Here is a 65832-nt window from a genome sequence, read left to right on the forward strand (position 1 = left end):
TACCCAGCTTCTTGGTGACAGAGCTGGAATTTAAACCCATGCAATCTGTCACCAAACCCACAGCCCTTTTGTCTGTTGCACAGGCTTTTTTTTTTCTTGTTTAAGTCAGAGTCTCATGTAGCCCAGGCTGGCCATGAACTCACTATGTGGTTGAACTCCCAATTCTCCTATCGTCCTTTCCCAAGGATTACAGGTATATGCCACCATGTTCTGTTTATATAGACCGGGAACTGAACGCAGGGCCTCATGTATACTAGAAAGATGACACTCTACTGAGCTACATCCCCAGACACGCTGCATACACTCATAGACTAAGTTTCCACTGCTGCTTACCCCTCTGTTCCTGATAAACTTTGGGGGTATACAGAGATGTTGAGGAAATGCTTACAGACCGAGGGCCTTTCCTCCTATTTGACTTGTCAACTCAGATTTGTTTTCTCATAAACTGTCTCTAGTTGGCTTGGAAATTAGCCAGATTGACCTTGTCCTTTGATGGGTTGTGTTAAGTCAATTTGCTCTCCCAAGTCTGGAGGGCCTGGATTCTAGTTGTGAGTATAGACTTCTAGAAGGGGCATAAACAATTACAATGACTTTGAACTTGAGTCTCAATATCTCAGGATGGGTGCATTTTTTCAGGTTTTCTAACCAGAGGACCTGGCTGTCGGGAGGGGAGATAAGAAACAATTCTGTCCTAGGGCAGGTTTCGGGGACGGCAGATAGACAGAACCTAGGGGTTTGGCTAGGCAGGTATGCAGACTAATTTCTCATAAAGTAGCTTTCTGAAGTCCAGGGCCTTTTCCATACTGCTTTATTCAAGTGTGTGTCTCTTGGGCTGACCTTGACTTTTGGGCCCTAGATGCCCCTGATTCCAGGCTCCTAACTGGAGACTCTCTCAGGTACTGCTGAGAGGACCAGAGAGCAGGCTGGGGGCCCTAGAACAGGCCAAGCAGAAATGCTACTTTCACAGAACAAGGCTGTAACACCTGTCCCCCTCATGTGACCTTGGGGCTGACCATAGCCCTGGGAAGGATCTAGTTGGTGGCTATAATGGATCATTAACTGTGATAGCATCTGTAAGACCTTTGAAACACCAACTAGCCTGGAGAAAATCGTTTTCTTAGAGCTCTGTATCAGACTTTGTTCCTGGCAGCCTAGTCAAGATCAAGAACTTTCTAGAAATTCACCCTGGCTCTTACAATCTTTTGCCCCTTCTTCTGCAATGGTCCCATGGGTAGGTGAGGTTTAATATAGGAGTCCTATCGAGGGACACACACTCTGCAGTCTCTTATTCTCTAAAACTTAGCCAGTTGTGGGCTTTTGTGCATCAAAACTCTGTTATATAACAGAGTTTGCTGGTGAGACTTGAAGGATTCACTAGTATTCTCTCCACCCCATGTTCCTCTATGTTCCATGAGCCTTAGGTATAGAGGCTCCACTGTAGATATGCCACCTAGGGCTGGGCGTCTCTCAGACACATATTCTCTGTGATCAGTTGTGGAACTCTATAATGGCCTCGTGAGTGGTGTATGGTACTTGTCAGGGTAGGAGGAGGGCTGATCTGTGTCAGGCAGATCAGGAGTCCAGGGGAAGGTGAGGGTGGGGACAGTCTGTGGAAGGTTTTAATAAGCTACGCTAGAGGATTTAGCTAGTCTGGGTTAGGAAGTTAGTCCAGAGATCTGAGGTGGAGGAGCAGGAGGGGGTCCAAAGCTAGCAGTGGACAGGCCTGAGTTGATAATACTTGAAGCCCAGCAATAGTAGAATGAGAGTTCATTATTCTATTATCTCTGTATATGCTTGAAATATTTCATAACAAAAACTTAAAACAGAATCAAACCTAAGAACACATAGCTACTGGGACTTAGGGTACACAAATAGACTCCTGGCCTTCAGAATTCTAGGGAGGTATCTTTCTGTAACATTAGGTATACCTGTTCTTGATGATAGGGGCAGTGAGTGTGAGAAGTGCCTTGGGTCACTGTTCACCCTGGATGTTTCCATCCTGGTATCTGTTTGTTTTACAGGGAACTTGAGCTTGTGGAGTCTCAGGTGTTGCTTCTGATTTCTGATGAAGGGATCTAGGCATGGGCCCTGGTGTCTAGGTGTCCTGGCCTCTAGCCAGTTTTTCCAGTCACTGGTTTCTACTCCAGCTGGACTGGGTTGGGTTGGGGAGCCATCTAGTCCCTGCTGGGTGTGCTGCTCCATTACTGGCTCAGCCTACTCCTTCTTTTCTCCTTCTGGGGCCAGCTGCCCCTGCTTACCACACCCCCAGCTTGTCTGGACCTCACTTTCCTCCCTCTTTAGGACCTTCCATTTTTCCTGGGCTTTCTTCTTACCACCTGGGCCACAGAGGGTACTCTAAAGGGAGCTCACCAGTCCCTGGAGAAACCCACCCCTTTTGGGACCTTTGCTTGTACTCCCATTTTGCTGTAATTGTTTCAGGGCCTACCCGGTCTCTCTGGCTATCATGCTAGTCCCAGAGGGCCAGAGCTCCATCTCCTCATTTATTTTCCATGCTATTGCAGGGTTGGATATACACAGAAGGGAAAGGAATGAATGAAGGAATGAGTGAATGAATAGGTCTGACAGGCAGTAAGCCCCAGTTTTTCCTGCCTGCCTTCCTATACCAGGGACCCTGAGCCAGGGACTCCCTCACCAGGGACCCTGAGCCAACCTAGAAACCATGAAGGATGACTTCCTCAATTTGGGTGGGCTAGTGATCCTGGCAGCAGTCAGCCACAGTGACACTGGTGGTCTGTGTCTGTCACCCTGCCCACCTGCCCATGCTGGGGGGAATGATGGGAGAATGAATAACTGCAGCCAGCTGATGAAGGGAAGCAAGTACTCCTCTCTCAGACTCCCAGGGGATCCTAAGAGAGAAATGGAAGAGAAACAGGGAGAGGAAGGCAGAGCAGAAACAAGAGTTGGGGGATGGGAAAGCCCAGAGAAGAGGATGGGGGTGAGGGAGAAGGGGGTCACAAAGAGAGAGGGAGAGAGATCCTTGCCTTGCATATCCTCAGCTTTCTGACGTGGCTGGGCTGATATCCCCAGCACTAATTGCTTCAATTAATAATACTGCTCTATAAAATTTCAGCAGCCCAGAACAAGTGCAAGGAAAGATGACATAATGCATTAATAATGCAGGCCGGCGATTGGGTTGGGGAGCTCCATTAAGGAGCCGTGGCAGTCTTTGCGGCAGCTGATGCTCCCAGTAGGGCAGTGCGTGTCCTTGGCTTCTGTAGACCGCAGGGCTATGGCACTGTGGGGGCTGAGGTGCTGCCAACGGATGAGAGCCTGGACAAGGGTTTAACCTTCTCATAAACTCCAGAAAGCACCCCTCCCATTCTCTGATCTGGACAATTGATGTTTTTGCTTTACTTATGTAAGTACTGTACAGTTTCTGCATTGCTGCCCTTATGTCCCCCTCAATTGTGCCTTTCCCGGACTCTGTCAAATTAGCAGCTCCTCCTCCACAACTGTCAGTGACTGAAGTTCCTGAGGGTTGTTAGTTTTAAAATCTTTCTTTTATTCTTTTTCTCTTTGCCTCTCTGCCTTTTTGCATCTCTTTCTGTCCCTAGATTCTTAAACACTGTTAGGGAGGCAATCTTTTTCAGGACAAAGATCTTGTATCCATAGCCTGTGCATATGACTCCGTCAGTATCACAATTACCATCACACCCACCCCTCAGCATCTGTGCATACACAGACTGTGCCCCAACAGCACCCAGACTTGGATCTGCTGTGGAACAAGAACAAAGGATCCAGCAGTAGGTGTCCCGGATCCTGAAGTTGTAGGCCACTGAGTGAATTTGATGTGAAATCAGCTCTTTTGTCATTTGCCTCCAGATAACAGACCTGAACCCCAAATAAACTCATAGATTAGGCCCTCTCATACTATCATCTAGGTGATGCTTCTGAGTGGTCCAGAAACTATGGGAACTATATGTATTCACCTTTGTGCTTATGAACATTTCTCTAAGAGGGTCCACAACATTCTCCAGTCTCAAATGCACTACTCTAATCTCCCTGGGCAGCCAAGAACTAAGAAGAAACCGTAGATGACTGGGGTACTTAGATGGACCCATCTCTGCATCCTTGGATCCATGTACCATCCAGTGACCTTCCTGTTTCATGCATAGATTTCTGCAATCAAAGTTTATATTAAAATAGGTCAAGGTTTTGAGAAGGCAGGAGGAGGCCTGAAGACTCAAGTCAAAATGAAAGCTCATGCTCAAAGTCTTGGCATCCATTCCCAGGCTGGTGCCTCTGCTTCATAGTGGGATTGAAGTATGTGCTGGCTACTTGGTGCTTTCTCTAGAATGCCCCCCCCCCATTTTTATGAAGGGAGGAATGTAGGACCCAAACATGGTTTGGACACCTTCCAAGTAGATTGTCCCAAACAGTGTAGAGTGGGCCCACTCTAGGGAGCTGGAGCCTCCAACTGTACTCCGTGGAGAAAGAAACTCAGGTTCCAAGAGGGCAAAGAACTTGAGTATCAGAGCCAGGATGTGAATCCAGGCCTTTTTTCCATCAAAGCCCAGGCCTTACATACTTCTGCCTTTCTAGATAATTTCAGCTTAGAGTGATACCTCTGGGCAGGATGAAGGGGATGCGTGGGTGTTAGGAACACAAGGGATGGCTGCAATAGACCCTTGATTTTCACTTGCTTCCCTTTTATTCATGTCTAACAGATCCTGATTTTTGTGGAATATTTGTTCCTCCATTGTATCGCAGTGAGCAATGACCTCATTGTATTGCCACAAATAGATTACACTTACTCAGATTTTTTTTTTCCTTTTTGTGATGCTGGAGATCAAACCCAGGGCCTTGTGCACACTTGTGAAGTGCTCTACCATTGAGCTACATCCCATCCCAAGGCACTGGTTTTTTGAGACAAAGTTTTAAGGATCTAGTCCAGTCTGGTCTCAAACTGGCCTTCCTCTTATCTCTAGTTCCTAAATGCTGGTTATAGGCATGCATCACCATGCTGGCCTAGTCTAAGTTTCCTAGTGCAGAAATCTTACTCCCCTTACCAGAAGTTGGCCTGGAAATGGTCATGTGACTCAATGCTGGAAAAAGGATTTGAGGGAGCTCCTGGGAAAAAGACATGGAAAGAGATAGTCTTTTCTGTCTTCAACAGGATATTTCCGTGTCTAGAACTGCTGTGGGCATCTTGCCACACGGCTTGCAGATAAAGCCCACTCAAAGAGGGCAGAACAGGAAGGAAAGGACTCAGCTGCTGAATCCAACACCCTAAGTCTGCCCTTCCTCTGAACCTCTACTAGAAGATAATAAATTCCTTTGCTACTGATGCTGATTTAAGTTCAGGTTTTTGCTACTTGCTGACAAAAACATCTTATCTATTATACTCCTTTCTTAACATACACTCTGTTCTGTCCTCTCTGACACTGACTACACAGTGTATCTCATCTCTCTTTTACTTTGTCGTGGGTTGTTATTTAATTTTTTCTGTGTTTATAGCTTGCCTACAAAGTCTATACCAGCTCCCAACTCACATAGATGTTCTCTAAATTTTCAACAAGCTTCCAAATAGCAATCAACTGAGAAATATTGATTGGGTCCTACTAGGTGCGGGGACTAGAGACAGAACAGCGAGGAAGGCAGGAATGGTTCCCACAACCCCCACAGGCTGTGTTATGAATGAGGAACTCAGCTGTGAATCAGATAACCTCTGGAATGATGGCTGGAAAGAGTTAGGAATGGAGGTACCCATTCCTAATGGCACAGGAGGAGGACCCAACTTAGCCTGGGGAATCACGTGAAGTATCCCAGAGAAGTTGGGCTCTGAGGGGGATGAACTGGGTGAAAAGCAGAGAACATGCACGCATGCCCAGGACAATAACAACGTGCCCTTTCTTTCCCCTCTTAACTGCTGGCTTGGACTCAGGCCTCCATTGCTTTTGGGGTGGACAATGACTGCTGTATCATAACTGGTCTGGCTGTTCAGTCTTGTTCTTCACCTATCCTCCTCCCAGCCCTTAGATCACTTTGGTGGCCTCTACCATCTGCCAAGACAAGGGGGCAATTTCCTTAACAAAACTCTGTGATCCAATCTCCAGTCACCTCTCTAGGCTCATTCTCAGCCTCTAGATTTCTGAGACCCTCCCTGCTGTCCTGGTCAATCACACCAGGTCACTGAATCGTTTCATACTTTTCTCTTGCCTATATCACCCTTCCAGTCTTCCTTGACTTGACTGCTCTGACTCAGTCCAGTTGACGATTGGATTGTGCTCATGGCTTTCCTCTGTACTCCTTCCACACCCTAGGGAAACTGAAGGATGTTTCCCCAGCTAGAACTGAGTGCTTCCAGTGTAGGACTGGTTTTGTTTTGTTTTAAAAATATCTTTGTACCCCTTAAAATAGTATGCCCTCAGGAATCATTTGCTAAACTACTCTTTACCGCTTATTGTCATACATATATTATGACATTGTTTGTACTATATTCCTGTTACTAGATGTTATCCTCACTGGTGTGCTGCCTTTGGCTAGAATGAGGAGAATGGGGCGGGGTAGGACCTTCTTCAGCATCAGCAGTTGCTCTTTCTCGGACCTCTACCTTGTGCCTTAAAGGCAGGGATCCTGTCTTTGTTAGGAAAGAAAGGCAGTTCTCTTTCCCCCAACCCATCTGGATCTATCTTGCTGGAGGCCAGACTGTGTCTTACCATTCACCTCAGTCAGCATGGCATTGAGCACAGCTGGTCCCCAAGTAGACACTTAATAAACGATGGATTTATTATGGCTAGAAGCATTTGCAATGTGATGGTAATTAAGAACTTTGGAGCAGGAAAACTCTGAGATAAAAGAGATAGGTATGGAGGAGGTGAGCAGAAGTCTCCCCTCCCTGGCCCCTGTAGTTGCCCAGGATGGAAGTCTTTGTTTTCCAAAGCTTTCACATTCCTGTAACCTTGCCATATGTTATCTTACCTAATTACCACATATATGCTATGTACCTTTTGCTTGCATTCTTCACATATGAGTATAAAAACCCTTCACAACTTGAACAAGGAGTCTGTTTTATCTGTGGGTCAGTCCTGCTAGCGACAAATTAAACTTCCTCTCCTCCTGACTTGGGCTGTTGGTCTTTGATTTTTCCATAACAGATTAATGAAGGGATAAATACATAAATGGATGGATAAAGTTAAATAAACAGCTAAACAGATTGTTCCTACTCCTTCAGCTGAGAAATGACAAAGGAGCTCCTCTCTGCCTGCCCAAATCCTTGTAGGCAGGCCTATGGGAACAAGGCCTCCTTAGGAAAGGAGACATCTATGAGAAGTCCCTTAGGTCTTTACCCTCCCAGTGGTGAACTGCTACCTTTATTGTTCAAGCTCATTCTATCCTCCTAAGGCTAAAAGGGAAGGATGGAGGGGTATAAGGAAGGTTCCAGGAATTCGTGGTCTGAGCTTTTAGGCTACAGCAACCACCCCCATCCCAGATCTGCAAGATTTGCTCCCTAAGTAACCCTTGTATATTTGGGCCCGGGAGCCTTTTTCTTCCCCTACAGTGGTGGCTTCCCCTGGTTCAGGTGACTGATGTGCTAATGGTCTGGAAGGGCTGCAGGCCCAGACACTCTGGAGGCTTTCAGAGGCAGCATTCTGGAGAAAGAATGCAGGCTGCTTGCTCACTTCTGGGGTTTAAATTCTAGAAACACTGAGCAGGCCTACATCTGAGGCAGTTCAGATGACAGGCAGCAGGTGTGCTGCGGGTTGGCAAAGTGGACTGTGCTATATAGCCCAGGCCCTAGGAGGCAGGCAAGGAGGAGGAGTTGATGAAGGGAGCAAATGAGTCCCCTGTGAGGTGTCCCCTTAAAAATCGATCAGCCAGGCCTATTTGAAGGTGGAAGAGAGGCCTGGCCTGCTGCTGGATATGGTAAGGAGGTAGAATTTGCAGCAGAGGCTGCCAAAGAGCCTAGCATTACCCAGCCTTGCTTGGGTCTCAATACTGGCCCCCAGTCAACCAGGGTGTGACTTGGGCTACTCATTATAGGCTCTGAGCCTCAAAATGTTGCAAAGGGGCAGAACTACCTATACAACTTGGTGGTTTGGTGCCAAATAAAACTATTGGCTCTCTTGTTCACAATTATTAAGTATTCTAGTGATAAAACACGCTCAAGATCCCCCGAAGCTTAAGACCCCTTGTGACCTGCATAGGAAGCCTACCTGTGAAACCAACCCTGCAGAGAAGTTATAGGAAGACAGTGTGAGAGGGACTATAACTCGGGGAATGTGGGGCAGGGCAGAGTTTTCCTCCATTGCTTTCAAGTTGTCCCATACCCATGTGTAGCAAACAGGGACTTTGTCTTTGCAGGGGAGAAAAAGCAATTCTCTTTTCCTCACTCATCACAAAACTCATAGCTGATGCCTGTGCAACAAAAGACAGATGAATAAGAGGAAAATGGGCAAATAAGCACTGACACCTTCAAGATGGGAGGCAAGAGAATCATATGTGCACTCCAGTAGCCAAAATAAGAGGTACCCTGACTCTCACAGTGGGAGGAGAGAATCCACTTTTGAAAGATGTTCACTGATCTCCCACATGTGCACCATGAGATGTGTGACCTGCCCGCCCCCCATATATACATACACAAATAAATGAACAAATGTAGTAAACTTTTTAAAAGTATTTTTAATTTTATGTATTTATTTATGTGTATGACTGTGCCTGTGTCATGTAATGCATGCAAAGGCCAGAAGAGGGCATTGGATCTTTTGGAACTGGAGTTATAGATGGTTGTGGGCTGCCACGTGGGTGCTGGGAACAGAACCTAGGTAAGAACAGCAAGTACTTTTAACCACTGAGCCAGGCATGGTGCGGCGCAATCCTATAATCCCAACACTCAGGAGTCAAAGGAAGGAGGATCATGAGTTCAGACCCTGCTTTGAAGAAACAGAAAATGAAACAAGAAGAAAGCAACAAAGACCTACGGAAAACTTTTTTCTTTTTTCTTTTTTTTTTTTTTGCTTGGTTTGAAGAATGAACAAAAAGAATTCTGGCCTGACAAGGATCTGTGACAGGCCTGTTTGTTCAGATTCTCTGCATTTCTGAATCTTGACTCCTTTTCTTTCAGAATAGGGCTGGACATCTGTCACGTGAATGTCTTCAGGGGAGAAGGAGGGAGAATCTTTTGGCCTCAGGGGAGAGAGGCAAAAGGTCAGGGCAACCTCGAACTCTGAGATACCATGACTATCACTATCACAGTCTAGGCTCTGTACCTTCCTTGCTTCTCCCCTCTTTGCTACACTCACTGCTGACTGGGCCAAAGAGAGTTCTAGTTTAGTTGGCCTTCAGTAGTGCCTGCCTTCCTGTGTGGAACCAGAATGAAGTCGATTATAGGTTGAGATCAAGTCCACACACCTCAAGGTAGTTGTTTGTATTTAAGTTGAGGTACCCAGGAAGCTCCCTCTCAAAATGTAATTTACTTGAACATCAAGAGGTGACATTACTATCAAAGGAGGTAAGGTGTGTTTTCTGTTTGGCTGAGCCAGCCAAGACTGACCTTGAACTACTGCCTCTGCTTCCTGAGTGCTGAGATTACACCACACCTGGAAGGCAGTAAGATTTTACAAAGCTTTTGGCAAATAAGCCTTCAAGGGAAGTAATTAAGAGCTAATATAGGGGGAAGGTGTTAGAGAGATGGCTCAGTGGTTAAGAGCACTTACTGCTTTTGTAAAGGACCTGGGTTGGGTTCTCAGCATTCACATGGCACTTACAACCTTCTGGAACTCCAGTTCCAGGAGATCCAATTTCCCTTTTCTGGCCTCTGTGGACACCAAGCATGCATGTGTTGCACACACATACATGCAGGCAAACACTCATGCACATAAAATAAATAAATCTTTAAAAAAAAGAACTGGGGCTGGAGAGATGGCTCAGTGGTTAAGAGCACCGGCTGATCTTACAGAGGAGCCAGGTTCAATTCCCAGCACCCACATGGCAGCTAACAACTGTCAGTAACTCCAGTTGCAGGGGAATCTGGTGCCTTCTTCTGACCTCCACAGGCATTGCACAACATAGGTGTACTTACACATGTAGGCAATTCGGTCATACACATAAAATAAAAATAAATAAATAAAATATTTTTAAAAAAAGAACCAATATGGAGAAGGCCAGCTTTGTTGAGACTCTGTCTCAAACCCCACTGACAGAGAAAGAGAGTGTGTGAGAGAGAAAGAAAATAGTATTTGCATTAAACTCTAAGTTGAATAAAAGGGCTTAATTTTGTAAAAGTTGAAGAGTGGTAGAATAATTACCTCAAATATACCACTTTAGCATAAGGATTATTTTGACACCGGGCATGGTGGTGCACATCTTTAATCCTAGCTCTTGGGAGGCAGAGGCAGGCGGATCTCTGTGAGTTTGAGGCCAGCCTGGAATTACATGGCGAGTTCATCAGAAGGTGCTTGATACTCCCCCTTCTTCCTGAAAGGAAGAGATAACACGCCTGTACTGGGGCAGAGGCAGCAGTCTTATCACCAGGGACAGGAATCAAGGCCGAAAGAAATCTGCACAAAAACCAGCCTTGGAAACTAACCCTTATTTTCAGCCACGTTCCCACAGTTAGCTCCCCCAGTCCAAGCCCCCTTGCCTGGTCACATTTTCACAATTCACTTGGTGAAACTTTGCCTAATTCTGTATTCTACTCCTTACTGGTTATTTTGGCCCTTCGATTCCTTGTGAGGGCTCCTGTGTCATTTAAGTTGTATTAAGTAGCTTTGTATGTTGTGCTTTGTCTTAGGTCAATTTGATTTTCAGGCCCAGCTGAAGTTCCTAGGGGAATAGAAAGTAACAATTTTGTCTCCTCTATAGAGTGAAAAATTTCCTCTGGACTAATCTATTAATTGAATTAGTCCCAGGCAAATATCAACAGGATTATCTTTGTTTTGGACTTGGCAGAAATGGCAGTAAGATGGATTTAGAGGGCTGTGTGTGGTGTCATAAGTCTATAATCTCAGTACTTAGGAGAATGAAGGTGCAGGCGGGAGGATGGTGAGCTTGCCTCCAGTCTGGGATACATTATGAAGACCCTATCTCAGAAAACAAAATAAAACAAATAGCAAAATGGCTCAAAGGATTGAATCTGAACTATAAACACTGGAGAAAGGAAAATTTAAAAATAAGTAACAATTAAAAATAAGGGGCCAAGGGTTGGGGAGATAATGTAGTCAGTAGTAAAGTGTTTACTGAACAAGCATGAGGAACTGAGTTCAAACCCCAGAGCCCACATTAAAACAAACAAACAAACAAAAAAAAACGTCAGGCATAGTGTTCATCCCAACACTGAGGAGGCAGAGACAGGTAGATTTCTGGGGCTCACTGGCTAGCCAGCCTAGCCTACTTAGGGAGCTCCACACCAGTCAGAGACCCTATCTCAAAAAAACAAATGGAAAGCTCTGGAGGAATAACACCTGAGGATATTCTCTGGTCACCCGTCTCATGCACACACACATAAGCACATGCCCCTGTAGGCATACACATGCACACACACACAAATTTAAAAAATAATAATAAAATAAGGAGATGGGATCTTAGATATTAAGATGTATTCTAAAAGTCATGAAAAATCTTCAGAGCCTTCCGAATAGCGCCAGTCAATGGGGGTGGGGAGCAGGGCTTTTCTTCTGTCAACTTCAGGTAGAATACTCAGGCTAAGTTTTCCTATGCCACCTTGCCCATTCCCAACCATGCTAACTGAACAGAAGGTCTTAGACAGGAAGGCAGCATAGAAGTAGCTCTCCCCATTGTTCAGGAATGGTTCCCATGTTGAGCTGTTCTCTTTCCTACTGGCTGTTTCTCTATCCCAAATCCAAACCAGGAATTTAGAGGACAGAGAACCGTTAGGATCAAGATGCTTAAGGGGCTGGAAATATAGCTCAGTTGGTACAGTGCTTGTCTAGCATACATGAAGCCCTGGGTTCATTCTCTAGCACCCTATAAACCAGCCATGATGGTGCATGCCTATAATTCCAGCACTTGGGAAATGGAGGCAGGAGGATCAGAAGTTCAAAGTCATTCTCTGCTACACAAAGAATTTGAGGCCAGTCTGGAATACATGAGACCCTCTCTCTCTTTTTCTTCTTAGAAAAAGGCTGCATTGGTGGGAACTGGATGTGGTGTTTCTCTGGGTGTTGGTGACTTGCCCTCCCTCATTCCCCTCCCCAGATGGAGAGTAAAGACTATTCCAGAAAACAGTGGGGAGTCCAGCAATGAAGACATTTTTTATTTCCCCATGCTTTCCTTGCAGTGCTAGACTCCTTTCCCACAGTGGACACCTGTTTCCCTTGCTTCTCTGTAAATTTGCTTTAGGGGAAAATGTATGGGGATTGCTGAGGTTTTTCTCCCTTGCAGAAGCTTCTCTTTGTTTTGCCAAACCCAGGCCACTTGAAGCAAATTTTTTTTTTTTTTTCTCCTCTGGGAGCAGAGATCTTGCTGGACCTGAGATAGGTTTTTACTCCTTCCCAGCCTCTGACTTTGGGCTGGCAGCCCTTGTCTTAGATTGAAGGGTCTTGGGAGAGAAAATAAAGCAGACATGCACATCCAGTGGGAGCCCAGGTTGGGTCTGGTATGTTGACCCCAGCTGAGGCCCATCAGTCTTTACTACAGACAGAACTGCTGTTTATTTTACTACTGAGGCAGGAACTGAAATCCAAGCTCTTACAGTGGGCAGTTGGTGCTAGGGCTGGAGCTCAGGGCCCATCCGGCTCTCAATGGGTCATCACACTGGCCCAGACTGGCTTCCCAGGAGTTGGAGGGCTGGGGGCTGCAGAGGCCTAACATGGCCCTTCCCCCAGCACTCCTCCTCCGCCTGCTGCATTGCACCACTGATTTAGTGAAGACATCATCCTCACCCCCTTCTGAGAGCTACTGGCTGCTCTGCTCAGACAATTACAGTGGCTGCTGCAGAGAAGTGCTCATCCCCACCGACATATGGGTTTTTAAAGTGATAAATTGCATTAGCAAATTTCTTATTAGCCCTGCTGTCAGGAGGGAGCTTCTGCCACATTAGCTTGCTGAAGCTGATGCATAGCTTCCTGGACATTAATTACCATGCCAAGGGCTAAAGGGACTCAGGGGCTGGTGGGTGGATGTGTGGACGTCCCTATCCTCTAGCCCACCTTCATGGGTGGGAAGTCTGGGAAGACTGGACTTGGTGGCCCTTGAACTGTCTTAGATCTAGTTCTCCAGTGGCTCTAGACCTTGGGCTCCAAATTTTCATGGATAGGACACAGGATGCCCAGAGACCATCTGGGTTGCTTGGAGCTGGGCTCTCTCTCGGGGCTTCTAGGATCTGGAAGCCTGGAATCTGTATAGCATCTCATATGGAGCTGTGTTTTCAAGGCAGAGCCTAGGCTGGGGCCTAGAAAGGTATTTTGACCTCCCCTTGGGGTTCCAGGCCAGTGATTCTTCTCATTCCTTCTCCCTCCTCTCCCTGAAGGTGACATCACGTCTTCTGCTTCAGTCTTCTCTTGGTGGCTATCCAAGGAACTGTGTATTCAGGATGTTCAACCCTGATTTCCACTCAGGCCTCCCACTTCTATGAGAATTGCGTAAAATGCAAATATGTTGGAGAGCAAAAAATAAGAGGAAACACTTTCAATTTCTCATTTTGCTTACTGTTCCAAACTAATAAACATCTCCAGGGGCTCTGGCTCTTTTGATAATCAGACAAAAGAAACAGTCTCTTTTCTTCAGGAAAAACATGCAGCTGGTCCTTGGGAAATGACCTTACCACAGCCCCCAGCCGCAGGAAGCAAAATGACTCTCTTCTACATCAGCAGCACCAGTTCCCCAGGTAACCTAGGGCACAGTCTGGGAGGAGGCCACCAGACATAATTACATCATTTCTTGGGTTACATGACAAAGCAGAGGAATGGGCTCAGAGCTGCAGTGACTTTGTGGTCAGGTCTGCATCACCCACTCATTCTGAGAAACCAGAGAGAGCCTGGGGCCTAGAGGCTCCCGTAGTCACATCTGGTATGCTCCCGCAGAGAAGACAGGTGACTGAGGAGGAGGGGGCAGAGACTGCAGGGGAGAAAGAGATTTGGCAGTGGGTGTCGGGGGAGGGGTGTGTGTGTGTGTGTGTGTGTGTGTGTGGAAAGGCAGGGAGAGAGGGTGGGGAAGAACTCTGAATTCCTCATTATGCATCCCAGGGCTGCCTGAGATGGAATCTGAAAAATCTGAGGATGAATTTACACTCTTTCACACATGTGGCCTCAGATTCCATATTGAGCCTTGGATAGGCTCGATCGCTGCTCTGTGAACTCTCCCTTCTTGCCACTTCTCAGAAGTCTCACCAAATTATTCTCCAGGTCTGCAAGTTGTCACCATGACTGCCATCCTGGGTTCTTTTGGGGAAGGAACCGATCACCACCAGTCCAACAGGATTCCTTCCTTCTCTCTGTCTTGATTTTGCCTGGGGTCCCCAGGCAGCCTTTAGATTGCAACCTTTCCAGGCTCATTCTCACCTGGCCCTCCCCTACTCTCAAGGTGGGTGCAGTCATGTGGCTAGGCTCCTGCTCTAAGTCTAGTCCAGCCTTTGCTAGTTTTGTCTGTGGTTGATACGAGAATATTGAGGTGTCTTTGAGAGTGACAGAGCCTTTCTCAGCTCCATTGTGCTTAGCTTAAGAAGCTAGGGTCCCAGAAACTCAACAGCCACCAAAGCTACCTCAAACTAGAGGCTTTTGGGTTCTTGTCTCACAAATTCAAACAATGAAATTCACAGACCATAGAGGATGAATTTTAGAAAGTATTCTATTATAGGGAGTTTAGGAGAGAGACAGCAGAGCTCCTGTACAGCAAGAGGGGTCCTCAGGAATGGAATTCCGTTGAGGTGCAGTGGAGGGAGGAGGGGAGGGGCACACGAGCTGGTCAGTCTAGTTCTCATTCCAGATGTCCAGGTCGAGGTTCTGCTCATATCCCTAGCAGATCTCCCAGGAACAGGGTACTACTTCAGGGAAAAGAGATAAAGAAAACAACAACAACAAAACCAGACCCCCTTATTGGCATCCCTAGCCTCTAGCTATGACAAAATGAAGAGATCTCTGGATTAGATAGTTCTGATTCTCTGGCCTCAGGAAGGGGCAAGTGTACTGCCAGAGCCAAGGAAATTTCTAGCCCTTAACTGAGGAAAAAACTGGTCACTTTTCTTTTGGGGTCTTCAAACTGCCAATTTCTACCTCCTGTTCTCGTCAGGGTGGGCTCCACACATCTCACCACTTACCTTCCCCTTTGAGGATGTGGCTAGGAGCCAGCAGCTCAGCCTCAGTCCTGATGTTTGGCTCACTTTCTAAGACTCCACTCCTTAGGTATTGTAGTCCATACCTCAGCCCTCTCTGGTTCTTCAGCTCTGTGACCAGAAGCTGGGACATGGAACCAGCTCCAGCTTCCCCCTGCTCCTCCCACTGAAAAGGTTGGCAGCTCCAAACAGGAAGGAGCCAAGTGTGGTGGTGCATGTCTGTAATTCCAGTACTTAGGAGGCTGAAGCAGGATTGTGAATTTGAGGCCAGCCTGGGCTACATAGTAAGACTTTGTCTCAAAAATCAAACCAAACTAAACTAAACTAAAAAAAAAAAAAACACCCCACAAAGAACCTTAGCTATAAACTGAGGAAGAAAGATCACACACAAGCTGGTCTCTTTTCTCTGAGGACTCATCAGGCTTGGGTTTCTATATCGGTATATCTTCTTCCTGCCCATGAGAACTGACTAAAAGGTGACCTTAAACAGTAGAGTGGTTCAGAGGCTGAGAAGGGAAAGGAAGTCTATAATGACTTATGAGGGAAAGGAACCCATGCTAAGAGTTCTCTAAACATCTGCCCTCTGATCAGCATGGCCCTAGTACTTCCTCCTCTCCAAGGCTGGGCCCTAGGGCAGCTCCCTCTGGTGGTCCCATCCTGTGCTCTTCACTGACTCTGTCCCTGTTAGAAACATCATGGACTCTGTCTTGGTGGGTGTGGGATGGTACAACCTCCAGTTGAGGAAGGAAGGCAGCAGGGAATATGGTTCTCTAAGAACTTAACTATCCTTCAGGAAAGGGTTTGAAATGAAGAAATTGGATATCCTCCAGCTCCCTGTTCTAAAGCTTCTGTGCCTCTACCAACTCTAACTCCAGTGGAGCAGAAACAGGAATTCAGGGAAGTGATCATGAAAACCCATGCACACATGCCCAAAGTCTGGTTGGTTCCCAAATCCTGCTCTGTCTACTGTATCAGGCTTCCTCTAGACACCTGGGTCCTTTCCAAGGGTGGCCGAACTTCTTGCTCCTGGTGACAATGCTCAGACACACATATCTGCTTGACGAGGCTTGGGGGCTTCATCTTTGATGACAAAGGAAAAAAATTGGCATTCAAAGACAAAGACATGTGTGCTTCAGTCTAGAATAGAGCTTTCCCTGCTCCCCAGGGACAGCACCAGCTCTGTCCAAATGACAGGCTGGAGAGCCACCCCTCTGTACAGCAAGATCTCTTCTGGAGTTGCCAGACACCAGGTTCTTTGAGTGTTTCTTCCAATCCTAGGAAACACACTGGGGTTTCTGCCTCCTTGGTTTTCCCATCCTTTCATAGCAACCCAATAGCCCAAACTCTCAGGCCACTGCCCTCCCTGGCCTCCTTTACTCCAGGGAGAGTGAGGAGGACCCAGACCTCCATTCTATGCCACAGAAAGTGCAATGTCATCTCAATGCTATCGATTCTCTGAGTAGCTGAAGCTTGACTGCTATAGCCCAGCCCTCACCCCAAGCCAGCTCTAGGACTGTCATTCAGTACATCGAGAATATATTCAGTCGTCCAGCACCCCTAAAGGCTAGAGAGAGAATAGGAGTGGGGGGTGGGGCCATGTCTTCAGGAGCTCACAGGAAAGCTGGGGAGAGTTAGGTGAGGCCCAGCATGAGTACCAACAAGATCTAGGAATTGGCTGAAGGCCGTCCTAAAAAACTCCTTGAAGGCCCAATCTGTAGGGGAGACTCTAGGGCTGAGATGGGGACATCTTGAGCTGCACACTAAATGAGACCCAATCTGAGCCTGTGGGTCTTCCTGTCCTCCTCCAGCCTTCCCCATCCCTTCCTAGCTCTCCCCATCCCTCTCTGTTCCTGATAGCCTGCACTTCTGCCTTCTTGAATCCCCTCGCTACATTCTGCCTTAGGCTTTGCTGAAACACCCTCTTACTTCTGCCTGCCAGTCTTGATCCTTCAGATCTCTGCTCAAAGTTCATCTCTTCATGGAGGCTTTCCCTAATAGGCAGTTCCCTCCCCAGATAGGCAGTCTGCCCTTCCCCACTGCCGTTGTCCCATTTCTGTGATATTTATTTATTTATTTATTTATTCATTCATTCACTCATTCATTCATTTTGATGCTAGGGAATGAACCCAAGGCCTCGTGGGTATTAGGCAAGCATTCTAGCACTAAGCTACACTTGTACCGTGTGTCCTGTGTTTTCTTCTTATCACAGCACTTATCACTATTGGCAAGCTCTGTTATTTTCATTTATTTACTAGATTACTGTAATGTCTGTCTCCCCTACTACTCTCTCTTCACTACTCCATGACAGCAGCCTCTGTCCCATTGTTTGCTGTCTCCTCAAGGCCCACAATGGTGCCTGGCTAACAGTAAAGGTGCACCAGCCTTGTTGAGATGAGTGGTTAGGATTTGGAGAGGAGGCCCAGATCAGAGAGGCCACTGTGGTAGAAAGAGATGACATTAGACATTACCCTTTTTACTACTCTTTAGAGACGTTTCAAAGCCAAGTGGGTAAGTCTGCCTTTGTTATTCCTGGAGCCTTTCGGGCTCCCTTTGTACCTTCACTGTTCCAGTCTTTCCAAGTTGCAGACAGTTCTCCATGATCCCGAGTTCCTGCAACAATATTCTTTTGCACTCCTTCCCACCCAGAAGGCCTTTGTCTATGCAATTAGGAGCTCTACTACCTCCTTGGTATTTGCTCCACTAGAGGAGAAATGAGCTCCCACCACAGTCCTAGTCTTCCTCACTTGGTGTGTGGTAGCAGCTTCCCTTCCTTCTCTGTCTGGGGCTGCATCAGCGTAAGGCATCTCTGAAGCTCAGGCCCAGGTAGCTGGATCAGACCCTGGTCTCCACAGTGCTTTGTGGTCCTCGTGGTTGGAGATTCCTAAGCAAGTCTGTTTTCCTAAGCAGTCTTACAAGGAAGAGACCCCTGTGGCTCCTTTGTACTTAACATTGTACTTAATGTTGGCTCTTAATAAGTATGAATAATGTGTCTGCTGAGTAACTAAAATGGAGATCTGGCTGGGTTGGCGGGGGAGGGTTGTTCATCTTCCCAGATCCAGAGCACAGACACAGGTTGACCTTGCTGGGAAAAGGAGGTTGTCACCTGTACACCCTCTCATGACCAAGAAACCAGTAGTGTGTGTTTATGTGTGTGTGTGTGTGTGTGTGTGTGTGTGTGTGTGTGTTGGGGGATGACAGGGGCTTTTTTCTGTTCCTGATCAGCCATCTGGGTATACTGGCCATGAAATTAGAATCCACATCCCAAGCACCACTACCAGATCCAATTTTCCATCAATGAAATATTCAGTGGCTCTGTAGCCCATCAGCTCTATCTGGAAGGGAGGGGTTCCTCTTGCTTTTCCTAGCACAAGTAATCCCTTAGTCTCCTGGCCAGGCCTTTTGCTGTCCTACCTCTGAGCCTTTGATAGCACAATGTGCCCCCTCATCCACCAAGTCAGAAGTCAGAATGCCTTTCCCTTTCTTTCCACTATATAGCTCCACCATACTCCTCTCCCCAGGGCCCTGACACTCACCTGGATAACAAACCCACACTTCCCAGTTGCAGCCAGGAAGAATTAGCTCTTAGCAGGATGCAGCCTTGTTCACATGGGATAAAGACCTTTGACTTGAAACAGTGGCTTACTGCTGATGTCCGTTTCCCCTGTGCCAACTAAAGTTGGGGCTGAGGTTATTAGTGGAAAGAAGGATTGGGAATATCCAAAGAAAACCCATGAGGTTTGTGCGTGTGGTGCACATGGTGGCACTGTAATCTCAGCACTCAGGAGGCTAAGACAGGAGAATCTGCAGTTCCAGGAAAAAGTCACACAAGGTTAAAGATTCTACACAGTTGATTGACTGATTAGAACTTCATAATTAAGCTGGGCAGGGTGGCACACACCTTTAATTCCAGCACTTGGGAGGCAGAGGCAGGTGAATCTGTGAGATGGAGGTCAGCCTGTTCTACATAGTGAGTTCCAGGCCAGCTGGAACTATAGGGAGACCCTGTCTCAAACAACAACAAAATAAATAAAAAATAAATAAATAAATAAATAAATAAGCCACAAAGGATATATTTTGAGAACTGGAGAAATTTAAGTACATCTTTTTTTTTTTTTTGCAGTTTTAAGATGAATAGTGGGAGCCAGGCATGGTGGCACATGCCTATGGTCCCAGCACTTGGGAAGCAGAGGCAGATGGATCTCTGTGAGTTCCAAGGCCAGTCTGGTCTACACAGTGAGTTCCAGGCCAGCTGGGAGACCCTGTTTCAAAAAGACCAAAAAAAAAAAAAAAAAAAAAGCTCAGTGGTAGAGCGTAGAAAGATGTTTTCATTCTTAAGTATTTGTGTCCTCATATCTGTGGTTTTCAAGTAGTTAAAAAAGACGCATCTATATAAATGAATATGTAATATAAATACTATATGTAACTATACATATGTATTGAGAGAGAGAAAAAGAGTTTATGCACACGAATAGTAAAATGTAAACACTTCGTAAATCTAGATGAAGGATTTATAGATTTTCTTATTCTATCAACTTTTTTCAGTGTTTGAAATTTTCCCAGTAAAAATTGAGATGTTCAACAGTTTTGTAGAAAAAGCAACTAACGGGACTGGAGAGATGGCTTAGCCGTTAAGAGCACTGTCTGCTCTTACAGAAGGTCTGGGTTCAGTTCCCAGCCCCCACATGGCAACTAACAACTGTCTGTAAGTCTAGTTCCAGATCTGACACCTCTTCTGACTTCCTCAGGCATTGCACAACATGGGTGTACTTATATACATACAAAATAAAATAAAAATAAACCAAATATATGCAAGTGCATTATTTTTAAAAAATAGAAAAAAAGTAGCCTTTAATCCCAGCACTTGGGAGGCGGAGGCAGGCGGATCTCTGTGAGTTCGAGGTCAGCCTGGTCTACATAGTGAGTTCCAGGCCAGCTAGGGCTATAGGGAGACTCTGTTTCAAAAAGACAAAAGAAAAGAAAAAAGAAAAAGCAAGTAACTTTTGTTAGCATCAAACACATCTATTAAAGAGCAGGTCCAGGATTCAATGCATGTTCCTGTGCTAAGGGAGGATGATCATTTAACAGAACCCACATCTGAACACTTTCATAATGTGAAAATGATTCTATTTGCTACAGTTTTAGCAAGTGGGATAGCTGAGAGGAGGCCTGTGGTTCCAGGATGTAAGGCAGCTTAGCAGGGTTTCTTCAGGACTGCTTTCCCTTCAGCTACAGCATAGTCAAAATAATTCCCTGTCCTAGACTCCAGGTTCCTAGGAGACCAAGTTCAACATCCATGTGGAGGCTCAGGAAACCGCTGAGGTCTGCGATTTCCATGGTACAAACAAAGCCTTAGCTCTACCCACAGGCTACACCCACTGCATAAGAGGGTCAGATATGGCAAGAAAAGGACCTTCTGTAAATGTATATGTGTGTCACAAGAGTCACCTAGAGTGCTTGTTTAAAGGACCTTGTGCTACCCACCCCCTCACAAGTTGGGTCCTGGGGACTTCCTGTGTTGTTTGAGACAGATCCTTTCTATGTATCTCAACGTGGCCTGGAACTCAATACACAGTTCAGGCTAGCCTTGACCTCAAGGCAATCCTCAGTTTCCCAAATGCTAGGATTACAGGTATGCACTAACACACCTGGCTAGAACTTTCACTTCTCAATTGTGTTTTTTAGACAGGAGCTCATGTAACCCAGGCTGGTCTTGAACTTGCTATGAACGCCACATCCTCCTGCCTTTATCTTCCAAGTGCTTGGGTTACAGGTGTGCGCCATTCTTCCCAGTTGGAATCATTGTTATAATCAGCACTCCAGGTGACACTAAGCACATTGAAGTTTGAGGTTCAGGCTCAAATCCTACTTCTAAACCTGGCCTTGCAAACTTTGGTTTCTCTTCCTCCCCAGTCAGGCTGCCGGGATTCTTGCTGTGCCTCTCAGCCTCTATCTACTAGGTCCAGCCTTCAGTAGAATCCTTCTCTGCTTTCCTCAATCCACTAGGTGCCCCACCTGCTTCAAGATCCCAATGAAGCCCCACCTGTTCTCTAGGACCTTTCTGACCATCTGACCATCACAATCTAGTTCCCATGGTTCCCTTCCTTTCACCGATACCAGTCAATACTATATTGGTGACATTTAGTTGAATGCTGTAGGATACACCATTTGTTTACTTCAGCTGAATTAATGTTACGATACTGCAACCTGTGACATTAAAAAAAATTTTTTTTCGATTGTGTGTGTGTGGGCGCACGTGCGCACATGCAACAGTGCACAGGTGGAGGCCAGAGGACAACTTTCGGGAGTCAGTTCTCTCCTTCTACCTTGTTGAGGCAGGGTCTCCCTTGTTTTTTGGTGTGTACCCCAGGCTAGCTGGGCCAGCCTTCACCTCCCATGCCAGGATAGGAGTGCTAGTATTACAGATGCATGCCGTGGCATTTGTCTTTTAATGTGGGTTCTGGTGGGGGGTGTCTAACTCAGGTCATCAGTTTGTCTAAAGGGCTTTTACCCTCTGAGCCATCTGCTCAGTCCAACCTGTAACTTTCTTTTGGAGACAAGATCTTCTTGTAGCCCTAACTGGCCTGGAGCTCACTATGTATACCAAGCTGATTTCATAGAGATCTGCCTGCCTCTACCTCTCCAGTGCTGGAATTAAAGGCGGGTGAACCCCACATCCTGTAACATTTTTGACACCAGGGATCACATCTTTCACTCTCCCTCTGTGTTAGGCTCCAGTCAGATGTTGGCCTTCAGAGCCAGTTTGCTCACATTTAAATCAAGAAAGGCAGGAGAAGAAAACTGAGAGTGGAGAGAAGAATGGTCATGGCAGTTTGTACAGGGCAGACATATTTCAGCTGAGCCTAGGATTCCAGGCTCCTTCATAACTATCTGCATTTGGGGGCTGGCTGCTTCAACTGTCCCTGCTCCCATAGAATTATTTGCATCCTAAATTTGCATAGAGCTCAAGGAGCTTCCTGAAAGAAGAGCTACCTACCATCTCTCTATATCCCTCCTCTGTCCTTCAAAGTCCTGTATTGGTGACTATGATTGGTGACTATGGGGGTGGTGTGGGCAGTGGAGCCAGACAGGATAGTGTGGCTATACCCTTGGAGAATGCAATTTAAAGCAACCTCTGGATTTCTTTCCAGGCTCTGAGTAATGAGTCCCCTACTCCACGGTAGTAGTCTACCTATCCTGCACTCTCCTGCGTCATTTGCCCAGTTATGTTTGAGGCAGTTGAGACTGGGAGGTCCAGGTTGTGGGGTGGGGATGTCTTCTGATAGGTTCCTATATAGATAGGGCCTTCATTGTAGGCTCAGGAAGATGAAACCCACTTACTGTTCCCAGCTGTAACATTGTTTCCTTTGTCTGGCAAAGGTGAGGGAAGCTCTCCAGCCTTTCAACAGCTGCAGGGAATGGAGGGGGAGGAGGAGTTTGAAGCTAAGAATCTATTAGTTGCCTGGTGGTGACCCCATCCCTGTTACCAAGAGGGGTGGAGTCCTTGTCCCCAGAGGTCTTTCAGGAGATGGTAGATAATTATATCTCCTCTAGTAGGTCATCTCTTGACAGCATCCCAAGACAGTTAAGACTGTTTCCTGTTCTCATGACCCCTTTGCCCAAAGGCTTCTGTGAGCAACTCAGTCTTCAGGTAAAATGGGAGACAGGAGACAACAAGATCATATTCAGGCCGAATAAAAGATTTGAAGAAGTTGTCACTTCTGTCTGTCCATTTTTGCCAATAAGGCTGGTGACTTTGAACCTTGTACCAGGCAGATTGGAACCATAGTGTTTAAGGTGATGAGTAGAGAGAGCATCCTGGGGGAGACTTAGAGTCTGCCCCACACTTCTCAGCCTTGAGCCACCTTCCCATCCCAGACAGAGGAGGTACTCCACTTTACCAGCCCCAGGCCAGAAAGTTAGTCTTCTGAGAGGAGAGCTACAAAGATAGAACAAGAAAAGACCAGTGATCTATGAAACATAAGCACAGATGAGACAGAGAGCAGGAACTAGAGCTGGTTCTTTTTTGTGTGTGTCTTTTTGAGACAGGGTCTCCCTGTAGCCCCAGCTGTCCTGGAACTTGCTATGTAGACCAGGCTGGCCTCGAACTCACAAAGACACCCTGCCTCTGTCTCCCAAGTGCTGGGATTAAAGGCATGTGCCACCATGCCTGGCTTAGAGCTGGTTCTTAATGGAGACCAACAGAAAGAGAAAAGTCAATGGTGCAGGAACCTTCTCCCATCTTTCAACAGCTGCAGGGGCAGAGGAGGAGTCAGAAGCTAGGAATATATTAGCTGCCTGATGGTGACCCCATTCCTGTTACCAAGGGAGTGGTGGAGTCCCTGTCCTCAGAGGCCTCTCAGGAGATGGCAGATAATTATATATGGGTCTCTAGTTTGATATGGCTCTGTCTCCAGGCAAGTGGGGAGTATGTGGCCCCTCCAAGGTCCCTTTATCTGTCCTGTAGCCGTTTACCACTGGACAAAGAAAAACCAGAAGGCTGTCACGTAATTATTTGTGATGTATGCTTTCTTTAGCTTTCTTCAGCTTTCTTTACAGGCATCTAAAAAAGTCTCCTACGCTCAAGACCAGAAAATAGTTGATTTTACTCTTGACCCTGCCTCCATCTTTTATTTAAAATAATCATAAAACTTCCAACCTTCTGAAAATCCTTTTTCAACTCTACAAGAACAGGCTGTTTAGTTTTTACTGGAAATGCCTACGTTTCTCTCCAGTTAAAAGAGGGCAGGGTGTGTAGGAATATTAATGCAGAGCATTGAAATGAAGCTCTTAATTTAAAAGGAATGTGAGAATTAATGCTTGAGTTTAGTCAGAGCCTGAATCATCACAGATAGATTTTTTTTTTACCCTCTTCTTCTTAATCAATTTCATCCTAATTAATTCTTTCTGTGGCTAAGTCTTGTTACATTAGACAGTCTGCTGATTATTTTCACAATCAAGAGACTGTATATTCATGCATTTTTAATAAGGAGCGACTGCATCCTTTTTCATAAGTGATCCCTCTGGTTGGCAGTTGCAGCCACTAAAATAATTATAGAGCAGATTACTTACTTTTACAGCATTGTTTGCCATCATATTTATCCTAGGTGACAGTTTGGAAGAGGTCTGGAGCCTGTTCTAATCCAGCAGAGGACTGGGTACTTAATGTGGCAATCTTCAATGTCAAGAGCTGTTTATTCATAGGTCATTGACTTTTAAAAAATAAACACAGGGATAATTTGGTTTGCTGCCTAATGAAGCCACATCCTATAGAGCTGAAGGCCATTCTAATTGTATGCTTAGTTTAAAGCCTTCACTCTTGGGAGGAACTCCTTCTAAAGGCCGACTCCCATCTCTGCCTCCATCTGTGACTGACCTCCGCTGCTTTTTCATACATGATTATTATTTACGTGGTAGGGTGCTCTCATCCCAGACCTTGATGCCCCCTGTGAGCTTGAAAGGCAGAGGCAGGGTACACAGTAATTCTAAAGCTTCAACTGTTTCCTGTTTAGCAAGAGTCGGGGACAATCTATCCAAGGGAAAAAATTGATTTTGTTTTGAGAAAAACACTTGGCCTTTGGTTATTGGTTATGTGGTATGCTCAGAGCTGACTCTGAAATGGACAGTTTGAGACAGGAGGAAATCAATGTCCATGCATGCTAATATAAAAGACCACAGGCTGGCAAGATGGATCAGCAGGGAAAGGTGCTGTGTCTCACTTCAATCAGGCTGAGTTCTTCAACTTCCCTTCTGCCTTCTGTGCTAGGGAGCCTTGGTTTGAGTGGACGATGCCAGGAAGGTCAAAGTACAGTGTACGTGTGTGTGTGTGTCGAGGGGGCTGTATTTCTTAAGAACATCAGGATCCTTCTGGACTATATGTAAGGAACTATTTTTGTTCATTTTTCCCTTATTCTTTTTTAAAAAATTTATTTTTATTATTTTATGTGTATGTGTGTAAGAGTGTATTGTCTGCATGCTGTAAGTGCACCCATGTTGTGCAATGCCTGCTGAGGTCAGAAGAGGGTTTTGGATCCCCTGGAACTGGAATTATAAATGGTTATTAGCCATGTGGGTGTTGGGAATCGAACCCAGGTCCCTGCAAGAACAACCAGTGCTCTTAACCACTGAGCCATCTCTCCAGTGCACCCTCCCTCCTTATTTTTTATACCATTTCCTTCCTTCATTTTCTTCTTCCTCTGTTGTTTTTCAGTCCCTCATCTGTATCAATCACAGAATTTGCCATAGAAAATAAAACTAGATTGAAGGGATTAGAGGTACTGAAGAAAGTCCCTCTACCAGCATACTTCAAAAAGTAATTTAACCCTACCATCTTGAGTAAAGCTTTCAAAATTAAAGGAAGGGGTTCTTCAAAGGAAGCCTGTAGCCCCATCACTGTTTATCAAGCTCTAGGGCCATTATAGAATAGACAAAATTCCAACCCAAGAATCAGGCTGGCTCTTCCCTTCCGCTAAGGTATCTGAGCTGCCTGGAGGGAGTTATAGCAAGTATCAGCCCCGAGGGCAGGTACTGAGTCACACTGGTATATGTAAAATAGTGAATTGGGAGATCTAGGTTGAGTTTGGGACTTGACTACATGTGAGCTATTTGAACTGGGGTGGACCTTTAACCACTTTGGACTGAAAAGGGTGCTGAAGTCAGGTGTGGTGGCACCAGCCTTTAATCTCAGCATTTAGGAAGCAGAGGCAGATGGAGCTCTGTGAGTTTGAGTTCAGTGTGGTCTACATACTAAGTTCCAGGCCAGCTGGGGCTACATAGTGACACCATATCACAAACAACAACAACAACTACACCAAGAAAATATTTTGAAGAAGCAAGTTGTGTAAACAGTTAACCTCAACACAGAAGACAGTATCACTATTTATTTATTTAAAATTATATGGCACAGTGCACATATGGAGGTCAGAGGACAACTTGTAGGAGTCAGTTCTTTCCTTCCACCATGATGGTCCTTGTAGGAATGACTTTTTTGGACTAATGACTTTTTTTGGTCTTTTTGAGACAGGGTCTCCCTGTAGCCCCAGCTGGCCTGGAACTCCCTAGGTAGACCAGACTGGCCTTGAACTCACAGAGATCCACTTGCCTCTGCCTCCCAAGTGCTGGGATTAAAGGCTTGAGCCACCATGCCCAGCTGACTAATGACTTTTAATTAACCCCAACAAAAACTACAGTGCTCTTTGTGTCTTGTGGCCTGGGCACTTGTTCTCATTTCCTTGGCAACCTCTATTTGGTACTCCACCCAAGATAATGAATGGATGTATGTCTGCTTGAAAATTAACATAACAAAGCACCTAAAGGCAGCACCCACCTCCTTTGTACCCAGTGAAGACTGAGAAGGACATGTGACCTTGGATGAATGAGGGTTTTTTTTTGTCTTTTTGAGACAGGATCTTTCTGTAGCCCCAGCTGGCCTGGAAAACTCTATGTAGACCAGGCTGATCTGGAACTCATAGAAATCTCTACCTCCTGAGTGCTGGGATTACAGGTGTGCACTACTATGCCCAACTTGAATGAGATATTTTATAAGTAAGGATGAAAAGGCTACATGGTCTGTTTAGAGTGGAGCAAAGGTTGTACCTCCTCAATTAAAACTGGAGAAACCACTTTGAATAAAATCATGGGTGGTGCCTGACTCAAGGACACAGTTCCAGGGATTGAGTTCCAGCAAGACAGTTTGATCAGCATAGTTCCAAGAGAAAGCATAGCTCCAAGAGCTATCTGGGGGAACAAGTGCTGAGTTCAGGACTGCTCTTAACTAAATTTAAGAGTCAGGCTTTTTTGTTCAGGTAATTGCAATGTTGGTATAGTAATGCCACAGGTCCTGGGGACTGAACTCAAATCATCAGACTTGGCAGCAAGCACCTTTACCCCCTGAGCCATCTCACTGGCCTCTCACTACTGTTTATTTTTTAATTGCCATAATCATTTCCAGCTCTTCTCACCAGGTTTTGCTCAGTGTAGACTTCATATGTAACTGATCATTTTGGATTTTTCTGCATGAAGTTTTTATCGGTCAGTTTGGGTAAAACTATGCTGTGTGACAGACAACCAAGAACAAAGGATTACTTCTACCCATACATGTCCATTATCCAGCACTATTCCATGTCCTCTCCATTCCAGGCTGAAGAAACAAGACCCCCTCTGCAGGCATATTTCCCTGTGTCAATGGAAAGGAACAACAAGGAGGCTTCTCAGTGGGTCTTAAAATCACTTGGATGTGATGCATGTAAGTTCCATTGTGAAATGAAAACACATGACTGGCATCAGCATTGGTAGGTGGTATCCTCTTTCTATGAGGAAGAGCCTGTATCTCGAGGTATGTGGAGTTAGAATTTTTGTCATTGTGACAAATAGCTAAGAGAAAAAATTTAAAAGGAAGGAAGATTTATTTTGGCTCACAGTTTTTGGGATTTCGGTGCATGGTAGGCTGGCTTGGCTGCTTTGGGTCAGAGGTGAGGCAAAATATCATGGTGGTAGGAGTTTGTGGAAAGAGGCTGACTGTCCATTTCATGGTGGACAGGAAGCATAGAGAAAGGAAAGGACCAGTATCTTTCCTCAAAGGCACATCTCCTAATGATCCACTTCTTCCAGAGAGGCCCCACTTCCTAAAGTTTCTACTGCCTCCCAAAATACCACCAGCTGGGACCAAGCCTTCAATATGGGTGTGGGGGAGTGCAATTTATAGTTTGTTATAGTCACACTATAATAAAGTAGTAGCTAATAATCTTTTTTTGTGACAGGGTCTCCCTGTAGCCCCAGGAAGCCTAGATCTCGCTATGTAGACCAGGCTGGCCTTGATCTCACAGAGATCATCCTGCCTCTGCCTCCCAAGTGCTGAGATTAAAGGTTGGTACCACCATGCCACATCTATGCACATAGTTTTGAATAAATAATATAGTCTATCCAGAGTGGTTTCAGATTAAAATTCTCTATGGCTTTAGATATACTAATTGTTATGTAATAATAAATTGTATATTATAAAGTTTGTTGTCCATTAAATCTGCATGGATGCTTACCTGTCTACTTAAATTTTGCCCATCCTTCAGTGTCTGCATTGAGTCTTACCTCCTCCATGAACCTTCTTTATAGACCCATCACTGCATTTATTGCCTCTACAATTCATTCTGCCTCTATTGCCAGGCTTTTACTTGCTACTGTTCCACTTGTGGAAGAGTGTATCTCTTCCACAGGAGACTGTGGAAGTCCTCAGAAAGAGAGTTACATTATGCATTCCACCAGGGATCTGTTACTTCAATCTGTTCATGGAACGTACTCAGTAAGAACTTAGGGAGTAAAGTTAAATGCCTTGGCATAGAATTTTATTTTTAGGGAGTAGTCCTACATGCTAATGTGACCCTATTCCCACTTTTACAGATGGAGAAATTGAGGGTCCAAAGAATATAAAGGTATTCACACAATTAGGACTGGCCTTCCAGTCCTCTGAGTACCCCAGGACTCTTAGTACCTAAGCTTCATCTCACCCTTTGATAGCGTGCATGTCCAAAACATATTTTTTCTTTCTTATGTGTGTGTGTGAGGGGTACATGTGTGTCCACATGGGTGTGTCTTGCATGGGTGTGTATACACATGTGGGGGGGGACAGAGGACAGCCTCACTTGTTCCTTGGGAACCACCCACCATGTTTTTTGAGACAGGGTCTTTTATTGAAGCTCATTAATTAGTGAGCCCAGGGAGTCACCTATTTCAACCTACCCAGCACTGTGTGGTATTTAAGCATGGCCACCACCACACACTGTACGGACTGAGCTTTCCTAGCCCACATTTACTCTTCATGGGTCATTTCTAAGATCCATTTCTAACTTTGTTTATGGTCTTATACCTGTGGTAAAATAAGTGACATCTACTAGAAGGTCAGCTGCAAGGACACCTAGAACATTGAGTTAAAGCACTAAGTAAATCTTAGTACGTTACTTAGAAAGGCCAAGATACTAAACTCTGAGCTAAATAGGAATTCATTTGTTACTGAGGTCAATGCATTTTAAAAAAAACTGCATTCTCATAAAAGCCTGAGCTTTCTGCCATGATTCCAGAGAAATTCTAGTTTCCTTCTCTTGGTAAGAAAATAGAAGCTTATGTTGGGCATGGTGGCACAGGCCCTTAATGCCAGCACTAGGGAGGCAGAGGCAGGCAGATCTCTGTGAGTTTAAGGCCAGCCTGGTCTACATAGTGAGTTCCAGGCCAGCTGGGGCTATAGGGAGACCCTGTCTCAAAAAGACCAAAAAAAAAGGAAAAAAGAAAGAAAAGAAAAGCTCAGTTTTGCAAGGCTGAAGAGCTGAAGAGAAAGAGAATACATGGAACATTTTTCTTCTCCCCTGATCTGCAATTTTGGTTTCCGAGACAGGGGTCACATCCTCTTCCTTGTCAACACCAAGGCTGCCTTCCTCTTAAGACAGTATCTCTTCCCAGTGCCAACTTCCCCTCATGGCTGGCCTGCTGCTTTGGGCTGTGCTATGACCTGAATGTGTCCTCTCCAAAAATTCATCTTGAAATTTGATTCCCATTGTGGTGGGGCCTTTAGGAGGTGAATCGGTCATGAGGGTGCTGCCCATATGAATGGATTTGTGGCTTATAAAAGTGTGTGTGTGTGTGTGTGTGTGTGTGTGTGTGTGTGTGTGTGTGGTTGAAGTCACCTGTTCTGTCTCTTGCCATATGAGTGCATAGTGTTGTCCCATCTGGAGAATACAGAAACAAGGTTTCATCTTGGAAGTGGAGAGACCAGGCTCTTACCAGACACAGAACCTGCTGATGCTTTGATTGTGGAGTTCCCAGCCTCCCAAACTGTGAAGACTACATTACCATTGTTTACAAATTTCCCAGTATCGGAAATTTTTTTTTTTTTTTGGTCTTTTTGAAGCAGGGTCTCCCTGTAAGCCCCAGCTGTCCTGAAACTCACTATGTAGACCAGGCTGGCCTTGAACTCACAGAGATCCGCCTGCCTCTGCCTCCCAAGTGCTGGGACTACAGGCATGTGACACCACGCCCAGCTCAGAAATTTTTTAAAGTAACAGCACAAAAAAGTCTAAGGCAGACTAGAAGGTAGACAATGTCTCAGAAAGTGGGTCCCTTCCCATGCTGAGCTCAACAGAGAAGGCCTCCCGGACACCCTATTCCCTCAGTTCCCTACCCTGACTCTTCCCTGCTGCTTCCCAAACATCTCTGGCCCATCCTCTTAGCTGGCAGATCTACTGCCACATGTGTCCGGTTCACTATGGACTGTAAATCACTCCATGGACCTCCCTCTCCAGTTCCCAAAGACATGCCAGATTCCTTCCTTCCTTCCTTCTGAATCTCATGTGAGAACTATTGGAAGGCTGGGATTGTAGTTCAGTGGTAGAGCATTTGCCTAGCATACATGAGCTCCTGGGTTTGATTCCCAGCTTTGGGGAAGTACGTGGGAGATGAGAGGGACAGGACTGCATGCCTTAGAAAGGATCCCTAGTTTGGACTCATCTGAATGTAATTATGGTAGAGTATGCCCCAATTTAGGAAGATTTCCAGAATTTTGTGCATAGGACCTGCTGGACAGTACATGACAGAGGAGCAAGAATGCCCATTGATGGGCTGGGCATCATGGCACAAGCGTTTAATCCCAGCACTGGAGAAACAGAGGTAAGTTGATCTCTGTGAGATCGAGGCTAGCCTGGTCGACATAGTGAGTTTCAGGCCAGCTAGGGTGCAGAAAACAAAAATAAACTAACAAATAAAATGAATATCTACCTGAGGATCAGGAGAGTTTGTGCCCACCCAGATGACTATTGGATGTCTGATTTTAACAAGTTATTTCATTTCTCTGGGCTCACTTTTCTTATTCATAAAATACTGAGAGCCTGCCTTACTGACTTCATCCAGGGGTTCATAACAGTCAAGAGCAAGAACAGATTCATTTGTTCCACAAGTTCTTTATTTTATTTCTTTTATTTCCTTATTTTGGTTTAAGTTAGCATACAAAGTAATGGACTTCATTATGGAATTTTCATGCCTATATGTTATTATACTTGTTCTTATTCATTCCCCTCCCCTACTGCTCTCCTCCATCTCTCCTGCCTCCTATTATGCTGTGCCCTGTCTATCCCCAAATAATCCCCCCCCTTTACTGTCATGTCATGTGCCTCTCTCTCTCTCTCTCTCTCTCTCTCTCTCTCTTTCTCTCTCTCTCTCGATCTCTTTGTTCCCTCTCACAGCCTCCACTCTGCTTTCAGTACCTATACATAGACACACATACATAGACATACAATATAATTTTAAATCTAGAATCCACATATAAAAGAGAATATGTATTTGTTTGAGTGACTTGTTTGCTTAACATAGATGATCTCTGGTTGCATCATTTTCCCAAAAATGGCATAATTTCTTTTTTCTTTATGGCTAAATAAAATTCCATTGCATATATGTGTAGTCTTAATCCACCTATCTGTTGATGGACATCTAAGCCAGTTTCATATCTTAGCTATTATGAATAGTGCAGCAATAAACCTGGATGTGCAAGTATCTCTGTGGTGTGCTGACTGAGAGTCCCTTTGATACACAGCCAGGAGAGGTGTATCTGGGTCAGATGGTAGTTCTATTTTTAGTTTTTTGAGGAACCCCCACACTGACTTCATAGTGGCTGTACCAGTTTGCATTCCCATAAGCAGTGGGTAATGGTTCCTTTTTCTCCACATCCTCACATTTGTTGCTTGTTTTCTTAAAGCCATACTGACTAGCATGAAATGGAATCACAAGTTGTTTTAATTTGCATTTCCTGATGGATAAGGATGTTGAATACTTTAAAAAATATTTATTGGCCATTTGTATTTCTTCTTTTGAATAAGTGTCTATTTAGTTTGTTAGCCCATTTATTGTTTGAAGAATTTAGGGTTTTTTGTGCTTAATTTTGCAGTTCTTTATATACTCTATATATTGATTCTTGTCTGATGTAGCATCGGCAAATTTTTTTTCCCATTCTGTAGCTGTCTCTTCATTCTGGTGACTGCTTCCTTTGCTGTGCAGAAGCTTTTTAATTTCATATATCTGATTTATCAGTTCTTGGGAATATTTCCTGTATTGTCAGGATCCTTTTCAGGAGGTCTTTTCCAATGCCTAAGTCTTGAAGCATTTTATCTATATGTTCCTCTAGCAGTTTGACATTTTCAGATATCACATTAAATGTCTTGATTCATTTTGAATAGATTAAAAATATATTTTCTTTATTATTTTTATTTTACATGAATGAGTGTTATGCCTACATGTATGTAAGTGCACCCATGTAGTGCAATGTCTGCGGAGGTCAGAAGAGGGCATCAGATCCCCTGGAACTGGAGTTACAGATGGTCGTTAGCCACCATGTGGGTGTTGGAAACTGAACCCAGGCCTTCTGCAAGAGCAGCTAAGAGAGCTCTTAACCACTGAGTCATCTCTCCAGCCCCTTGAATAGATTTTTATACAGGAAAAGATAATATCATTGTACAAGTGAATATTCGATTTTCTGTCGTCTACTTGTTGAAGATACAATTTTTTCCAATGTGTGTTTTTGGCAACTTTGTTGAAAATTAGGGAGTTGTAGCTAGATGGGTATGCTTCTGGGTCCTCTATTCTATTCAACTGGCCTATGTGTCTATTTTTGTGCTAATATTATGCTATTTCTGTCATTTAACAAATTCATTGTGCAGGTGTGTATATATATGGGTACACACACATGCAGAGGCCAGAGGACATCAAGCATCCTCCTCTATCACTCTGTTTTATTCCTTCAAGTCAGGTTCTGCTACAGAACTGGAAGGTCACCCTTTTGACTAAGCTGATTGGTCAATGAGTTCTTGGGATCTGCCTGTCTCTGATCCCAATGCTGGGGTTTTAGGCATGTACAGCCATGACCATCTTTTTTATATGGGTTCTGGAGATTCAAACTCAGGTCCTAAGGCTTGCAGAGCAAGCACTCTTACCTGCTGAGCCATCTCCACAGTCTCCCATCTAACAAATTCTTATAAGGAAAATATTCATTGTTAGTGTCTGGGGTCCGAAAAATTCCCTGAATTGACCACTCAGACACTGAGTCTCAGTAAAAAGGAGTGCTTTATTGGAGCCAACTGGTTGGGGACACAGACAGTCTTGGGAGCTGTACTGCAACCCCGAGCAGTGAAAACACAGGGCTTTTAAGCATAAAAAACACAGAGCAGAGGATTTCTATAGCAGGAGATTTCTATAGAAACCATACACAGAATAACCAGGAAAGGATTGGAACAATCTAGGGCTGATTTCCAGAGACTTAACCTATACAGTCATTGGCTAGCTTACCTGGGGCAGAACATTTTTCCTCTTTTGCCCCAGACCATTTCCATAGAAACCATAAACAGTTGTACCAGGAAAGGGTTTGAACAATGGAGGGGATTTCCAGCATCAGGTGGAGGACAGCTTTTTCTCAGAGGATAGGGATGGGGTCTGAGGGACACTCTCCTTCATTCCCCCCTTTTGTTTTTGGAAATCTTTTTTGAATCAAACCATTGATTCACATGTGTCATCTAGGGGGTTATAATGGGCCCTCATTGATTCATATGTGTCATCTAGGGGATAGTACTGGGCCCTCATAACCATCAGTTGTACAGTGGAGACCCTTTGTTTAACAAACTTGACTAGAGCATTAAAGATACAGGATCCAAAGGTTAACAATTCTATAAGGATTAAGAGGGGACCAGCCAGAGCAGTGATGAATCCAGGTGTGCAGTCCATCCCCCTTCACTGCTGTGGGAGTCATCAGGACCACAGTGAATGGTCCTTTCCACCAAGGGGCCAATGTCTCCTTCTGATGTCATTTTATCCAGACAATGTCTCCAGGTCGGTGAGGATGTGGAGTAGCTGGAGGCAGTTCGTGCACGTGTTGGATCCAGGGATGGAGGTGCTCCTGTACAGCCTGTAATGCCCTAATAGACTGGAGGATTTCATGATTAGATATTTCAGCCAACAGGTCTGACTTTAATCTTGGAATCAGGGGAGGGGGTCTTCTGAAAAGAATCTCAAAAGGAGTTATTCCTTGGATATAGGTGGAGTTTCTAACCCTCAGGAGGGCAAAAGGGAGGAGAGTCACCCAGTCTGTGCCAGATTCTAGGGTTAATTTAGTCAAGGTCTCCTTCATGGTCCAATTCATCCTTTCTACCTGTCCTGAACTCTGGGGATGGTATGGGCAATGTAGTTTCCAATTTGTCCCCAGGGCCTTTGTTAAGGCCTGTATGACCTGAGAGATGAATGCTGGTCCATTGTCAGATCCTAACATTAAGGGCACACCAAACCTGGGAATGAGTTCATCCAATAACTTCTTGGAAACTGTGGTTGCTGTCTCCTTCTTGGTGGGAAAGGCTTCTACCCATCCTGAAAAAGCGTCTACAGAAACCGGTAAATATCTATATCCAAACCGGCCCGTTTTACCTCAGTGAACTCTACTTCCCAGTGGACTCCGGGGGCAGTTCCTCTTTCACGTCTTCCTGAGGATTTATCGATTTTCGGGTAGGCATTAGTCATCTGGCATGCTGTGCATCTGGAGGTGATGTCCTGTGTAGTAGCTGTTGAGGAAGGAAACTGGAAGCATCTTGTTAATAACAACCTGATCTTTTTTTTTCCCATGTGAGTTCCTTCATGGAGCTGGTGAACTAGCATCTCCCCAGATGATGGGAGGAGGATGACCTTGCCATCTGAAGTGTGTCTCCATCCTGAGGAGACATACCCATTTGGAATTGTCTGGAAATATTTGTCATCCTCTTCTATGTATGAAGGCTTTTTAGGTAATGTAGGATTTGGCAGGGCTAGAAGAGCAGGCTCAGAAGGGGATTCTGCTATTTCCTTGGCAACTTGATCTGCCTTGTGATTCCCTCGGGCCTCAGGAGTGTTATTCTTTTGGTGTCCTGGGCAGTGAATAACTGCCACTCATTTGGGCATCCATATAACTCTTAACAAGTCAATGATCTCTTGTTTATTTTTGATAGTCTTCCTTCTGATGTCAGGAGGCCTTTTTCTCAATAGATGGCTCCATGTACATGAACAGTGGCAAAAGCATATCTACTGTCAGTGTAAATGTTGACAGTCTTACCCTCTTCCAGTCTTAGGGCCTGAATCAAGGCTATCAGTTCGGCCTTTTGTGCAGAGGTTCTTTTTGGCAGGGCTTCCTCCCATAGGATGTCCTCCTGGGTGACTACTGTCACCCCTGCATACCTGACTCTATCTTTTATGTAACTGCTCCTGTCTGTGTACGTCACTAAGTCAGTGTTCTTCCATGGTATGTCAGTGAGATCAGGTCAGCTTCCCTGGACATGCTGCAGCATTTTGGAGCAATTGTGATGCACAGCTGTCTCAGACTCAGTCTCAGGGAGCAGGGATGCAGGGTTTAAGGCACTGGTCACCGCATATGTCAGGCGGGGCACATCTAGTAAGAGAGACTGGTAATGAGTTAATCTTGCATTCGTGAGTCAGGAATCAGGCAGTTCCCCCAGCACCCCTTCAGTAGCATGAGAGGTGGTCACAATCAGTTGTTGTCCCAAGGTGAGCTTATCAGTGCGTTTGACTAGGACTGCAGTGGCCGCTATGATCTTCAGACAGGCCGGCCATCCAGCTCATATAGAGGCCTGGCCAGCTCTGCAAAACCAGGTATCCATAGGCAACAATATCCAGCTGACCCCAGGAATTCTCTGACTTGCCTCTGACTTTGGGGAAAGGGATGTCCAGGACAGCCTTTTTCCTTGCAGAGGAGAGCCTGTGCATACCTTCTTCCAATTGTTCTCAGGTGGGGTGGACCAGCAGCAGCGACAAACCTGCAGGTGGCCTCCCTCTCCCAGTGGCACCAAGGCAGCAGGCAGGTGGGAGATGCTGGAGGGGGTAGGGCAGTGGCAGTGACTAATACCCCAGGTGTTGAAGTTCCTTCAACAAGTGTTTTGTCCTGCAAAACCTGGCTGACTTTTGACAAATTTGTAGGCCTTTTTGTAGCAGCCTGGAGAGCCACCCCCCATAAGAATCTGGTGATAGAGTCTGAGTGACTTACCTACCTGCAGGGGTGTTGGGATCCCAATCTGGGTGGCAGTGAGGGAAAATTCCTTGATCATCTCAGGATCCTCAATAAATGGGCCACTTTCAGCCAGTACCCATTTCTGGGCCTCAGAGGGGATCCAGGTGCATTCCTCAGTGGTGAAGAGGGTGAGAAGGAGTTGTTGGACATCATCCCAGGTGGGCTAGTAAGAAAAATCGTCTCCAACAACCCAATTAGGGCTTGTGGTTTTTCAGAGAAGGGGAAGGTGTAATTTCCAATTATAAAGATCGCTAGTTGAGAAAGGAGTATAAACAAGAAAACTATGGCCAGAGGCATAGGGTTTTGAGATAAATAGGGTCTCAACCATTTGGGAGGTTTGTCCAAAAAGTAAAAGTAAGCCATGACATAAGGAACCTGATCAGGGTGTCCTGGCCTTCCAAAGATCACAGCCTGAAGAGAAGAAAGCTTGTTAATCTCAAGAACCAGTAGAGGGCCATCTTTCATCAAAGGACAGCCATTCAAGAGAACAGAGGGTCCGGGATTTCCACGAATAAACAGTGTCTCCAGAGATTGCAGCTGCTTTTTTGGGAAATCTTTAAAATGAGAAAGAATTAGGTCAAGGAGAGTATCTTCAGATGAAGGAGTCTGACCCATAATGGAAAAGAAGAGGATTAATCCAAAACAAAGACCAATGAGAACCAACAAAGACTTGACACCAGGACAACACAGAACAAAAGCACTGTGCGTTGGGGAATCGCTGTGCATTCAGTGGTCACTGCGGGAGTGACTAGGGTTGATGCCAAATGCCCGATGCCAATCAGATGGTGGGTTGGGGCGTCCCCCATCCTCCATCTTGGAGAGCAATACTGCATCCAGTTTCTCTCCTTTGATCCCCCAGAAGTCCGGACAATCAGAGCAGAACTCAAAACAGACTCACCATGGGAAGAATCAGAACGGAAGTCTCCAGGCACCAGACAGAGGACAGAAAAAGACAAGAAAACAGACCAAGTGTTTTCAGGGAATCCCAGACGAGCCCCCAAAATGTTCGGGGTCTGAAAAATTCCCTGAATTGACCACTCAGACACTGAGTCTCAGTAAAAAGGAGTGCTTTATTGGAGCCAACCAGTTGGGGACACAGTCTCGGGAGCTGTACTGCGACCCCAAGCAGTGAAAATACAGGGCTTTTAAGCATAAAAACCACAAAAACCACAAAGCAGGGGATTTCTATAGAAACCATACACAGAATAACCAGGAAAGGATTGGAACAATCTAGGGCTGATTTCCAGAGACTTAACCTCTGCAGCCATTGGCTAGCTTACCTGGGGTAGAATGTTTTTCCTCTTTTGCCCCAGACCATTTCCATAGAAACCATAAACAGATGTACCAGGAAAGGGTTTGAACAATGGAGGGGATTTCCAAAGTCCTTTTCTCAGAGGATAGGGAGGGGGTCTGAGGGGGCACTCTCCTTCAGTTAGATTGTAGGGATAGTTACGTATATAAGAAACTTAATCCTTATTATCTATCTTTTAGCTTTCATTTTGTTTTTTTGTTGTTGTTGGTTTTATCTTCTTTTGTCCCAGGCTGGCTTCAACCTTGATATGTAGTCAAGGATGACCTTGAACTTCTGATCCTTCTACCTCCTCCTCTCAAGTGCTAGGATTACAGGCATGTGCCACCTGTGGTTGTATATGATGCTGTGCATCTAACCTAGGCTTTTGTGAATGCTGGGTGAGTACTCTATCACTAGAGCCACATCCCTAACCCAAAGCTTTGACTTTGGTAGGGAACAAAGGCAATCAAATTATCATTGAAATAACCATGCCTCCTGTGGCTATGTATTGTGTAACAAGTTAACTAAAAATTTAGTGGCTTAAGAAAACATCAGCTATCTGTCCCTGAAGTAGGGGTTGACTGGCTCCACTTAGATGCTTCTTGTTCAGGGTCCCTTGTATAGTGTCAGTCAGAAAATGGCTGGGGATAAAGCTGGAGCCATCCCATCCTTTTGTTGATTTTTTTTTAAGGTTTCCCTATAGCCCCAGCTGGCCTGGAATTCACTATGTAGACCAGGCTGGCCTCAGTCTCACAGAGATCCACCTGTCTCTGCCTCCTGAGTACTGGGATTAAAGGTGTGCACCATCACACCTGGTTCATCTCCTTTTTTGCCTGGAGCTTCCTTACCCCCACAGACTACCAGTGGGGTCTGTCATCCAAAACATCTATAATCTAACCTTCCTATGCTATCTGCCCTTCCTATTTCACAGAAATGAGAAACTGAAGAAAACCAGGCATGACATTGGAATGACTTTGCCTTGGAAGTCACAGTGTTTTACCCTTCTCATACTCTGTTGGTCAAGGCAGTCACAAAGGTTTACCTAGCTTTAGAAAGAGGGACCAGGAGAGGAGAAATGACTTGTCTAAAATCACACATCCGAAAGCTGTCTGGGTAGGGACAAGATCTCCTGGTCCTCCAGTGGGTACAAAGAGCAATGACTTCTCAATGGTCCTGCTAGCTCTGCCAGCTCTGGGTTAAACAGAATCCATGTCACTGTCTGAAGCTCTGGGGGAAACAGCTCTGTTCCATGGGCCAGCAGCACACAGTTCACTAGGATGCAATACTTCAGCTTTCTTGCCTTCTGCCTGCCTTTTCTATCTAGCCTCTGGACTCTGCTGGGTTCTGAGAGCTGCTCTGGGCCTGTAATATGTGGGACTGTATTTGTTGCCTTCCTAGAGGAAGATGTTGAGTTAGTACCTCTCTCCCTACAGGTACACTTTTGCTCTTTGAACCGTAAGAGGGGTAGCTAGATGTGGAGTGATGGGTATAGTGACGGATGATACCTTTGATAATGGCTAAGTTACTGAGAACTTATCATGTGCCAGGATACACACAAACACACACATATACATATTCCCCACAGAAATGCTGTTAGACAGGCATATTATTACTTTTTACTGTTGTTTTGTTTTTGAGGCAAGGTCTTCTTACATAGCCTAGACTGGCCTAGAACTCCTGATCCTCTTACCTTAGCCTATTGAGTCCTGGAATTGTAGGCATGCATCATCACATCCAACTGTATTGTTACTTTTATTCCCATTTCACAGGTGAGGTGACGAAACTGAGTCACAGAGACTCAGTTGCTTATTCACCAAGATCAGACAGAAAGTGTCAGAGGCAGAATTCAAACTCAGGACTCTGTGCCATGCTTTTGATCAGCATGCCCTTCCTCCCTACACCTACCCCCAGCAAGAAATAATTAAATTCTTCCTCACAAGATTGCAGAAAACACAAAAATTGGCCACTGGTACCTGTAATGGTTCAGGCTGCCTTGCCTGAGCTTAGAGTCTTCTCAGGGGCACCTGCCTTATGTCAGTTGCTCCAAGGCCTGGTGCTCCCCTTCTCCCAGCCTCACCCTCCAGATCTCTGGAATCCTTATTAGCAGTATCTGCCATAAGGTTTTCAAGGAGACCACATGGGTTCCAACTTAGGGTAATTTAAATGGTTTATTGCTTCATAAATAGTGCTCTGCAAGGACGCTGCAGGCCATGGTGAGTGACATGCTCTGTGTCTATATTTTCAGTTTGGATTTATCTCTCCTGACTGTGGGCACTTCCTTATTCTGGGCAGACTGACCTTTGCGGGGACAGTTGATGTGCTGGGCTGGCAGAATGCCCTCCTGCCTTCCCTAACCTGCGTCTGGGCAGGAGGAACATGCTGCTGTTTGTTAGTTAGAGTGCACAGTGTTTCCCCAAGTGGAGGAACATTCAGGGATGGTGAAAGGAGAGATTAGGAGATCGGGAATCCTTGTGCCACCTTTCTAAGGGCCCTCTGCTGGGGCATCACCCGAGACAACAGCAACAGCTATGTGTGTTATGTCTACCGTACAGACCAGAAATGAGAAAGCAGAACTAGAGGCTGAGCCTGAAGCTGACTGCCCCTGGATATGCGGCTGATCAGTGTCAGGTCCTGAGAGGGGATAGAATCCACGGAATGTGGTTCAAAGTAGACCTCACAGGGAGTGGCGGCAGGGTCAAGGGAACCAATCAACCTCCAGAGACTAGAAATAGCCAGAAACTCTTACCTTCCCCTAACAGGTCAATGAGGAGAAAGATGTGACTAGATACAGGGGTGAAAATGAGACCAAAGCAGGTGGCTCTAAAGGCCCATAGGGACATGGCCACTTCCGGAACCAAACTCCAAAGAAAAGAGGAAATAGAAAAAATGCCCCCAAACTTCTCTTTACTTCTGTTCTTCCAAATCCGCTAGCCTTCCCACTGGAGGACCCAACCAGAAGCCAGAAGCAAGGGAAACCCCAGGTGATGTGTAGTTCAAGAGACCTGGGTACAGAGCACAGGCAAGGAAGACAGAGTAGGAACAAACGGGTGTGTAACCAGATAAACAGTGGAGTTGTGTGTTAATACTCTGAGCTGCTAAGAACCTGTGTACTTAGCTGAGATTCTTCCAAGCTGAGATCTGTGCTAACCTGAAACACTCTCAACAGAGGCTTAAGTCTTCTCAGGGATGGAGACACTAACCTGCTACCTGCTTATCAGTTTGAATGGTCCCTTTCTTGCTCCTTTTCTTATCCATGCTCCAGGGGGAATCTCTCCCAGAGAATAGAATTGCCCAGGTCCAGGCTTTCTGTTTGGGCTTACTTGATCCCACCATGGGTCCTGGAGAAAGGCCCTTCAGGTTCTGACCAGCCATCTCCCCTCCACACACTCCACTCCACCAATCTGGGATTTCCACCCAAGCCTGGTGTTGTTCTCTGAAGTCTAACTGCCTTCCATGAGTAGCCAGTCACTAGTAAAATTTCTGCTGCCCTGCTGCTGTCCTGGGGCAGGGACTGAGAGTGCTCTGCTCATCCAGACCTGAAAGAAGCTTTAAAGGTGCTGATTGAACAAGTGTCACCTCAGATCCAAAGTGAGCTGAGATGGAGCCATGAGAGGTGGTTAGCTGAAAAGTCTTAGAATGCTGAAAAGCTGCCCCTGAGGGAGGCTGAAAAACACTTCCTGTGCAAGAGGGACAGAGTCACATCTTTCAATATAACCAATGTAACAAGTCATTGGCTAGAAACCTGGGAATTCCAGGAAGGGTCCCCATATGCCTGTCAGTGTCTTCATTTTCCACCTACACACTTTCATCTGAGTACATCTGCTCACCTCTCTCTCCAGCAGTGTCTGCCCTAGGGGACTAGTTTCTAGTCAGGAATTAACTTCAAAACATTATTCTTAGCTGTGTGTGGTGGCACATGCCTTCAATCATAGCACTGAGGAGGCAGAGAGACAGGCAGATGTCTGTGAGTTTGAGACCAGCATGGTCTACATAGTGAATTCCAGGCCAGGTGGGTCTATAGGGAGACCCTGTTTCAAAAAACAAATAAAAAACCAAAAACATCATTCTTTGGGGGTGGTGGACTTCTAAGTGTTCTAGTCAACTAGAATTCCTTTTTCTTCTATGTTTTTGAGACAAGGTCTTGCTATGTTGTCTAGATTGGTCTCAGTCTCACGATCCTCCCACTTTAGCCTCCTGACTCTTAGGATAACAGGTGTGTGCTACCACATCAGGCCAGACTTAAATTCTTGACTTCTCACCTGCTTCCCTTTATCTGCTCACCTAGGTGCTGATCACTGTGCATTTATCTGATTTGCACTTCAATCACCATCTTTGCACATGATGATGGTGGTGGTGATAGTGATGGAGGTGATGGTGGTAGTTGTGATGGCCAACACTGACCATTTTTAGCTACTGTTCTAAGTACTTTACAAATATGAGATATTTTGTCTTAGCACTATTACTGTCCTCATTTTACAGATGGAAAAAGCAAGGCTTAGAGAGATTGCATGGTTTGGTCAGGTCACACAGCGAGTAGGTCATGGCACCTGAATCCAAACCTAGTGAAGCCCCAAATGTCTCATTCTAGCCATAACCTTCTGTTGCCTGTTGATGACAAGAGGTTTTCTTTTATCAGTTTTCAAAAAGGCTTTATTAAATTATAATCAGCATACAATTAACTACACACATTTAAAGAACACAATTTAATGGGTTCTGACATTTGTATACACCCAGGAAACCATTGCTACAATCAAGATAATGAATGTGTCCGTCATTCTCAAAGGCTTCCTTGTGTCTTTTGTAATCCATCCCTCACTCCCTGCCCCACCCTGTTCCTATGCAACCAATTGTCTGCTTTCTTATGCTATAGATTAATTTGCATTTTTAGAGTTTTATATATGGAAACAGACAGCATATGTTCTTTTTCTTTTTTCTTTCACTCAGCATCATTTAAAAATATTTTTAATTTATTATTTTTATTTTACGTGTATGAGTGTATTGCCTGCATGTATGTGAGTGCACCTGTGTGGTACAATGCCACAGAGGTCAGAAGAGGGCCTTGGATTCCCCTGGAGCTAGAGTTAAGGACGGTCTGTAGCTTCTGTGTGAGTGCTGGGAATCGAACCCGGGTCCTCTGCAAGAGCAATCAGTGCTCTTAACCACCGAGCCATCTCTCCAGCCCCTCAGCATAATTATTTTGAGGTTCATCCTTGTTCCTAGCTTAGTCCCTTCTACTGCTGAGTAGTATCCCATTATATAGCTATACTAAATAAATATGCTTATCCTTTCACTTCTTGGTGAACATTTGAATTATTTGTAATATTTAGCTCTTAGAAATAAGTTTGTTATGAACTTTATAGTACAAGTCTTTGGCAGACACCTGTGTTCCTTTCTTTGTGTGGAGAGAAAGTCTGGATCATATGGCAGCTATGTATTTAACTTTGTGAAAAGTGGCCAAACTATTTTCCATAGTGTTTGTGTCCTTCTAGATCCCACCCATAGTGCATGAGGCCTCCACGTCTACTAACGTCTACTTCTTCAAATCTTTGGCATAATCTTTCATTTTAACCGTTTTGATAGATATGCAGTAGTTCCTCATTAACTTTCAAATTTGTATTTTCCTAATGACTAGTTATGTAAAGATCTTTTCGTTTATTTGCCATCTTTAAACATTTCATGACATGTTTGCTGAAACCTTTGGCCTGCTTTTTAGAAACTGGGTTATTTTTCTTTATTTTTAAAATTGTATTCTTACTTATAATAGTGGTAGTGGTGGTGGTGATGATGATGATGATGATGTGTGTGTATATATGAAGGTTAGAGGATAATTTTGAGAGTCAGTTGTCTCCAAGTTGTTAGGTGTTCCTTGCAAGTGCTTTTACTTGCTGAGCCATCTCACTGGCCCCGAATAAGGTTATTTTTCTCATTACTGAGTTGCAAGAATTCTGTGTATTCTAGAATGAGTCTTTGGTCAGATATGTCCTTTGTCCATTTTGTTTTTGTGTTTCATTTTTGTGTCTTTTGAAGAACAAAATTTTGTTTTTGAATAATGGTCTTGCTATATAGCCCTGACTGGCATAAAGCTCTATAGACCAGACTGGCCTCAGACTTGCAGAGATTCTCATGCCTCTGCCTCCCATGCTGAAATTACAAACATGAGCCACCACACTTGGCAAAATTTACAATTTTTATGAAGTCTAATATGTTGATTCCTTTTTAGTGGGGTTCATGGTCATGCTTGTTTTTCTTGGCAAATACCAGAACAGAAGATAGTCTCTGTTACTTTTCTTCTTTTTTTAATAGTTTGAGTTTATATTTGCCAATGCATAAAGATGTAGCGCTGAATGGCATATAGTTCTATCACCAAGCAAAAATTCATTGAATTTTTTTCTATGAAACTCACGTGAGCAAACAACAATTTTTAAAACTGAATATTCTAACACAATACAACAAAAGTATGCTAATCTGATACATGCTAAGGAATGGTGGTAATGTTTCTGTAAGTCAAAGTGTTTGCAGTATATGGTAAAAAACCTTGCATTTTGGGACTGGAGAGCTGGCTCAGGGGTTAAGAGCACTGACTGCTTTTGCAGAGGACCTGGGTTCAATTCCCAGCACCCACATGGCGGCTGCGAGCCGTCCTTAACTCCAGTTCCAGGGGAATCCGAAGCCCTCTTCTGACCTCCGCGGCATTGCATGACCTGGGTGCACTCACATACATGCAGGCAATACACTCATACATATAAAATAAAAATATTTTTTAAAAACCTTGCATTTCATAAAATGTTCTAGTCTTGAATGCTAGCAGATATGTTTCAGGTAGCATTCAGCAGTGCTGAACAGTATGAAATGCACACGTTGTATGTTCAAAACCAAGGCTGTAGTGCAGCCTTGTGATGCAATGTGGGTGAGCACTGCTAGAAACATGTTGGAGTCATTACATATTTGATTGTTGAATTAATTTTTGATCATTGCATAAAACCCTTTACTGTTGTCGTTTCTTCATGACTCCACATCTGTTACATGACTCCAAATGAGGTTATGACTCACCATTTAAGAAGCTATGCTCTAGAGCAGGTCTGCCCATCACAACCTTTTTGTTTTTAGTTTGCGAACTTCATTTTATTCATAGTTTGTGTATGTGGTTTTGACTTGTTCACAACTCACGTACATACAGACAGTTAAAACTGGCTATCACTTAGATAATTGGAAGCCTCTGGTAGAACAGTCTTTGTGAAAACATTGTAAAACAGAATACACAGTAATAATCCATGAAAGCAATGGTTGCAAACATTCATGTTTCTAAAAAAATAGAACTTTACATATATATTATATATAAATATATTTTATATATTTTTTAATAATTTATTGAGAATTTCATATGTGCACATAAGGTGTTTTGATCAAATCCATGCCAACTCCCTCCCCTCCAACTCCTTCCATATCTCCCCATCACTTTTTTCTGATAATTTCATATACTCTTTCTTCTTCTTTGATTTATTTATTTTTTTATGGGGCTTTTGGCTACTCTTAACATTGCCACCTTTGAAGAAATAGCCCTAAAATCTTTTAAGGATTAGATAAAAGCTCCCAAATACTTCTGACATTTTTGGCCTTTGGAACAGACTATGTTGTTAAGAGGCCCAAGGACATTGTGACTTTTAGCAAGAAACTGGCTACTTTTCTTTGGGGTCTTTTTACACTAACTGCCTAGCCAATTCCTAACTCCTATTCTTATCACACCATCCTCTGAAGAGGTTACCCAGCTTGCAGATAGGGACTCAGGACGCAGACTGCTCTGGCTTCATCCATGCACAGGGATTCAGGGTGAGGCAATTGGGATATCCCTTCAGTGGGTCTATCTAAAAGACTCCCAAATTGCATAACTCTTATCTGTAGGGGGAAAAGAAAGTCCTTGACTGGTGAATAGGAGATGTGAAGGAGAAGTAAAGGCAAGAGTAATTAACATTACAAGTTCTAGACAAGGAACTAGAAAAAAGTCAAAACAGGGAAATTTTCAAATGTTCATATGAAAGTCCATTGGAATTTCTTGACAAGGGGGCTTCCAAAAGCATTCCTCTATTGGGTTCCTCTTAATTTTTTTGTTTGTTTGTTTGCCAAGGCTGGACTCGAGAGTGATAAATTCAAGATTTGCTTTCAGACATTTTAATAGCTGTTGGAGTGGTTAGAATCAGTGTCAGTTCCCTTTCAAAGACTGATGGAGGAGAAAACAAATTTATCCATCATTTTAGAACGATAATGGGTTGTCTCCCTTAGCTACAGGTGGGCACTACAGTATTGGAGACTAAGATTTGAAGTCTTACATCTGAGCAGCGCTTTCTGATAAGGAACAAAATCATCAATGAGAAATAATTGTCTAACTTTTTTTTTATAGATTAAGCCTAATATCTGGGAAGTGTAATCCCTTGAACTCTTAAAGAAATATACTGATGACTTTACTCTTTGGTTATACTTTCCTTTTGGATGTTAAAGACCATACAGTTGGCCCAAATCAATTTATTTTTACACTTAAGGTCAATTAAGGATCCGTTCCTCAGGGGTCACATGGGCTTGGGAGGAGCCCCTGGCTCCTTTCTTTTAACAGTTCCATCTATGTGAAGATAAGTCTAAGGTTCTGTTCGACCATGTCTGGCTTCACTTAGAAGCGTGAATGAGATGTTCCTCTAAGTTGACCCTTCTCTTTGTAGACTGGACACTGGTTCAAGTCCATCTCGTGGGGTCTCCATGGCCTCCCTGAACAAGAGGACGGGTGACTCACTACAATTACAGGCCATTTTGAGAGATGTTCCATAGTCCTCTTGGAACTTAGTTGACCTTGGAGGGCAAGGGGCAAAAACTGTCCTTTAATTCCCTCTGACCAGATTAGTATAGGCCTCAAAGTATGGCTGTTAAATATCCAATAAGGCTAGTTCCACCAGTCTGGTACTTTCAATTACCATGTTCTATGCAGACAAAGCTTGGGTAAAAAAACAAATATTGTCAGATAAACCATGACTAGATATATATTTTGTTCCTTAAACTAGTTGACTAAACTATGACATTATAAATTTTTTTTTAGTCTTTTTTTTTTTTTTTTTTAGTGTTTCTGAGACAGGGTCTCCCTGTAATCCCAGATGACCTGGAACTCTGTAAATAGACCGGATTGGCCTTGACCTCGCAGAGATCTGCCTGCCTCTCTGCCTCCCAAGTGCTAGCGTGTGCCACCACACCCGGCGACCTTATAAATTTTAAGATTATGTGCATATTATTTTTGTCTCATCCTTTATATATCATAACAAACCTACACAGACCTTCATCAGTTGCTTAGGCTTTCTCATTTTTTCTATTTTGGAAAATATCTCGATTCCCATAACTTTTTACTATCTTTTACATTCTCATTTTCTTTCTTTTTCTTTTCTTTTTTAATAATTATGAGACACAATAGCATTAACAAATAAATTTTCTATCTGTTGTGAGACTTCTTTTCCTGGGGATCTAAGCAAGGCTTATTCCTTTTCAAGGTTCTAGGTGTCAAGCCTGTTTGATTAAAGTTTTACTGGGAAGCCAATGAATTTACTGAGCTTACTTACCAAGGTAACTGAGGGGTTGCTGAGGTGTATGTATGACCTGAGGATATGCACACTGGAAAGCCTTTACCCAGCCAGCATGGGTCATGCCGTCTCTTCCTAGCCTTCCCCAGATTGTGTACTTTAGCCCTCCTCAAATCCAGGAGACCATGTGTGATTATTGACTGGGAAGAGTGGCTGGATACTACAGTGAAGGTCCAATGACCCTGCTTGGCCCTCCTTTTATGAATGAGCACAACTGTCAACAAGCCCAATTGTGACAATGTTTAGCGATCAGGCACAGTCATGATGATGGTAGTTATTTCATGTAGAAGAGACTGCTGTATAGCATCATCTTATTAAAAGAATATGGAATTTAAAAGGATTTGGTTCTAGGATCCACATATAAGGGAGAACATACGTCGTTTGTTTTTCTGAGTCTGTATTACTTCACTTAGTATAACAGTTTCTAGATCCATCCATTTACCTGCAAATTTCATTATTTCATCTTTCTTTGCTGCTGGATAGAACTCCATTGTGTAAATATACCACATTTTTGTTAACCACTTGTCAGTTGAGGGGCACTTAGGTTGCTTCCATCTCTTAGCTATTGTGAAAAGAGCAGCAACAAACATGGTTGTACAAGTGTTCTGTTTCTTTTTGTTGTGGAAAAATAAATATAAAATGAAAATTTCTATCTGAACGGCTTGCATTCTTTGAAAGATTTTTTGCTAACTCCAAGAAGGCTAAGATTTTCTCTTATGCTCTTCAAGTCTTCATAGTTTTAGAGCTTTAGCTCTTACAGATCAATTTCAAATTAGTTCTTCCATGTAGGTTGTGGTTCATTTTCACATATGGTTAAGTGCTCATTCTGTTTGTTGACACACTCCCCCCTTTTTTTGGCTTGCATTGACACCTTGATCAATAGGCATTGACTGCCTGTTGCTTATTTTCTGAGTTTGCTTTCTGCCTCGGCCTTCTGATTTCCACATATTGTCTTCCTGAACAGATTCCTTCCCCATCACTCTACAGACTTAGTTCTTGGCTGTCCCTCCTCGCCAGCAGATATGTTTCTGGTAGTGTATTCCAGGTTTTAAATTTTGTTTTGCTTTGTTCTGTTTTTGTTTTGTTTTATTTTATTTATTTATTTTTTGTTTTGAGACAGGGTCTTCCAAGGTAGCCAATGCTGGCCTGGTACTCAGAATGTGGTCCAGGTTGGCTTCAAACTCTGCATCCTCCTGCTTCTACTTCCTGAATGCTGGGATAACAAGCATGCATCAGCATGCCTGGCTTATGCTCCAGATTTTACCGAATCTCCTGTCTATCCCTTAGACTGCATTCACCCTTGCTCCAGCCTTCCTTGTCTAGGCTCTGTGCCCAGCACCTGAGCCCTGCTGCAGTCTACAGTCTGTTGCCATCAGAGAACCCTGGAGGGAGAGAGCTGCATATGGGTTGTGCTCAGCCTGGGGAGCTCTGGCACAGCAGCCTTTCCCAGCCAGTTACTCAGGAAACCCTGACCTTAGAGACCAGAGACCCAGCCCTTACAGCAGAGGCATGGCTTCCAGACCTCACTGCTCACTGTGAGCAGCCCAGTTGTGAACCTCATTACATCTAGAAATGAGATTTGGCAGAAAGCATATTGACAAATGATAAAGCTGAACAAAGACCATGCACAGCCTTGTAGACCAGTATTCTCCAACATGGAGAGAAAAACTTAAAGTATACCTATTCAGGGATAGCACTACAAAGTCAATGTATCCTGTGTGAGTTAGAAAGACAAAAGGACCACACAGGGTGCTCTCTGCTTAATCAACCGTTATGAATAATGAAGACAGCCTGGGAGAAGCCTTGGAGTGACTTCCTTACATCATTTAGTTTCTCTCCCAGTCTGGAAGTGGGCTGTTGCCCCTGAGTATTGCTCACATGGGTTAACATCCCTCTGTATTCACCAAAGTGGATGAAGAGAATACCAATCTTAGCAAGAACTGTAGCTTACACCCAAGTTGATTGTGTGTCAACCTTAAAGCAGCCTTCAGGAAGAGAGGCTCTTCTAGAAGATTTATTTTGAATTCAGCTGAAAGAAGGTATAGAACAGATTGCCATCAAAGGAGAGGCTTCATTGTATTTTGCATGAGGAAGGAAGAAGTCTTAGAGTCAGTACATGTTCCAGGGAGCACTTGAGAAATCCTAGCACAAATATTCCTCCATTCTCAAAAGATTCTGAGAAAACCTACTGTCTTGCTTGGGCACTGGGGTCTGGGTTTTTCTAGCCACCAGCCAAAAGTAGGAGCTTGCCTTTTTGAGCCAACAGACCTAGTTTAGGAGGTAGACAGGCATGAGGTCACAGAATTGTGCTTTGGGATGGTTCTGCCTGGTTCATTCAAGGAAGACCTAATTATCATCAAGCTCTAACCAAAGCTCTTACCACCTATATGGGAAGCCATGCAGCCACTTTCCTGGAAATGTATGCTGTCTATTTCTCTTGAAAGCTCTGTCAAATAGACAAAGAATACTTGGATGTAATGGATGAAAAAATGCAAGGAAGGAATGGGGCATGGATGAGCATCATCATAACTAACCAGACACTCTGCCATGGGTTGTGTTCCAGAAGAAAGCATGAGCTCAGACTCATTCTCAGGAATAGGAGTAAATCAAAGAGGCTTATGCTGGAGCTTGCCCCTGACATTTCCAGACTCCAGGGACTTTCTTCTTTTCATAGGCTGTCACTTTCCTGACAATAAAATGCTGTAGCACCAGCAGGGAGAAATAACCTCCAGTGCTCTGAGAGGTAATGAGGGAGAGAAGTCTAATGGAAAGGCTGCTCATGTTAAAAGAATTCTTCATCTCCCCCTCCTCCTCCCCTCCTCCCCCCTCCTCCTTCTCCTCCTCTTCCTCCTCCTCTTTTTCCTCTTCCCTCTCCCTATAGCCCCAGTTGGTCTGGTACTCTCTATGTAGACCAGGCTGACCTTGAATTCACAGAAATCCACCTGCCCCTGCCTCCCGAGTGCTGGGATTAAAGGCCTGAACCACCATGCTCAGCCTGTTAAAAGAATTCTTATTAAAAAGAAAGCATCTTAGGCTGGCATGGTGGCACATACCTTTAGTCCCAGCAGAGGCAGGCTGATCTCTGTGAGTTTGAGGCTAGCCTGGTCTACATAGTGAGTTCCAGGCTAGTTGGGGCTACATAGTGAGTGAGGCCCTATCGCAAACAAACAAATAAACAAACAAAATAAATAAGAATGAAATAAAGCATCTTTTTTTTTTTTTGACAAGGTCTTACTATGTAGCCCTGACTAGCCTGGAATTCATGATCCTCCTGTTTCAGCCTCACAACTTCAGGGATTACACGTATGCACCATCTACCCTCATCTATAAAAATAAAACATTTAGGCTGAGAAGACAGCTCAGTAGGTAAAGTAATCATGAGGACATGAGATCAATTCCTAACACTCAAAAAGCCAGGCACAGTGGTGTGCATTGTAATCCCAGTGCTGGGGAGGTGGAAACAGCAGGATTCTTGAGGCTTGCTGGCCAACCAACCTAGCCAAATTGACTTTGACATCTGGTCTCCACACATGCACGCACACACTCACACACACACACACACAAACACAAACACACATATGCATACACATACACACTAAATAATCTTTTTTTCTTTTTTTAAAAAACATCTTATTTATTATGTTTATTTTAAGTGTATTAGTGTATTGCCCGCATGTGTGTAAGGCACCCATGTTGTACGATGCCCACAGAGGTCAGAAGAGGGTGTCAGATCCTTTATGGACGGTCGTTAGCTGCCATGTGGGTGTTGGGAATTGAACCCAGGTCCTCTGCAAGAGCAGACAGTGCTCTTAACCGCTGAGCCATCTCTCCAGCCCAATAAGTAAATAATCTTGGGGCTGGGGATTTAGCTCAGTGGTAGAGTGCTTGCCTAGCAAGCACAAGGCCCTGGGTTCAGTCCTCAGGTCCGAAAAAAAAAAAAAGACAAAATAAATAATCTTAAGACAAGCTAAGTCTCAGTCTGGAGGCAGGGTAAGCCAAGGTCTTGTGGTCTGAAAATCAAATGGTGTTATTGGGAAGAGCAATTCTTTGAAGTTAGATATATCTAGATATAAATCCTAGCCCTAATCTTATTATGTGAGAGAGTTTGAAGAATCACTTAACTGTTTCTTTCCTTCTTTTTCTATAAAATGGGATACCTGTCTTATGGGCTATTATAAAGATTATTATCTTTTAGAAGTAGTAGCTACCTTTTATTTTATTATTTTTAAATTTTTTTATTTTTGGTCTTTCTTTTGAGACAGGGTCTCCCTGTAGCCCCAGCTGGCCTGGAACTCATGATGTAGACCAGGTTGGCCTTGAACTCACGGAGATCTGCCTGCCTCTGCCTCTTGAGTGCTGGGATTAAAGGCATGTGCCACTATGCCCAGCTAAATCATAGCATTTTGAATTGAGGTTGTTTGATATTTGGGGTTTTCACTATCTACCTCAGACTGCCTTGGGACTTGCTATGTAGTTCGGGCTGGTCTCCAGATCTCAATTCCTGCCTTAGCCTCTTGAGTGCTGAGATTACAGGTTTGGACAATCATACCTAGTTTAAACTTAATATTTGTTATGTGCTAGATACAGTGCTAAATACTCTATATGCATTGAATCATTTTAATCTGAACTCACTTGTTGAATGGTGTAATATTTGCAAATTTGCCTGGTTCAAGGTAAAATATACAGTGAGTACTCAGTAAATGGTAGTTGGCGTTATCATAATATCTCATAGTCATACAAAAGGGTCTCTTTCTTCTCTTGCGCCCTACCTTTCCTGTCAAAACCAATAATCTCTGGACTATATAGACTTTGGCATGAGTCTCAAAGTGCCAATGAGTGATAACCCAACCAAACCTGAGAGCGGCTGTTGATGTGGAAGGAAGCAAGGAAGGGTGAAAGGCAGAGAACACTGAAGATGAACTTGGCTAGCCCTGCCTGTCACATGGCTCTGCAACAGAAGTGGGGAGGTGCCTAGTGAGGTTTTATGGGTCAACTGGAGACTTTCTGTGTATTTGCTTTCTTAGGTCTGGTTGAGTGGTCATGGTGAGATCATGAGAAACCAGGGAAATTCTATTTCTGCAGCAATAAATTTGAGGAGCACCTGAGGTCAGGAAAAAGGAAGTCTTTGGTCCCAAGGGAACCTCTGTGTGTGGGTTGCTGGTGAGCAAAACCTGTCTCCTAGAGTTCTCTGGCCACTTCAACTCCCATCCTTCTACCTTGAGGGACAGTGGATGGGGGACCCTAAAGCCTTATGGTACTATACAGTCTAGGTATCTTGACACCTTCAAATGAGTTTATAGCTGGGACAGCCTGTCCTTCAGACACTTGCCTCAGACCCTCAAATAAGCTGAGCTTCTTATAAAAATATCCTGGTTTTCTGTTTTCATAACTTCTACTGTGCTTTTTCCAGGAAGCCGACACCTTCAAGGGCAATTAATAGAAAGTCTGTGGTGATCTCTACAGCAAGAAATACTGAGGCAACGTGAAGTCTTTCCAAGAAAGGGTTCTGGGGAATTTATGTAATGTGTCTCCAAAGATCTTACTTCAAAACCAAACAAGCAAAATAAAACTCTTCCCTAGCAGTGCCACTTTCTGCAAGAACCTGAATTTTCACAAAAGTTACAGCCTTTGGGCTTGCATCATTTTGGGAAGATGCATTTGTATGTTTAAAAATTGTGTATGTGATTTTTAAAGTTATAACTTTTTGTGTATATATACACGTGTGTGTGTGTGTGTGTGTGTGTGTGTGTGTGTGTGTGTGTGTGTTTCAGTACTGAGGATTGAACTCAAGGCCCCACACATGGTGGGCAAGTGCTCTACCACAAAGCTATATTTCCAGCCCTATTTTTGCATATATCTTGACAGCCTTTGCGCTTCACTTTTAGAAACAAGTATTTTAAACAGTGAATCTGATGCCTGGCATGGTGGTGCATGCTTTTATATGCCAGCACTCAGGAGGCAGAGGCAGAAGAATCTCTGTGAGATCAAGGTTAGCCTGGTCTACATAGTAAGTTCCGGGCCAGCTGGGGCTACAGGGAAACCCTGGATCAAAAAACAAAAACAGACAAACAAAAAAAGAGGCTGGAGAGATGGCTTAGTGGTTAAGAGCACTGGCTGCTCTTACAGAGGACCCAGGTTTGGTTCCCAGCAACCACAGAGTGGCTAACAACCATCTGTAACTCCAGTTTCAGGGGACTCCAGTGCTCTCTTCTGACCTCTGAGGGCATTCCACCACACAGGTACACAATACACATAAAATAAAAATAATAAAATATTTTTTAAAAAACAAAACAAGTGGGGCTGGAGAGATGGTTCAGCGGTTAAGAACACTGGTTGTTCTTGCAGAAGACCCAGGTTCAAATCTCAGCACCCATATGGCAGCTAACAACTGTCTGTAACTCCAGTCCCAGGGGATCTGACAGCCTCTTCTGACCTCCGTGGGCATTGCACGACAAGGGTGCACTTACCTACATGCAAGCAATACACACATACACATAAAATTAAAAAAATATTTTTTTTAAGTTCAAAAAAAAAAAAAAAAGTGAATCTGGTTCTCAAGGATACAACCACTGCAGCAAAGAAACAGGGCAGACTCCTCGAGTGCTGAAAGCATCTACCCAACATTGGGCCTGCATGTCAGGGGAGACAGTGATGAGAGGGGTACTACCCTAATCATATTTGATTGCTTATTCATTCATTTCTTCACCAGTTCCTAACTGAGCACCTATTTTGTGTCATCTACTCTGCTGGGATATAGCAGTGAATAAAACAGACAGAATTCCTACCTCGTAGCACTTACTTCCTAGTGGGGGAACAGTATGGACAATGTAAACACACACATATGTATGTGGCTGGAGCTGGAGGGTCAAGTGGAGAGCATCAGGTCAGTGATAGAACCAGACCCTCCTGTGAGCTTTGAAGGTCATAATCAGGGCCTTGGCATTTACTCTGAGTCAGGTAGGGGAGGCACTGGGAGGGTGTGAGATGAGGAGGGACATGGTCCAGCCCACATGGTAGCAGGTTTCCCTTGCTGCTGGGTGGGATGGATTCAACACACAGGTAGAAGCAGGAACTGCAGAGAGCAGGCTGCTGCAATAGTCTAGACCAAGTGTGATGGTGACTGGGATCAAGACAGTGCGTGTGTGTGTGTGTGTGTGTGTGTGTGTGTGTGTGTGTGTGTGTGTGTGTGTGTGTATGGAGGGTGATAGGGAGTGCTGTGTCAGTTCTTGGCTTGCTTTAAAGGTGGTGCTGGTAACATTTGCTGACAGACAAGGGTATACTTCTTCCAGGTCCCAGTGTGGTATGAGCTGTTAGTGTGTTTTTTTCTCTGAGAGCCAATATAGGAACTCCAAGTTTGGGGCATTAAGAATCAAGCCCAAATCACACAAGGTTACAAATGGCATTTTTCTGGAAGGATGTACAATACCTCACAGACAAGAAGGAAGAGCTTAGAAGCAGGTTCTGAAAGGATGCACTTGGGGTCTTGGTACCACATAAGCCGTACTTCCACTAAAGTCCACTCCCAGAACAAACAGCTGCAGACCATCACCTCTGGAGCAGTCTCAGTGACAGAAGGTGAGACCTACTATGGGCCTATATCACTGATCATGGAATCACCAGATAGAGGGGTGCTTCACCCAAGCCAAACTGGGTGCTGGGATTAAAGAAAGGGTGCAAATGAACATTAGACAAGCGAAGTCCACAAATGCTTAATCACAATTCCAGCCCAGAGTTTAAAAAGTAAAAGAAAAGCAGGTGCAGGTTTTTAGCTTACCAGGAAGCAGGCAGGGAAAAAAAAAATCAGTTGGTTTCTGAGTTGGGTTGAAAATCATGCTGACCTGGCTACCCCCCCCCCCATTCTAGTCGCTCATCTGAACCTCTCTGGCTGGGGCCGGCTTGTGTAGAACAGAACAAATACTACAGACAGCATCTGGCCCAAGGACCACCTTGATGATTTCTCTACCTCCCTCCAAAGCCCTACCTTAATTCAGGGCCTTGACCTGTGAGAATATAGAATGTTTATTAGGTGCTTTGAAATTTTGAGACTAGCCGAAGGAGGTGTGGTCATGGTATCAAGAGATTTGAACCAGGAGTGACGAGCCAAGTGAAGCAGGAAGGATTCAAATGCTGTTCTTCCAAAATGCCCAGCCCTCTACAGGCGGGACCCCAGAATCTTGCACGTGGCCCATAGTTCATGTCCCACCTTCAGCTCTGCAAGTTTCCATCTGCCCAGGGTTTTTGAGTCATCAAGATACCATTTGTTTCCTGTTCACCTTGAATTTCTTATGGGGGTACTGGCAGGCTGTCGAGTTAGTTCTCTAAATTGCACTGGAGTTGTATGCAATCTTTGCTCAGCCCTCATTTCTATCCTTTTCCCCAAAGGCCCCTCCTCCCCAGCACTCATGCCCACTTAGGTTTCAAACCATCCTAGTTAGCACTTGATTACATATAGCAATTGTTCCCTGGCCCACTGTGATCAGAGCCTCCTCCTCCCAGCCCGCCCACTCCCAACTCCCAATGTGCTCGCTTTTCCACCTCCTCAAATCCCAGTCTCTTTCTCCTGCCATGCGCCTGTCAACCCCCTCCCTCCTCCCCACACACTTCTTCACTTCCTTCTCCGCTTAGCCTAGGCTTCATGAGCCCCACAGGTGCTCCTTTTCCTATCCCCAGTCCTGAGGCTGTGTGGAGATATCCCAGCCCTCCACTCCCCAGCCCTCCACTTCGACATCTGGGCCCTGGGGCTCCTGAGCTCTGCTGGAGAAAATCACAGCCCACGCAGATTGGCGCTACTACAAAGTCATCATCTGCAGCCGCAGCAGGCTGCTGAGACGCCTGGAAGCCTTCTCAGCCAGCCTTGGCACCAAGTTCACTCTCTCCCACAGTGATTCTTCTGAGCATTTCCCATCCCTTGAATTTCACTGAGAAAACAGAGGCCAGCAGGTGGGTGTTACCTGCTCCCCTGGTCCACTAAGAAACTAAACACCCCCCCCACCTCCCCCGGAGCCATCATGCCTGCTTCCTGCTTCCTGTCTGGGAAGATGGTGCCTTACTGACCTGGGTCACCTTGTGAGGGCTCTGCAGCCATAGCATCTCCATTAGTTCTCAGTCCTCTTCCATCTTGTTCTTTCTCCTCGGTCTCTCCGGAGCTGTACCTCTCTTCCTTCCTATCCAAACTTCACGGTAAAGGACGCTTGGCCAGGCCACAACCCACCATAACCATAAGACGTGCAGTCTAAAAGTGGCTCTTACTGTCCAGTCCACAGTCACGTCCAGCACCGTCTTACTTGACCTTGATGAAGATATGACACTAGTGACCTCTTCTCTCTTCTTGATTTTTCTCCTTCTCTTGACCCCTGTGGAACGCTCTGTTCTTCAACCAGGCGTCCTCCCTTTGGCTTAGCCACATGATGTCTGATCTCATCTGCCGGTCACCTCCTCTTCGTCTTTGGTTTTGTGTATTTCTCTGTTCTATCTGGAGGCTCCCTCTATTCTTGCCGTCTCACCGGAAGAACTCCTACTCAGAGTTTAGGAATCGGCCCAGGCGGTTTCTCTTCCTCTAGGCCAGTCTTCTAGGATCAAATACCCTGAGCCTTCTACACCTTAGCACTTACCACACTGTATTGAAATCATCTTTTTTGCTGGGCATGATGGTGCACACCTGTAATCCCAGCACTGTAGAGTCTGAGACAGGAGGATGATGAGTTCAAAGCTAGACTGAGCTATGTAGTGGAAACTTAAAAAAAAAAAATCACATATTTTTTGTGTCTATTCCACTAATTTGTCAGCTCCCACAGACCAGGGGCTGGGCATTTTACCCCCCACATACTTAATACCAGGCATAGCTTGGCATATAATAAATGTTTCATTCATGTTTTCTGAATGAATAAGTTAATACATTATTACCTCCAAGTTTCCAGCTAGGCTGCTTCAGGGTAGTGAAAGTAATTAGTCCCTCGGAGCATTTTTATGTGCTGGATATTTGATGTTGTTGCTTTCTACTTATTTATTTGTGTTTGTGTGTTTGTGTATGTGTGTGTATGTATGTGTGTGTGTGCATGTGTAGTTTTCTCCTTCATGTAGGTTCAGGGTACCAAACTCAAGTGGTCCTTGGTGGCAAATGCCTTTATTCGTTGAAACTTTTCTTCTTTAAATTATGGTGAAACACACATTTATCATTTTAGCCAGGTTACAGTGTATAATCCAGTGATATTTGCTACATTTCAAATGTTGTGCAACCATCACCTCTCACGAGTTCTAGACACTTAATTAATTTACTGATTATCTTGGGATAGGATCTTGCAATGTATTCCAGGCTGACCTTGAACTTGTGATTCTCTTGCCTCAGTCCCAGGAATGCTGGGATTACTGGTGTGTAACACCTCACCCAGTCTTGAATTTTTTTAAGGGTTTCACCATGTAACTCTGGTTGGCCTGGGAATTGCTATGTAGACAGGATGGCTTTAAACTCACAGAGTTACCTGCCTTTGACTCCTGAGTGCTGGGATTAAAGGCCTACACCACCATGCCTAGTTTAGCCTCAATATTTTTATCGACCCCTAGAGAGATCTTATAACCATTAAGTAGTCAGTCTCTATTTCTTTGTTACCCAGCCCTCTGGCAATTACTAATCTGCTTTCTGTTTCTAAAGATTTGACTATTATGGATATTTCATAACATGGAGTTGTATAATATGAGGATGGGGGGCTGGCTTCTTTCATTTAACATAATATTTTCAAGGTTCATCTATATTTTAGTACCTATCAGTACTTGGTTCTTTTATGACTAAATAATATTCCACCAAATGGTTATATCACTCCTTATTTATTCATTACTTGATGGGCATTTAGGTTGTTTCTACTTCTTAACTATTGTGAATAATGTAGCTATCAACATTTGTATACAAATTTTTGTTTAAATACCTATTTTAATTCATTAGGTGTATACCCAGGAGTAGAATTGTTAGGAAATATGGAAATTCTATGCTTAATTCATTAAGAAATACAAAACTAGATTGGCACAGTGGCGTTTACCTTTAGTTCAGCGCTCGGGGTCAGAGGTAGGCAGATCTAGCAAGTTCCAGGTCAAAAAGACCGAAAAAAAAAAAAAAAACCATTGAAATATTTATATTACTATTTCCATTACATGAGGGTTTCTCTTTCCCTGTTTCCTTGCCAACCATTCTTATTTTCCATTTTTCTGAGTGTAGCCCTCCTGGTAGGCATAAATAGTAGACAGATGTATTTTGAGGTATACACTACACTCAGCTTACATGTTCCCTGTCTCTTAAGTATCTTACTGCCATCTTTGGAGGGTGGCTCTCTGCAGCCGTTTACACCTAATTTGCCCTGACTCCTGACAACAGTTGACTGGATCAGCTTGCATTTTGGTACATTTGAGAAGGAAGGTAGGTTCATGTAGTTCATATGGCTGAGGAGGAAAGGTAGACAGTTCATGTGGCAGAGAAGGAAGAAAGGTGAACACAGTTAATGTGGCTGAAATGTGAACTGGGAGCTGTGAACGTCTGGTTTTGACCTCTCTTCTGTCCAACAGAAGAAGATAAACACAAGAAAAGATGGGCAGAACGCAATCCTCTGGTTAGCATACACAGAAATAGTTTTCATTGTGACATTACACACACACACACACACACACACACACACACACACACACACACACACTGTTATACTTTTCTCTGATTCCTTCAAGTTTCTGACACTAAGTCCCTAGCTCTAGCCTTCCCTTCAGCCTGACCACACTGTTGCCTAAAACTTGTTCTTTTATCCTTCTGTGCTTAAGACATCTCATCAGAATTTCTTTTGCTTGCAAATAAGTAGAACCCAGGACAACAGCTGCTCACTGTCACCCCTACAACCTATCAGAGGAACCTTAGACTATAAGCCAAAGCACAAGACCTATAAAGGCTATTTCCTTTCTTAAAAAAATTTTTTTATGTGTATGAATGCTTTGCCTGCACTTAGGTATGTGCACCATGTGGGTGCCTGGTACCCACAGAAGTCAGAAGAGGGTGTTGGATCCCCTGTAACTGAAGGTACAGGTGGTTGTGAGCTGCCATGTGGGTGCTGGGAACAGAACCCAAGTCCCACAGAAGAGTGATCTTAGCCATTGAGCCATACTTTTGGCCCCTACTTTCTTTGTAAATTGAAAATTCATTGTGTGTCCTTAATGGCCTTGTCTCTGCTCATCAGCTCAATGGAATTTATAGGCAAATTCTGTGTCAAGGTCATCCAGTGTTCATACTGAATCCAGCACTTATTCCCCACCTTGATGTGACTCGGCATCTGCTTAATAGCAAATCTTTTTGGTCAGCTTGCAAGTGTCATGTTTTCTTGTTTTGGTTATAACTGAAGCTTTTTCCTCTCTTACAAAACTCTTCAAGGGCAGCCAGGCCACACAGTGTGGAGGAAGGACATCCAACAGGGATTTTTGAAGAACCATATTCAGCTCCTATTCCTGCCACTGGCTTCTCTCTGCAATGCTGAACGAATCATGAGACTCTTTATCTGTTTTCCCATCTGTGGAAGTAGGAGAGAAAAATAATACTTTCTCTGCCTACTGCACAGAGATGCAAGTTAAAATTAGGTCATGAATGTGAACATTCTATGAAGCAAAAAAATATAAATTTCTATAGCCATATTAGCAGTGAACTCCCTTGATGTCTAGCCCACTCCCAGATACTAAGTTCAAAGTCCTTACTCAATAATTACTGAACTGTAACTCTTAGTGTCTTAAAAAATGGATCTGTCTGTTCACCATTTTTTCCTGAACACAGATAAACACTTTTTAAAATTCTAATAAGAAGCTGGGAGTGGTAGTGCACGCCTTTTATCCCAGCACTAGGGAGGCAGAGGCAGGCGGATCTCTGTGAGTTCAAGGCCAGCCTGATCTCTGTGAGTTCAAGGCCAGCCTGGTCTACATAGTGAGTTCCAAGACAGCTGGGGCTATAGGGAGACCCTGACTCAAAAAGACAAAAAAAAAAAAAAATTCAAATAAGAAAAACAAAGGACATATGTCCTGTTCTGTTTTTGGTTGTTTTTTTATTTTTTCTGAGACAGGGTCCCAATTTGTGGCCCTGGCTGGAACTTGCTATGTAGACCAGGCTGACTTCAAACTCACTATGTGACCAAAGATGACCTTGAACTTCTGATACTTCTGCCTCCACCTCTCTGTTGCTGGATTTATAAGCATGCTCCACCAAGCCCAGTTTGGGGCAGTGCTGGGAGTTTAACACAAAGCTTCATGTACTCTACTAACTGAGGTATATCTCCACCCCGTTTTCTATTTCTATTTTCATCCTCCCTCCTTTCCTCTCTCCCTTCCCCCTTCTTTTTTGATTTATGGCCTCTTTATGTAGCTCAATCTGGTCTCAAACTCATAATATTCCTGCCTCTGCCTCCTGAGTACAGGCGTGCAACATCACGTGTCCTCTTACCACTTTTCTTTGTGTGTGTGTGGTGTGTGGTGTGAGTGCATGTATGTAGGTATGTTCCTATGTGCCTGTGCCTGTGGAGCCAAAGCTGGCATAAGGCTGTCTTCCTCTATCACCATCCACTTTGTTTATTATGATATTGTCCTTCACTAAAACTGGAGTTCACTGCTTCTAGCTAGTCTAGCTGGCCAGCTTACCCCAGGGGGTCCTCTGTGTCTGCCTCCTAAGTGCTGGGATCACAGTGGCTGCCATGCCTGCTTGGCTTTTATATAGGTTTTGAGATCCAAACTCTGGCCCTCACATTTGCAGGGCAAGCGCCCTTTATCCACTGAGGCAATCCACAGATCTTTCTTGTGTTTCTTTCTGTCCTTTTTTTTTTTTTTTTTTTGGAGACATGGTCTCACTACAAATAGCCCTGACTGGCCTGGAACTTGCTATATAGATCAGGTTGGCCTTGAACTCACAAAGATCTGCCTGCCCTCTGCCTCCCAAGTGCTTGGATTAAAGCCATGTACAACCATGCTGGCCTCTTGTCATTTCTTTTTTTTAAAATGTTTTCTAAAAATGTTTTTATTTTATTTATTATTTTCTGTGTATGAGTGAGTGTATTGCCTCCATGTATGTAAGTGCATCCATGTCATGCAATGCCTGCAGAGGTCAGAAGAGGGCATCGGACCCTCTAGAATTGGAGTTACGGATGGCTATTAGGTGCCATGTGGGTGCTGGGAATCGAACCCAGGTCCTCTGCAAGAGCTCTTAACTGCAGTCAGTGCTCTTAACTGCTGAGTCATCTCTCCAGCCCTTTTAAAAAATATTTTTTATTGAGCTTTTGTGCATTTCATACAATAGTTGTTAATTAAATTTAGACCCCCCTCCCCCAACCATGCCCCAACATACACACCCCCCCACTGGACCTCAAGCATTCCGTCATATATATTAAGTCTTATCTGGCCAAGCATTTGTACCTAGATGCCCTTTGGTGCAAGTTCAACCATTTGGAGTCTAGTCAGTCTATCTAGAAACCTTAAGAAAGGTCTACTCTCCCTCACCCAGCAGTAATCATTTGCCAGCAGTTCCCAGGCTAGGGTCAGCCTGCCGCACATTTCCCTTGCTCCACTCTGGGTCCTTGTCTAATTGAGTTGGCATGGGTCCTGTGCACAACACCATTGTTATAAGTTCACAGAAACAAGCTTCCAGTGGCTTGAAAGCCTGTTTCCCTATGTTCATGGACCAGCCCTGGCTCTCACAATCTTTCTACTCCCTCTTCCGCAATGGCCCCTGAGCCGTGGGTAGGTTCTTGTCATTTCTTAATGATTAAATTTATTTTCCTTTAGAGCAAAACCTAGCCTAACATGTCATTTCCTAGGACGCCTCTGCCATGTACATTACCCATTGACAATGGCTTCCAAACTTGTCTGTACATTGAAGTGAATGGAAGGTTTTGAAAAATTCTCATGCCTATGAATCATTTCCAGAGATGGTGATGCAATTGCTCTGATCTATAGCTTTGACTTTGTTAGTTTAAAAAATATCCCAAAATGATTCAAATGTGTAGCAAGTTTGGGAACCTTTAAGGTTCATTTTAAAACAAAATCTGGTTCTAATCATTTTTGGGTTAATTCTCATTTAGGCTTTCCCTTGAGCCATTTCCCTAACAAATTGCTGTTGGAAACAACAGGATGTTAATCCTAAATCCTTTCTTCCTACTGTGATTGCTTCCATCTCCATCCCTCCATCAGGTTAATTGAAATCTCTGCTCTAAGTTCAGGGAAGCCATTAATAGAGGCTTCACTGCTCCATTCATGTTTCCTACCAGTTAGTTTCTCTCTCTCTCTCTCTCTCTCTCTCTCTCTCTCTCTCTCTCTCTGTCTGTCTCTGTCTCCTCCAACCCAAATCACTGTGTCTGACAGGCTGGCTAGTTTTGACTACCTGCTATATCACTTCTTCATGGACACATGGACACACTTTCCCTCTCTCTATTTAAGGCACCTCCATCTTCCAGATCCAGTCCGCTGTCCCTGCAAACTTGCTGCAAGGGTTATTTGGGCAGCACCGAAGAATGCGCTTTTTTTTTTTTTTTTTTTTTTTTTTTTTTTTTTTTTGTCTTTTTGAGACAGGGTCTCTCTGTAGCTCCAGCTGGCCTGGTACTCGATATGTAGATCAGGCTGGCCTTGAACTCACAGAGATCTGCCTGCCTCTGCTTCCTGAGTGCTGGGACTAAAGGTGTGTGCCACAACTCCCAGCCAGAATGAGACATCTTATTATTCCGATTCTGGCCAGCCTGATAAAGCAGTTTTGCACTTCTGTGTTTATCTATTTCTGCCTGACTGGAGGTCAGATTGAATCTGCTGTTGACTCAGTAATATAAGCAAACCCTACCAAAGATCCTCTGGTTGAGAGCACATGGGCTTTTGTCAGTAGACAAGCTGATCTGAACTTGAACATACATTCCTTTGACTGTCCCATGTCCTAAGAGAATACAAGAGCTTCAACTCTTCAGGGATATTAATGCCTAAAATGAAAACAAAGACTGCTGTTTTACCAGGGGCACCATCTCCACTCATGATGAGTCACTGTCTGTCATCTGCCTTGGCCCTCTGGATCTATAACACCATCTGATTTCCAGGGATGGAAGAGGGAGCAGGGATGACAGAATAGATACTTTCAGTCCAACAAGCATTGCAGAGTCCTGAGCTGTTTCTGGCCATATGGTGCCTATGATAGGCCTCCTTCCTTCTCTTCTACTCGTCAATCACTTCCCCTCCCATTGGCTAGAGTCAGAGCATCAATCCCATTCAAGGGTAAGAATCCAAATTCAACCATGTCATCAATAAAGGGCCCAAGTCATCCCCACTTTCTTTAAGAACTTAAGTTGCTTCTTTTATTTTTTTTTCTCTCTCTCTGAAAAAGTCAACTTTGCATGAAAATATAATTTGAAGTGTTTCAAAGAAACATATCGTTGCATGCAATACTGAACATAAGAGCACTTTCCCCTTTTACTTTGCTCAGGTAGAGATACAAGAGAAATCCAGCCTGGGGCAACAGTTGCTTTCCTGGGTTAGGGATGCAAGGCTCATTTCTTTATGTATTATTAATGCCACATCACTATTAATAATGACTGAACCTACTGAGTATTTACTATGTGGCAGGCACTATGCCAAGCCCTTTCCATAATTCATTTCAGTTATTCCTTGCCACGCCCTGCAGGGTAGCTATTATTTATTATCTTCATTTCACCTGTGAGGACACCAAAGTTCAAGGCACCAAAAGTTTATACAGTGAGTGAATGAAGGTTTCAGGTGCAAACCTATTGTGATAGCTGCAAAGTCCACAGGTCTTCATCCCTGCAGTTTTCTGAGATGATCTTCTTTTATGAACTATTGTCTTTAAATCCCAGTAACAGCCAGGTGTGGTGATGCACACCTATAATCCTAGCACTTGGGAGGCAGAGGCAGGTGGATTGCCCAGGAATTAGACGGCAGCCTGGTCTACATAGTGAGTTCCCCACCAGCTAGGCCTCATAGACCCTGTCTCAAAAAACAAATAGTACCAGTAAGATGGCTCAGCTGGTAAAAGCGCTTGCCACACAAGCCTGGTGACCTGAGTGTGATCTCCAAATCCATGGTGGAAGAAGACAGTCAGTTCCCAAAAGTTGTCCTCTGACCTCCACACTGTGCTTCACACACACACACACACACACACACACACACACACATCATATATACACCCAATTAAAAAAAAATCCAAATAACAAGTCTTTCTGTCTCCGATTTTGAAAACTAAGGTTTGTAGGATTATGCAGATTATAAATATGTGGGGTAATTTTATGCACTTAATTTGCACTTGAAAAATCATTATTGATGACGTTGATTGGCCAATAGCATTTTGTTTCTTCTATCCTGGCTAGGGTTTTGGCTGTGAGGAGATGACCTCCTGGGAAGTGTGGACAGATTCCTGTTCAGCCACCCTTGCCCTGGCATTGCTCAGTCAGAACCTCTTATGAAAAGCCCCTTTAGTTACAGAGACCTAACATAAAAGTGATGGAGCTGTCTGACAAGGCTGAGGACTGCTGAGGCTTTTGAAGCAAGACAGCAAATTCAGAAAATGAATCCTGTGGTTTAGAAAGAAATCAGCTGAACTTATGATCTGAACTCGTTCTGTTCTGCTTTAAAAAAAAAAGAAAATGAAGGAAGAGAAATACGAAGTTCCTATCACAAAAATGAAAAAACAAAACAAAACAAAATTGCCTTAGGCCTAGAAAATTGCAGCCTATCTCTAAAGGCTGCCAACTTCTTGGATACCTGGACTTTTAGAGCCCCAAAGGGAAATTTGAAGATAGCCTTTTCATTCTAAAGAAACCAAGGTTCCAAGAGACCTGCCACACAACCAGCTAGTGGTGGATGGTGACGCCAAGTTTTTCTGCTATTTCTATGTCAGTTCTCCTTTATGCTTCTGCTCTGTGAATGACAAGATATTCATAGTTCATTAGAAGAGAAAAAAAATGAGATGATTTCTGCTCCTTCCAGAAAGACCAATCAGAGTCCCAAACTACTAGGAAGATGGAGACTCAAATTATTTAATCTAATTTCGGGAACAATCTTGATTTTATTAGCTGAGGGACTGAAGGAGGAGGAAAAGGCCCTCCAAAGCAAGATTTATTTCGGCTTTCCATGAAAGGAAAAGGAAAACTAATATTGACTTAATGGGGGTTCAGGTTCATAATTTAACTCTTCATCTCAGTTTAGAGAAACAACCCACAGAGAAAAGGTCAATGGATCCTAGTTAAGAAAGGAGGTCACTTGTCATTTCTTCAGGGACCCCTAGGAGGATATCACCCTTCATATGGAAATTTAGAAAGGACACTATTCATTGGAATCTTACTAGCCTGAAAGGTATTGTAAAAAGTGTTGTTGCTGGGGGCTGGAGAGATGGCTCAGTGGTTAAGAACACTGTTCTTGCAGAAGACCCAGGTTCGAATCCCAGCACCCACATGGCAGCTAACAACTGTCCATAACTCCAGTTCCAGGGCATCCAACAGGCTCTTCTCTCCTCTGCGGACATTTCACGACACGGGTACACTTACCTAGATGCAGGCATAACACTCATACACATAAAATAAAATAATAAATAAAATATGTTTTTTTAAAAAGTACTATTGCTTTTCTAACTGGG

The 65832-nt window shown here is 44.2% G+C and overlaps 1 long non-coding RNA gene across 1 annotated transcript; it reads left to right on the forward strand.

Moving 5' to 3' along the window:
* The first annotated feature begins 13660 nt into the window (after nucleotides 1-13660).
* On the forward strand, nucleotides 13661-52777 carry LOC115068419. The gene is made up of 3 exons (XR_003847765.1): nucleotides 13661-13807; nucleotides 27386-27491; nucleotides 52624-52777. It is a non-coding gene; the product is annotated as an uncharacterized LOC115068419 (long non-coding RNA).
* Nucleotides 52778-65832: the final 13055 nt, after the last annotated feature.

Source organism: Nannospalax galili, unplaced genomic scaffold, assembly GCF_000622305.1.
Source record: "Nannospalax galili isolate Female #2095 unplaced genomic scaffold, S.galili_v1.0 scaffold286, whole genome shotgun sequence".
Taxonomy (NCBI): domain Eukaryota; kingdom Metazoa; phylum Chordata; class Mammalia; order Rodentia; family Spalacidae; genus Nannospalax; species Nannospalax galili.